This window comes from Prionailurus bengalensis, chromosome D3, assembly GCF_016509475.1.
Source record: "Prionailurus bengalensis isolate Pbe53 chromosome D3, Fcat_Pben_1.1_paternal_pri, whole genome shotgun sequence".
In the NCBI taxonomy this organism is placed as follows: domain Eukaryota; kingdom Metazoa; phylum Chordata; class Mammalia; order Carnivora; family Felidae; genus Prionailurus; species Prionailurus bengalensis.
Genome location: NC_057356.1, coordinates 71,241,654 through 71,313,742, shown reverse-complemented (window position 1 = coordinate 71,313,742; position 72,089 = coordinate 71,241,654). Strand labels below are relative to the sequence as shown.

The window sequence follows — 72,089 nt, the reverse complement described above, 5'->3', positions numbered from 1 at the left end:
TAAGATAAATTAGAGAAAGACAAATATCATGACTTCACTCATATGAGGACTTTAACATACTAAACAGATTAACATAAGGGAAAAGAAGCAAAAACAATTTAAAAAGAGTGAGGGGGACAAAACATAAGAGATTCTTAAATATAGAGAACAGAGGGTTGCTGGAGGGGTTGTGGGAGGGGCAATGGGCTAAATGGGCAAGGGGCATTAAATAATCTACTCCTAAAATAATTGTTGCACTATATGCTAACTTGATGTAAATAAATACATAAATACATAAACACATAAATGGAAAATATTTCAACACCACAAAGACCATATACAAAAGACCCACAGCTAATATCATCCACAATTGGGAAAAACTGAGAGCCCTTCTCCTACTGTCAGGAACAAGACAAGGATGTCCACACTCACCATTATTATTCACATAGTACTGGAATTCTTAGCCTCAGCAATCAGGCAATAAGAAGAAATAAAGGGCAGTAAGGAAGAAGTCAAACATTCACTATTTGCACATGACATGATACTCTATGTAGAAAACCTGAAAGGCTCCACCAAAAATATTGCTAGAATACATGAATTCAGCAATGTCACAGGATATAAAATCAATGTACAGAAATCTGTTGCATTTCTATACACAAATAACAAAGTGGAAGAAAAAGAAATCAAGGAATGCATCTCATTTACAATTGCACCAAAAACAATTAAGATACCTAGGAATAAATCTAACAAAAGAGGTGAAAGATCTGTACTTTGAAAACTATAAGAGAGTTATGAAAGAAATTTAAGTGGACACTAAGAAATGGAAAAGCATTACATGCTCATGGATTGGAAGAACAAACATTATTACAATGTCTATATTATCCAACGCAATCTATACATTTAATGCAATTGTTATCAAAATACCACAAGCATTCTTCACAGAGCTAGAACAAACAATCCTAAAATTTATATGGAACCACCAAAGACCCCCAAGTAGCCAAAGCAATCCTGAAAAAGAAAACCAAAACTGGAGGCATCACAATTCTAGATATCAAGCTGTATTACAAAGCTATAGTTATCAAGAGAGTATGGTACCAGCACAAAAACAGACACAGGGATCAATGGAACAGAAAACCCAGAAATGGACCCACAACTGTGTGGTGAACTAATCTTTGACAAAGCAGGAAAGAATATCCAGTGGGAGAAACACAGTCTCTTAAACAAATGGTGTGGGGAAAACCAGACAACAACACGTAAAAAAATGAAAGTGGACCACTTTCTTACACCATACACAAAAATAAATTCAAAACAGATGAAAAACCTAAATGTGAGACAGAAAACCATCAAAATCCTAGAGGAGACCATAGGCATCAACCACCTTGACCTCAGCTGCAGCAGCTTCCTACTGGACACATCATTGAAGGCAAGGGAAATGAAAGCAAACATGAACTATTGGGCTTTCAAGTTAAAAAGCTTCTGCACAGCAAAGCAAACAATCAACCAAACTAAAAGGCAGCCTACAGAATGGAAGATATTTGCAAATGACATAAAGGGTTAGTACCCAAAATCTATAAAGAACTTATCAAACTCAATACCCAAAAAAAACCAAATAATCCAGTGAAGAAATGGGCAGAAGACATGAATAGACACTTTTCCAAAGACATTCAGATAGCTAACAGGAACATGAAAAGATGCTCAACATCACTCATCATCAGGGAGAGATACCACCTCATGCCTGTCAGAATGGCTAAAATTTACAACACAAGAAAACAGATGTTGGTGAAGATGCAGAGAAAGGGGAACCCTCTTGCACAGCTGGTGGGAATGTAAACTGGTGCAGCACTCTGGAGAACAGAAGGGATATTCCTTAACAAACTACAATTAGAACTACCATATGATCCAGCAATTCCATTAGCAGGTATTTACCCAAAGGATACAAAAATGCTGACTCAAAGGGGCACATGCATCCCAATGTTTATAGCAGCATTATCAACAAGAGTGATATGGAGAGAGTGCAAATGTCTGTTGATAATGGATAATGAAGATGTGGGGTGTGAGTGTATACATATATATATGTACCCCACATCTTCATTTTATATATATATATATATATATATATATATATATACACACACACATATATATATAACAATATTACTCAGCCATCATAAAGAATGAAATCTTGCCATTAGCAATGACATGGATAGAGCTAGAATGTATTATGCTAAGTAAAATAAGTCAGAGAAACACAAATATTATATGATTTTACTTATATGTGGAATGCAAGAAACAAAACATGAAAACTTGGGAAGAGTGGGGGATAAAAGAGAAAGAAACAAACCATAAAAGACTTAACCACAGAGAACAAACTGCGAGTTGATGGAAGAAGATGGTTGGGAGATGGGCTAGATGAGTGGTGGGGTTAAGGAGACCACTCATAGTAACTACTGGGTGTTGTATGTAAGTGATGAATCACTGAATTCTACTCCTGAAACCAATACTGCACTCTATGTTAACCACTGAAAATATAAATAAATTTAGAGAGAGAGGGAGGGAGAGAGGAAGGAAGGAAGGAAGGAAGGAAGGAAGGAAGGAAGGAAGGAAGGAAGGAAGGAAGGAGAAAAGAAAAGAAAGATTAACTCAAGTGATATACATTGAGCTTATTAAAAACCACTAAGAGAATCAACAGCTGACAACAGGGATTATTTTTGAAACATATAAGCCTCTACACTGTCCAGTAATCTTATTTAGTTTCAGGGCTGTGTGGCTAGCAAGACCCAAAGTGAAATCTCACTGCACTTACACTAGATGCAATTATTGTCTGAATTCACGTTTTGCTGTATGAATCTCATAATTTCTTAGGTTCAGGCCACAGTGAAAGTTCACTCTGATACCCTGCACATATCTCACTAACAGCAGACTGTGGACAGAGAAAATAGGAATGGTAATAAACTAAAGAAAGGGAAAGGGGAACATTTTCTCTCCAAAAAGGTATAGAATGAAATCCAGTACTTTTTATGTCACTATATAAAGAAGACTTGTATATTGATCTTACTCTGTTGTTGCATTGATTAGGATGAAAGCCTGCCTTGCTGCAACGAAACCAAGTTCTGTAAGCACCATCAGCTCTATTAACTTACAGAAAAAAATACAAGCGTTGAGGTAAGATGCACATACCTATTTTTAACAGGACTGGGCTTAACATTAACTCTTGATCCAAACAAGTTTCAAATAGAAGTTACTCATGTAATTAAAACAGTTAATAACACGTGCTTTATGCCAAGCTCTATTCTTAAATTTTTTTTTTTACGTGTTATTAAAACTCACAACAGCTCCCAGACGAAGGTATCATTTTAATTCTCATTTTACCCATAAAACTTAGAGAATTTTAGGGACAGTACTGGGTTGAATAGTGTACCCTTCAAAATTCATGTCTCCCAGAAAGGGTGAATGTCAACCTTACTTGGTAATAAGGTCTTTATAGATGTAATCAAGTTAAGACGAGATCAGACTTAGTTAGAGTGGATCTTAAACCCAATATGGCTAGTGTTCTCATTGGAAGAGGAAAATGTGGAAACAGAGATGCCCATGGAGAATGCCTAGTGAAGACAGAGGTAGAGACTGGAGTTATGCGTCTACAAGCTAAGGAATGCAAGGAGCACCAAGGATTGTTGGCATCTACCAGAATACAGAACAGAGGCCTTTAACAGATGCTTCCCTAACACCATCAGAGGGAGCACAGTCCTGCTGATACCTTGATTTCAGACTTCTAGCCTCCCGAATTATACACAATACATTTCTATTGTTTTAAGCCACTCGATTTGTGGTGATTTGTTATGGTAGTATAGAAAACTAATATACGGACTTCCCTCCGAGCCTATTCAGCTATGATTAGAACTCAGTCCCTCTGGCTACTGAGTTCACCTACAGTACCACCACCTTTCACAATAGCCTTGGGTCATGATATCAGCACTGGATGGCAAAGAGGACAAATGGGTAGTGGGAACAATAGTCCTGTAAGTTTGCCTCATGCTATGTCCTCTATAAGTAGTTAAGATTAATGAAAGCTGGTACAGGTTATCTATTGATAGCACTACCTTGACCTCTCTTAGTTTCACATCAATTTCTCTATGAAATGGTGTATTAGCACTTCATTGGAATTTTTTTGAGGATCAAAGGAGCTAATACAGCAATATTGCTTATGAGGGGGGCTTGCATATTGTTAAGTGTTCAATAACTGTAATTTTGTCATTGTTATCACCACCATCATCACTATTAAAAAGAATAAATTCCAGCCACTCCAAAAAATAGTTCATGTTTTCTCACACCTGGATTTGCACCCTGTTTCTGCTACTTTTTTCCCCCTCTGTGTAGCATTGGGCAAGTTATTCAATGTTTTGAGCCTTTTTTATTGGACATTGGGATATTAATGTATGCCTGCATCATGGGGTTTCTGTGAAAGATTACAAATAATATACATATTCAATCCAGTGTTAGGAAAACAGTAAGCAGCGGTTCGACATATATGGTAGTTGTTACTGACCACACTCTACTCCAGTGTGTAGTAGTCTTTTCAGTTAAAAATTGCCTTCATTTCTCTAATCTAGATCATTCTAAATGCAATTCAGGAATTTCTTTCTATTGTTCTAACCTCAGTGATGTTGACAGAGTTTAGATCACAAGTTTTTGAAAAATAAACTTTCCTAATCCCCAGCACAAGTCAACATTGTAGATAAAGGTGAACACATTTCTAGAAAATATGCATTTTTCTCCAGATACCTGAACCTATATTTAAGCAAGACAAAATTGAACCTTTAAAAACTGTCTTTGTGGAAGTGAATATTAAAAGATCTTCTGGGAAGATAATGAGATGGATAAACTAATGAAAAATCTCTTTTCTGTGCCTTGTGAAATATGGGTTTAATATTATTTTTAATTTTTTTCCTAGCATTTCACCTATGCCATCGCCTTCCTTTCCTATGCTAGTGTGCCCTTATGGATTAGTTCTTTTATGTATTTTTAATTTTATATTTACATTTGGATAAATGGTTAAGTGGTGAGCTGAATGGTTAATGAGAGGAGTTGTTGCTGATAACCAGGAGGAGTAATACCTTTCATCTTTGTCAGGGATACAAGGTAATTTTGCTGTAGGAGTGACATTATAATGAACACCAAAATGGGATTTCCATTACATCTTTTCCTCCCTGGCCAACTCTCTCCCTCCTCCTCTTTTTTGTTGCTAAGCAAATGCCTAACTTAAATCGATAAGGAAATAATCTTCTCTAACCCCGCTTTGTATTGTAAATAATATCAGACACACATACACCCCTATTTTATTTTTTTCAATATATGAGGTTTATTGTCAAATTGGTTTCCATACAACACCCAGTGCTCATCCCAAAAGGTGCCCTCCTCAATACCCATCACCCACCTTCCCCTCCCTCCCACCCCCCATCAACCCTCAGTTTGTTCTGAGTTTTTAAGACTATCTTATGCTTTGGCTCTCTCCCACTCTAACCTCTTTTCTTTTTTTTTTTTCCTTCCCCTCCCCCATGGGTTTCTGTTAAGTTTCTCAGGATCCACATAAGAGTGAAACCATATGGTATCTGTCTTTCTCTGTATGGCTTATTTCACTTAGCATCACACTCTCCAGTTCCATCCACGTTGCTACAAAGGGCCATATTTCATTCTTTCTCATTGCCACATAGCACTCCATTGTGTATATAAACCACAATTTCTTTATCCATTCATCAGTTGATGGACATTTAGGCTCTTTCCATAATTTGGCTATTGTTGAAAGAGCTGCTATAAACATTGGGGTACAAGTGCCCCTATGCATCAGTACTCCTGTATCCCTTGGGTAAATTCCTAGCAGTGCTATTGCTGGGTCATAGGGTAGGTCTATTTTTAATTTTTTGAGGAAACTCCACCTTGTTTTCCAGAGCGGCTGCACCAATTTGCATTCTCACCAACAGTGCAAGAGGGTTCCCGTTTCTCCACATCCTCGCCAGCATCTATAGTCTCCTGATTTGTTCATTTTGGCCACTCTGACTGGCGTGAGGTGATATCTGAGTGGGGTTTTGATTTGTATTTCCCTGATAAGTAGCGACGTTGAGCATCTTTTCATGTGCCTGTTGGCCATCCGGATGTCTTCTTTAGAGAAGTGTCTATTCATGTTTTCTGCCCATTTCTTCACTGGGTTATTTGTTTTTTGGGTGTGGAGTTTGGTGAGCTCTTTATAGATTTTGGATACTAGCCCTTTGTCCGATATGTCATTTGCAAATATCTTTTCCCATTCTGTTGGTTGCCTTTTAGTTTTGTTGGTTGTTTCCTTTGCTGTGCAGAAGCTTTTTATCTTCATAAGGTCCCAGTAGTTCATTTTTGCTTTTAATTCCCTTGCCTTTGGGGATGTGTCAAGTAAGAAATTGCTACGGCTGAGGTCAGAGAGGTCTTTTCCTGCTTTCTCCTCTAGGGTTTTGATGGTTTCCTGTCTCACATTCAGGTCCTTTATCCATTTTGAGTTTATTTTTGTGAATGGTGTGAGAAAGTGGTCTAGTTTCAATCTTCTGCATGTTGCTGTCCAGTTCTCCCAGCACCATTTGTTAAAGAGACTGTCTTTTTTCCATTGGATATTCTTTCCTGCTTTGTCAAAGATGAGTTGGCCATACGTTTGTGGGTCTAGTTCTGGGGTTTCTATTCTATTCCATTGGTCTATGTGTCTGTTTTTGTGCCAATACCATGCTGTCTTGATGATGACAGCTTTGTAGTAGAGGCTAAAGTCTGGGATTGTGATGCCTCCTGCTTTGGTCTTCTTCTTCAAAATTACTTTGGCTATTCGGGGCCTTTTGTGGTTCCATATGAATTTTAGGATTGCTTGTTCTAGTTTCGAGAAGAATGCTGGTGCAATTTTGATTGGGATTGCATTGAATGTGTAGATAGCTTTGGGTAGTATTGACATTTTGACAATATTTATTCTTCCAATCCATGAGCACAGAATGTTTTTCCATTTCTTTATATCTTCTTCAATTTCCTTCATAAGCTTTCTATAGTTTTCAGCATACAGATCTTTTACATCTTTGGTTAGATTTATTCCTAGGTATTTTATGCTTCTTGGTGCAATTGTGAATGGGATCAGTTTATTTATTTGTCTTTCTGTTGCTTCATTATTAGTGTATAAGAACTGATTTCTGTACATTGATTTTGTATCCTGCAACTTTGCTAAATTCATGTATCAGTTCTAGCAGACTTCTGGTGGAGTCTATCGGATTTTCCATGTATAATATCATGTCATCTGCAAAAAGTGAAAGCTTAACTTCATCTTTGCCAATTTTGATGCCTTTGATTTCCTTTTGTTGTCTGATTGCTGATGCTAGAACTTCCAACACTATGTTAAATAACAGCGGTGAGAGTGGACATCCCTGTCGTGTTCCTGATCTCAGGGAAAAAGCTCTCAGTTTTTCCCCATTGAGGATGATGTTAGCTGTGGGCTTTTCATAAATGGCTTTTATGATCTTTATGTTCCTTCTATTCCGACTTTCTCGAGGGTTTTTATTAAGAAAGGGTGCTGAATTTTGTCAAAGGCCTTTTCTGCATCGATTGACAGGATCATATGGTTCTTATCTTTTCTTTTATTAATGTGATGTATCACGTTGATTGATTTGTGAATGTTGAACCAGCCCTGCATCCCAGGAATGAATCCCACTTGATCATGGTGAATAATTCTTCTTTTATGCTGAATTCGATTTGCTAGTATCTTATTGAGAATTTTTGCATCCATATTCATCAGGGATATTGGCCTGTAGTTCTCTTTTTTTACTGGGTCTCTGTCTGGTTTAGGAATCAAAGTAATACTGGCTTCATAGAATGAGTCTGGAAGTTTTCCTTCCCTTTCTATTTTTTGGAATAGCTTGAGAAGGATAGGTATTATCTCTGCTTTAAACATCTGGTAGAACTCCCCTGGGAAGCCATCTGGTCCTGGACTCTTATTTGTTGGGAGATTTTTGATGACTGATTCAATTTCTTCGCTGGTTATGGGTCTGTTCAAGCTTTCTATTTCCTCCTGATTGAGTTTTGGAAGCGTGTGGGTGTTTAGGAATTTGTCCATTTCTTCCAGGTTGTCCAGTTTGTTGGCATATAATTTTTCATAGTATTCCCTGATAATTGCTTGTATCTCTGAGGGATTGGTTGTAATAATTCCATTTTCATTCATGATTTTATCTATTTGGGTCATCTCCCTTTTCTTTTTGAGAAGCCTGGCTAGAGGTTTATCAATTTTGTTTATTTTTTCAAAAAACCAACTCTTGGTTTCGTTGATCTGCTCTACAGTTTTTTTAGATTCTATATTGTTTATTTCTGCTCTGATCTTTATTATTTCTCTTCTTCTGCTGGGTTTAGGCTGTCTTTGCTGTTCTGCTTCTATTTCCTTTAGGTGTGCTGTTAGATTTTGTATTTGGGATTTTTCTTGTTTCTTGAGATAGGCCTGGATTGCAATGTATTTTCCTCTCAGGACTGCCTTCGCTGCATCCCAAAGCATTTGGATTGTTGTATTTTCATTTTCATTTGTTTCCATATATTTTTTAATTTCTTCTCTAATTGCCTGGTTGACCCATTCATTCTTTAGTAGGGTGTTCTTTAACCTCCATGCTTTTGGAGGTTTTCCAGACTTTTTCCTGTGGTTGATTTCAAGCTTCATAGCATTGTGGTCTGAAAGTATGCATGGTATGATTTCAATTCTTGTATACTTATGAAGGGCTGTTTTGTGACCCAGTATGTGATCTATCTTGGAGAATGTTCCATGTGCACTCAAGAAGAAAATATATTCTGTTGCTTTGGGATGCAGAGTTCTAAATATATCTGTCAAGTCCATCTGATCCAATGTCTCATTCAGGGCCCTTGTTTCTTTATTGACCGTGTGTCTAGATGATCTATCCATTTCTGTAAGTGGAGTGTTAAAGTCCCCTGCAATTACCACATTCTTATCAATAAGGTTGCTTATGTTTGTAATTGTTTTATATATTTGGGGGCTCCTGTATTTGGCGCATAGACATTTATAATTGTTAGCTCTTCCTGATGGATAGACCCTGTGATTATTATATAATGCCCTTCTTCATCTCTTGTTACAGCCTTTAAAGTCTAGTTTGTCTGATATAAGTATGGCTACTCCAGCTTTCTTTTGACTTCCAGTGGCATGATAAATAGTTCTCCATCCCCTCACTCTCAATCTGAAGGTGTCCTCAGGTCTAAAATGAGTCTCTTGTAGACAGCAAATAGATGGGTCTTGTTTTTTTATCCATTCTGATACCCTATGTCTTTTGGTTGGTGCATTTAGTCCATTTACATTCAGTGTTATTATAGAAAGATACGGGTTTAGAGTCATTGTGATGTCCGTAGGTTTCATGCTTGTAGCGATGTCTCTGGTACTTTGTCTCACAGGATCCCCCTTAGGATCTCTTGTAGGGCTGGTTTAGTGGTGACGAATTCCTTCAGTTTTTGTTTGTTTGGGAAGACCTTTATCTCTCCTTCTATTCTAAATGACAGACTTGCTGGATAAAGGATTCTCAGCTGCATATTTTTTTCTGTTCATCACATTGAAGATCTCCTGCCATTCCTTTCTGGCCTGCCAAGTTTCAGTAGAGAGTTCAGTCACGAGTCTTATAGGTCTCCCTTTATATGTTAGAGCATGTTTATCTCTAGCTGCTTTCAGAATTTTCTCTTTATCCTTGTATTTTGCCAGTTTCACTATGATATGTCATGCAGAAGATCGATTCAAGTTACGTCTGAAGGGAGTTCTCTGTGCCTCTTGGATTTCAATGCCTTTTTCCTTCCCCAGACCCGGGAAGTTCTCAGCTATTATTTCTTCAAGTACACCTTCAGCACCTTTCCCTCTCTCTTCCTCCTCTGGAATACCAATTATGCGTATATTATTTCTCTTTAGTGCATCACTTAGTTCTCTAATTTTCTTCTCATACTCCTGGATTTTTTTATCTCTCTTTTTCTCAGCTTCCTCTTTTTCCATAATTTTATCTTCTAGTTCACCTATTCTCTCCTCTGCCTCTTCAAGCCGAGCTGTAGTTGTCTCCATTTTATTTTGCAGTTCATTGATAGCATTTTTTAGCTCCTCCTGGCTGTTCCTTAGTCCCTTGATCTCTGTAGCAAGAGATTCTCTGCTGTCCTTTATACTGTTTTCAAGCCCAGCAATTAATTTTATGACTATTATTCTAAATTCACTTTCTGTTATATTGTTTAAATCATTTTTGATCAGTTCGTTGGCTGTTGTTATTTCCTGGACATTTTTCTGAGGGGAATTCTTCCGTTTCGTCATTTTGGATAGTCCCTGGAGTGGTGCAGGACTGCGGGGCACTTCCCCTGTGCTGTCTTGAATAACTTGCATTGGTGGGTGGGGCCACAGTCAGACCTGATGTCTGCCCCCAGCCCACTGCTGGGGCCACAGTCAGACTGGTGTGTGCCTTCTCTTCCCCTCTCCTAGGGGTGGGATTCACTGTGGGGTGGCGTGGCCCATCTGGGCTACTTGCACACTGCCAGGCTTGTGGTGCTGTGGATCTGGCGTATTAGCTGGGGTGGATGGGCAAGGTGCACAGGGGCGGGAGGGGCAGGCTCAACTCACTTTTCCTTCGGAGATCCAGTTTGGGAGGGGCCCTGCGGCACCGGGAGGGAGTCAGACCCACCGGAGGGATGGATCCACAGAAGCACAGCGTTATACACCCCTATTTTAGACAGAGAGAAAAAGTCTCTTGATGATCCACAAGCCAGGGGATTCTTAAAAACCCTCAGCAGTGTCTGTGGGCATGCTGGCAGGTTTTAAGTTCAGGGAGCCAATTGGAAAATAATAAAAGTAGGACATTAGTGAGAAAGAAAGAAAGAAAGATGCAAATATTTTTGTTATTTGTGGACTTGATCAAATATTTCTAGGTCCCTCCTCCTCTTGGTTAATGATAAGATTGCACTTCCTACACTTCCGGGCAGTGGGGTGAGTCTAAGTGACTACTTCTGGCTGGTAAGCATGAATGGAAGTCACACATACCATTTCCAGGCTAAAGTATTTGAATGTGAGACCTTCCAGAATTCTTTTTCCCTCTGCCATGGCCATCACCATAATGCACAGCAAAGAGAATAACTGAGTGAAGAGGTACACAGTATTGGAAGTCTGTCCAACAAGATCCTAGATCCAAAACATAAGCAAAGCAAGATCAGAAATCCCAGAACACCTGCTATGAACATGCGTTATGTGAGAAACTAAATATCCATTAAGTTAATCGTTGAGATTTGGAAGCAGATTTGAGGAAAGGGAAAAACTGAACTTCAGTGCAGGTCCCACAAAACTGCAACTCACTCCTCTGTTCATCAGGATGTCTTGCATCTTGAGAAATGGCCATACCTTATACCCTGCCTTACTTAGCCACCAGGAAGCATGCCCTGAGTAGCTCTTGGCTTAGACAGATCCTGAACATGCTGAGAGCTGCAGGTTACCCGATGACCTTATTGCCCACTACTGTGGGCATCAAGTCCTTCAAGGACCATCAAGTCCTTCGCTGAAGAGGTATGTAGGTAGAGCATCTCCATGTCTAACAGATCTCCCTCATCAAAATCCCTCTTTCCTTTTACCAGGAAAATGTTTAGATCAAAAATTAAATCTCACTTCTCTGAGTCATAAGATACTAACTGGCTTCATTGTAATGTGTGGGAGCTCTGAAGTAAACAGGCCCTAAAGCATCTAAATTTGCCTCTAAGTTGGCTGGCCTACTTCCAGTTACTTTCCACTCAAGTTGAACTCGCCAGCCACAATTAGATAAATTTTCACAAAACACCTCTATCACATCACCTTCATGCTCAAAAACTTTGATATTTCCAACTGAAAATTTTCTTAGGCTTTTCCTCAGATGTGTGGATCTCTGGCAGAGGTAATTTTCTCCCCACTCTTCCACGAGGACCTTCCTCTAGCCAATATTCTCATATTGTCAAATACTCTCCAAGTATAGCTTTGGTGTTACCACTTCTATACTGTTCTAGTCCACAACCCCTTTCCATCTTCTCCTGCCAAAATCTTCCACAACCCTTAATTACCAAGTCACTTATACCTTCCTCTGAGGAGTTATCCCTGACTATACTTAGTCCACACTGAGTATACTCTGCCTTCTCTGAACTCTTAAAAGATTGTTACCTATTACCTTGCTTTGTTGATATTTGCATAGAACTCTAGGTCCAGGAGAGTCAAGGAATGAGCCCTCATGCAGTATCCTTCATGGCTTTTGTAGTGGCCCAATAATAGTGCAGCGAAAGAAGCCAAGGACCAATTTTTGGGAAGCATGATACCTGCTATGGCCAACTAGTCTCAGTTTCCATACCTATAAAAGGGGGAGAGTAAACTGGGTTTTCCTCTATTGTTTTGAGAGGGCTCAAATACTCTACAGTTGATTACAGAGCAATGAATGGGGCTGGCAAAGATGAATCTCTTTGGAGACTGAAGCTGTCTTAAGTAGTTTCCATAAGAAATGAATAAAGGAACAAGCATTATCTAGCCTAGCCATTAAATCACTGAGAAAAAGCATTGCCTTATGTTGGGTTTGGGTAAATCAAACAACTCATCTCTGTTAGTAAACAAACGGCCTCAAGGGATGGTCGAGAAATAAAAAAAGGGAAACAATAGACAAGATGTGATGGTCATCTCTCTGGGACTGTGAAAAAGGAAATTGTCTTAGACCACTCTATCAAACAATCAGCAACTATTTACTTATGTCTACTGGGCAATCATGAAAATCTTTAAGCAGTGTACTAAAGAAATATAGGGTTGGTTTCTTGCTTAAAGGACCTTATGATCCAGTTTGGCAGGCAAAAATGAGACATGAGACAACAATAACTATACAGCAGCATGGAAATTAAGTTATGTGTGGTGGAAATTCCCTTGGTTTGACCACAGGCCTCACCTCTATAGAGCAAATGGTTTCAGACATTCTCTAATCCTTCTAATCGTCATTTGCAAAAAAACGTGGATGATGATACTATCTACCTCACAGGTTATTAGGAAGATTAAGTGAGATAATATTGGTAACCTGCAGTCTCGGCACATTGTAAGAGCTCAATAAATACTTATCAATATCTCCTCTTTATAATTCTATATGGCACTGAGCATTCATACTCATGAGCTAGAGTAGCCAGGCAGGACTTCCCAAGGAAGAATGGAATTGGGTCACAAATTATAGGTGGGTTGAAGATTGAGAAGGAAATGAGGGATGAGGGAAGACCTTTACAAGTGAGAGGAAAATCATAATGAATTTGGATAGAGATAAACAACTGAGAATCCTGGGTAGGAACAGCCTTTGACAATGGTCTCTGGAAGTGTGTGTGGCTCAAGCTGCGTGTGCTTTCCTGTGACTGGTGAACAATCTAAATACTTACCTCATCTTGGCCTCCACTACATCCTGGACACAGGACATGAAGTACGAAATATGTTGGGAGCCCTTGTCTACTGAATTTTAGAATTCAGCTACAAATTTTAGGAAAAGGAAAATTTTGCCTATTTTGATGGAGACTTAAAAATAATTGTTTCATAAAGCCTGGTGGCTCTGGAAAACAGCGTACTGTAGAATATGAGTATTTAGTAACATTTGCAATATCTCAGAATTATGGAGCAAATTCCACCTTTTTCATAATGACCTTCTTCCCTGAAAGGTTTTCTGTATCATTATGACTACTGGTTAAATTAAGCATTAAAGAAAAATAATAGAATAATTTTAGGTTCTCCAGGTTTCTAGTAATAAACATTACTAATGTTTCATTTTGGTGCCACTGGTAACTAAACTTTTTTTCTCATTAGTCAATTTACTTAATCTGAGGAGGTTGTGTTATTTTATCCCTTTACTTTTATTAGTTTTTGGCCTTTCTCCAACTTGTCTGGATCAAAATGCTTATTATTTGTGTTTTACCATTAGGGATAATCTAGTTATTCTACAGATAGCAAATTGCATGTTAAAAAAAAAAGGGAAAAATTCAGTTGCTATCACACAATTTCACTGATTCTTCCAAATGAAAGCAGAAATATTTGCAATTCAACAGCATGGAGTCATTCCAGGACAAGGGCTAATGGCAGTTAAATGAAATATTTTTTGCCAATAGCACTGTGCAAATTAAAGTCCTTTACTTTGAATGTTGAATGACATTAATTGCCTATTCTCCATTGCCAATCGAAAGCACAGAAGAAACTTTGCAAACATTTCATTTTCCTTTATCAAATCCTCACTGAATCCCTACTGTGTGCCAGGTACTCTTCTAGGGTCTAAGGATGTGATCATGGAGTGAGACAGAATCCTTGCTCTCATTGAGCTCAGAGTCTAAGTAGAGAGACTGACAGCCAGAATAGATGTATGTATTGAGTGGCAATACATTCTACGAAGGTACATAAAGATGGCATAAGAGAAGTGACAGTGGAGGATGGGGAGGAGTCTTATTTAACAAAGTATGGTCAGGGAAAACCTAGCAGATAAAGAACATTTGACCAGGGACCTAACTGAAGCGAGAGAGTAAGCCTTGTGTATACCAGGGGTATACACAACTCTCCAACACTCACATATGCTTGCACATACTCACAAATGAACACCTTGGGTAAAGAGATTGAGAAGGGCTTTTCATTCATCAAACTTCTCTAAACTTGTAGTGCTAACCAGAACATAGGTCTTTGTCTTTGAAATGTTAATAAATGGTTGCCTGCTTAATTTTGACTCAAAGGAGAGACTGTAAATCTGAAAGGTTGCTGTTCTGTTATATATCATGCATGCTGTAGAAATTAGCAGGCTCAAACTGCCCAGGAGGCTGAACAAAACTGCGATTTATACACCTCCCTCACTGATCTTTCACACATGAATCAAATGATATATTCCCAGAGAAGAATTAGAAACTGACATGCTCCATGCCAGCATGTAGATAAGGTTGAGACCTGTGTATATCGATGGTTACACTCACATCTCTTGTGCCTCTCTGCCATATGGAGATTAATCTGGCTCGGGCCCTGCTGATAGCTGGAATTAATAATCATCCTTACACAATACCAGACGGTCACCACAGAAACGTTCTCCCAAAGTCATCAAGTGCAACCCAGCCATCACCTGCTCCCACTTCCCCCTTTGTTAACCTTAAAATTAAACACAGTCACAAACCACTTATAGAGAGGACAGATTTCCACAGCCTTTAGGAATCCTGGAAGCAGCTTTCACAAGGCCTCAGTACCAAATCCAGGGCCCACTCTTTTCATTCAATCCTACTGATTGCAAAAAGCCCAAAGAACTCCTATATCTGGATTTTCAGCTCCCAGAGAATTTTAATTTGCTAACTAGTAGAAGCAGGAAAAGGAGACCCATAAAAGAAGTAAATAATGGAAATCGACTACTTGGTAGAGACAGCATATGGGGAAAAAAATTAAAGATGCAGCAGAACCCAGCAGTGAATTATAGCACTCAACAGAACTGGATGCTGACTCTGAACTAGGCCTGCCATTTCTTGTCTTTGTGACGCTAAGCAAGTTCCATAACCAGTCTGTGCCTCTGTTTCCTCAGCTGCAAAATGGAATTAACAGTAACCTCGTACCATGAAGTCTGTAACTTACACTGTATGCAGTACTGACAGTGCATATGCATGTTTAGTTTGAGGAGTTTAGTCCACACTTTTTGAGGAGATAAGTTTCACCCTGATCAAGAATACATTTTCCAGCATTTAATATGAAAAGACCCAGCCACTATAAGCATTTTTAACTATTCTGATCCACACTGGATGTTTTGTTAATTAGCACACCAAATTTTTAAATGAGTTTTCACTGATGAAATTAGTGGGTTTTTCTCAACTTAGTGGGTACTAGTAATGGGTTTTCATTAATTAAAATTCAGGATATTTAAGATACAGATTGGCTAATATATTATAAATGCATTTATTTTTTACCACTCCAGGGCAAAGTATAAGATCCTAGAATTCCTTCACTCTTAGAAGGGTTGGTTTAATTCCTAAATAACTATTGGTTCTGAGGATTTAGCCAACTGAGTTAGACTAGTTAGACAATTCCTACTCTAGCATGTTGTCATACTTGCTTTGGGGGAGCCTTTTATGTAAGCACCAGTCAGATCTCCCCAAAGCACAGTGATCTTATAGAATAGGTTATAACTATCATGTTGTGTATCCATACTAATAAATGTCTGTGTGTTTCTACCATCTGTTGAAAATGACACAATAATTTGTTATATATATTTTGAATGTTTCCATCACAAGTACTTATCATTGGGAATTTTGGCACCTGCAAGTATAAACTTCAGGTAAATGAAATGTCACCTGTATGAATCACTGTTTCCAATGAAGTTCCCATTTTCAGGCGCTGCTTTTTGATTAGGTTGTCATTGAAAAACGTTGAAACTAAATGATTCACACTGCTGGGAGACTGTTTTCCACGAGTCTCACATTTATGTACGTGTTGCATGTACAAGCACTACTGAGTAGCTATGTTTTAGACTATCTTTTCAAGAATATTTGTATCGCAAACAATCTTGAAAGATAAAGATAGTGTCTCCCTCTGTAATAAAAGGCAGATTTATTTACTGTCCAGGGTAAGAAATATAATGCCTCTCTCTGGTGCAAAGTTGAGGCAGGACTCTTGTAAAATATACAAGATTTGGGTTTTCTAAACTGAGGATTCCTCTCCTATAATGCAAAAGTCACCCTACCCTCATGGTGTTGTCATGTGGGAACTGGGGCTCAAGTAACCAAAATAAAATGATGATAACGTGACTATGGCTGTTGCTCTAATGAATTATGCTTTCTGTTTCATCTAAGAATCTTGGGTCTTCTGCCAGCACCCATGAAAAGTGTGGTATGCTAACCTGTTAGCTTGTAAGCATGGTAAAGTCTCAGATTGTTCACAGTTTTGACACACATCAATTCCGAATCAATTTCATTTCAAGTAAACAATCATGATGAATACCATGGAGTCCAAACATAAGCAGGAATACCATGGAGACCTCAAGAATTCTTAGCCAAGAAACAAAGGAAAGAATTATTATTCTACTTTAGACAGGGGCATGACTGAAAGCTACAAAATCTTGTGTAAGAATTGATTGTAAAAGGGAAGTTAGAATATTTAAAAGAATCAACTCTTTTCAAGTGCCCTCAAGCTGATTGGAAGCATCTGTGTATATGAAAGTAGTTGAAATACAAATGATTCTCTTTTAGTAATTAAAAAAATCCTCTGAAAATATGCTAAACATATTTCCCCCAGTTTTAAAACACTAATGTTTTCCTTTAAATATTTTACTTTTTAAATGGTATCTGATAATGCAAGTAACAGTCATGATACAAACAATAGGAATTGTATGAAATTATGAAATCTTAAGCATATATTCATTGGAGTCCCTCTTCTAGAATGGTGATAGGAAGAGCTCTGTGGCCCTACTCTCTGGTAAAATCATCATAACTGATGAAAATGATTTTAAACAACTACTTAAAGACTTTTGAAATTGTACCAAAAATAAAATACCCAGGAATAAACTTAACCAACAAGGTGAAAGACATAATGCTGTGAAGACTACAAAACAATGATGAAAGAAACTGAAGATAACACAAATAAATGGAAAGATATCCCATGCTCATGTATGGGAGTAACAAATATTGTTAAAATGTCTATACTACCCAAAGTAATCTACAGATTTAAGGCAATTCTTACCAAATACCAACATTTTGCACAGAACTAAAACAAATAATCCTAAATCTTCTATGGAAACATAAAAGATCCCACTAGCTAAAGCAATTTGGGGAAAGAAGAACAAAGCTGAAAGTATCACAATCCCAGATTTAAAGATTTACTACAAAGTTGTAGTAATCAAAATAATAGGGTACTGGCAAAACAAAACAAAACAAAACAAAGAACCAAATAAATCAATGAAACAGAAGAGAGAACCCAGAAATAAACCCACACCTATATGGTCAATTAATCTACGATGAAGGAGGCAGGAATATAAAATGGGGAAAAAATGGGGGCACCTGGGTGGGTCAGTCGGTTAAGTGATCGACTTTGGCTCAGGTCATGACTTCACGGTTTGTAGGTTCAGGCCCCACATTGGGCTCTGTGCTGACAGCTCAGAGCCTGCAACCTGCTTTGAATTCTGTGTTCCCCTCTCTGCCCATCCCCTGCGTGTGCTCTCTCTCTCTCTCTCTCAAAAATAAACATTAAAAAAAATTTTTAAAAATGGGGAAAAATGGTCTCTTCAACTAATGGTGCTGGGAAAACTGTACAACTACATGCAAAAGAATGAAACCGGATCACTTTTTTACACCATATCCAAAAATAAACTGTAAGTGGATTAAAAAGACCTAAATGTGAGACATGAAACCATAAAACTCCTAGAAGAAACATAGGCAGTTACTTCTTTGACATTAGCCGTAGAAACATTTTTCTAGATATCACTTTAGATAAGAGAAACAAAAGCAAAGCTAAACAATTGGGACTACATCAAAACAAAAAGCTTTCGCACACCAAAAAAGCCATCGACAAAACAAAATGGCAACCTACTGAATGGGAGACTACATTTGAAAGTGATATATCTAATCAGGGGTTAATATCCAAAATATTTAAAGAACTTATACAACTCAACACTCCCAAAATTTGATTAAAATATGGGCAGAGGACCTAAATAGACCTTTTCCCAAAGAAAACATATAGATGGCCAACAGACACATGATAAGATGCTCAACCATCGCTATCAGGGAAATGCAAATCAAAACCACAATGAGCTATCACCTCACACCTGTCATATTGGCTAAATTCAAAAAGGGAAGAAATAACAAGTGTTGGAGAGGACACAGAAATAAAAAATCTTTTCTTGGTGGGAATACAGATTAGTGCAGCCACTGTGGAAAACAGTATGGAGATTCCTAAAAGAAATTAAAAATATAATTACTATATGATCCAGTAATTCTACTACTGGGTATTTACCCAAAGAAAATGAAAACAGTAACTTGAAAAGAAATATACACCCCTATGTTTACTGCAGCATTATGTGCGGTAGTCAAGATATGGAAGCAACCCAAGTGTCTATCAATAAATGAATGGATAAAAAAGAGGTGATATATATATATACAATGGAATATTGTTCAGCCATAAAAAAGAATGAAATATTTTGCCATTTACAACAGTACAGATGAACCTAGAGTGTATAATGCTAAGTGAAGTAAGTCAGAGAAAGACAACTACCATGATTTCCCTCACATATGGTACTTAAGAAAACAAATGAATAAAGAAAACAACAACAATGAAACAGACTCAAATACAGAGGAAAGGTGGGTAAAGGGGATAATGAGTACACTTAGTGAATGAGCACTGAGCAATGTGTACAATTTTTGGATCATTATATTGTACATACTAATATAACACTGTATGTTAGTTATACTTCAATAAAAACATAAAAAATCTCTTTAAATTGTTCTAATTAAGACAAATAAGTTGTCCATAAAGATCATAGACTAAAAACATTTATTCATGAAAATCTATTAAATCTTGCTAAGAACAGCTAGATCCTGTGACATATAAGCCATAGCCCACTCCCTCTCCCCATTCCACTCAGGACAGAAGCTCCACTCTGGATGGGTAGACAAGAAGGTAGGACTGTCATCCTTCAGCTCGCACTCAAGGGATACAGTGTTTTATTGTAGGAGGCAGCCATTAGAATTTCTCACCAGTGTCCCTCCAGCTACATGTTTCAGGTTAAGTTCCTGGCAAGTGTGGCAGAGAAGTCAGGGGCTCTTTTATCCACCTTTCCACCATTTATAAGACAGAATTTTTGCCACAGGTACAGAAAGAAAAAGAAATACTAAAGTCTCAATTTCCTTTATCCCAGTTCATTCATAGGGTAGAAGTTTCATCCCGTAAAGGTAAAACAAGAGGATTAGAAGCTAGTGTCCCCATTTAAGCACGTTCCTTTTAAAGCACAGATGTCTGAAGAAGTAGGCCACTGTCCTATCCCCCCCATCTGAGTGTGTTCCCTTAGTTTGCTGTGTCCTTTTCTAGGTGTGTGATCAGACTGTTAAGAATACTCCAACTCGCAAAAGCAAAGTCATGGGGTGTGGTTACTAAAAAGACTGACAGTATTATTTTGAATGTAAGCGTAGTGAGGCTTCATGGAATCTGAAGTTGGGAATCAGAAAGTTAGGGACTCACTCAGGGGTATCACTTTCCATCTCTTACACTTGTTACTGACCAGGTCTTGCCCCACCTCCCTGTTTGCTAGGCTCCCCTCTCTGCAGGCCCAAGTCATCCACTTGCACATTTCCTGCTCTTTCATAGTTCACATGGGATTGACTTGACTGCAATTGTTCTTTCAGCTCAGGAAATTTACTAACTACCCTTTCTTTGTCTCTTAGTTGAAACTTTAGAGAAACAATTGCAATGGCTTAGTCCAACTTATAGACTGACTCCTCTAGATGTCTGTAAGTTGGAGTTTTCTCCTGTGAAAAAGAAATTCATGTATGACTGCCCTAGCAGAAGTGGCAAGTATGGGCAGCTGGATTTAAAGAGGACACAGGTGTGTGTTGTCAAAAATTCAAAAACAAGGGGCGCCTGGGTGGCGCAGTCGGTTGGGCGTCCGACTTCAGCCAGGTCACGATCTCGAGGTCCAGGAGTTCGAGCCCCGCGTCAGGCTCTGGGCTGATGGCTCAGAGCCTGGAGCCTGTTTCCGATTCTGTGTCTCCCTCTCTCTCTGCCCCTCCCCTGTTCATGCTCTGTCTCTCTCTGTCCCAAAAATAAATAAACGTTGAAAAAAAAATTAAAAAACAATAAAGATTAAAACCATGACAGTGAAATAGCGTTTAGGAAGTTACTATGCACAAAAGAACATATCATAAACTGGGAGTCTTCAATCCAAAATTGATGCTCAGCCTGCATGCACCCAAACAAGTCATCCCAAGGCAGGACTAATGCAATGCATCCTGGGACTTCACTGGCCTGTGCCTCATCCAGGTGCCATGCAAAGAAAACTCCAGTGTGGCACACCCAGATCCCTTGCCCCATGCTTGCTCCAGTTGCAGCCACTCTACCAAGGCAGCCTCAGTTTAGCATGCCCAGAGACCCCATTATCCCATGCCCACTCCAGGTCTAGCTGTCTTCTAAGGCAGTCCCAGCATGGTACACCCCAGGATCTTCCTAGCCTGCATCTGCTGCAGTACCCTGCCAAGGAAGCCCTAGTATGGCACACCAAGGGACATCTGGATCAGGTCTTCTCTAGCTCCAGTTGTCTTGTCAAGGTAGCCCCCATACAGCAAGATCCAAGACCTTCGCACCCAGTCTGCAGCTTCTCCAGTCAGGTACATGCAGTCTACACAGGAAACGCTCGTACATAAGGCCACTCCTTCAAGACCAGGAGAGGCAGCTGTTCTACCTAATTCATAAAAACAAACAGAAAGCCAAACAAAATGACAAGACAGAGGAATATGTTCTAAATGAAAGAACAAGATAAAACCCCAGAAAAAAAAATCTTATGAAAAAGGGATAAGTAATTTACCTGATAAAGAGTTCATCGTAATGATAATAAAGATGTCCACTGAACTCAGGAGAAGGATGGTGGAACCATGAGTGAGAATCCCCACAAAAAATTAAAATATATAACAAAGAACCAACCAAGTGCTGAGGAATACAAAAACTGAAATGAAAAATACACCAGAGGGAATCAATAGCAGATGATATAGAAAAAAATGGACCAGCAACTTGTTAGAAGAGTAGAAATCACCCAATCAGAACAACAAAAAGAAACAAAATAAGTTTTAAAAATGAGGATGGGGTGTCTGGGTGATGCTTTCATTTGAGTGTCTGGCTCTTGATTTAGCATCAGGTCATGATCCCAGGGTCATGAGATTCAGCTCTGTGTCAGGCTCCCTGCTGAGCATGGAGCCCTCTTGAGAGTCTCTCTCTCTCTCTCTCTCCCTCTGCCTCTCTCCACAACTTATGTGCTCTCTCTCTCTCCCTAAAATAAAATTGTTTTAAAAGATTTAAAAGTGAGGATAATTTAAGGGACCTCTGGGACAAAATGAAATTTCTTATATTCACATTTGTAAGGGTCCCAGAAGAAGAAAAGAGAGAAAGGGCAAAATAGTTACTAAAGAAACCATTGCTGAAAAATTCCCTAACCTGGGGAAGGAAACAGATACCAGGTCAGGAAGCATAGAGTCCCAAAGAAAATGAACACAGAGATCTAAACCAAGACATAATCATAAAATGACTAAAGATAAACAAAGAATATTAATCAAATAGTCACATGGGAAATTCTTTAGAATTGTCTGATATTTCAGCAGAAATTTTCAGGCTAGAATAGCAGCAGGATTTAGGTAAAGTGCTGAAAGAGAAAAACTTTCAACGAAGAAAATCTACCCAGTAAGGCTATCATTCAAAATTCAAGAAGAAAGATTTTCCCAGACAAGCGAACTAAATGAGTCATCACCTCCAAGCCAGCCTTATAAAAAAATGTTAAAGGGTATTCTGTAAGAGAAACAGAAAAGGTCATAGCTAGAAATTTTTTAAAAAGTCTATGAAATCTATATAAGGAAAATTTCTTACCATATAGGCAAATATATAATAAAGGCAGTGGGTCAGCCACTTCAAGATGCTAGTATGAAGGGTAAAGACAAAAACAGTAAAGGTAACTATAGCTAAAATAAGTAGTAAGGGATACATAAAATAAAAAAGATGTCAAATATGACATCAGAAACATAAAATGTGGTAATGGAGAAGTAAAATTGTAATGCTTTTAGAATGCATTCAGACTTAAACAACTATCTAGATTAAAATAGATTGACATATACATATATATGTATATATCAATAACATAAATGATATATATATGTGTATATATATATATATACATATATATATACACACACATATACACACACACACACATATGTATGTCAATGTATATAAACCTCATGGTAACCCCAAGAAAAAAAACTTACGATACACAAAAAATAATGTGAAAGGAACCCAAACATAACACTACAGAAAACCATCAAATCATAAAGGAAGAGACCAAGAGAAGAAAGGAACAGAGAAAAACTATCAAACAACCAGAAAATAATTAAAATGGCGATAAGTACATGTCTATCAATAATTACTTTAAATGAAAATGAACAAAATGCCCCAATCAAAAGGAACAGGGTGGCTGAATGGATTTAAAAAACAAAACCCATACGTATGATGCCTATAAGACATTCACTTCAGATCTAAAGACACAGAGTGAATGTGAAGGAATGGAAAATGTATTATTATATATAATATAAATAATATTATATTCCATGCATATAAAATGAAAAGAAAGCTGGAGTAGCAGTACTCATGTAAGAAAAAATATATTTTAAAACCATAATTGTAACAAAAGACAAAGAAGGGAATTACATAATGATAATGGGATCAATCCAAGAAGACGATACAATACTCATAAATATTTATGCACCCATCACAAGAACACCTAAATATAAAAAACAAATATTAACAAACATAAAGGGAGAAATTGACAGTAAAACAATTATAGTAAGGGACTTTGCTACTCCATTTACATCAATGAATAGATCATCTAGACAGAAAATCAATAAGGAAATACTGGCCTTAAATAACATGTTAGATCAGATGTACTTAATAGACAGATACAGAATACTCATCCAAAAACTGCAGAATACACATTCTCTTCAGGTGCACATACATGAACATTCTCCAAAATAGATCATGTTAGGCTACAAAACAATTCTCAGTAAATTCAAGAAGAATGAAATAATATGACACATTTTCTCCAACCACAAAACTATGAAACTAGAAATCAATTACAGTAAGACAACACACAAATATACAGCAAATGAAGAACATGCTACAAAACCACCAGTAGGTCAAATAGAAATCAAAGAAGAAACAAATGAAAATGGAACACTTTACAAAATCTGTGCAGCAAAAGCAGTTCTAAGAGAGAAGTTCACAGTGATACAGGCCTAACTCAAAATACTAGAAAAATCCCAAATAAATGATCTAATGTGACTTCTAAAGGAACTAAAACAAAGCCCAAAATTAGTAGAAAAGGGAAATGATAAAAATCAGAATGGAAATAAATGAAACAGAATAAAAACGATGAATGAAACTAAGGGGAGGAGCCAAGATGGAGGAACAGGATGGAAGTTTTTTGTGTGTCTCCTGTCCATGAAATACAGCCAGACCAACACTAAACCATCCTGCACACCTAGAAAACTGATTGGAGGATTAACACAACAATCTGCACAACCTGAACCACAGAATTTAGCAGGTACGTGGCACAGAGATGTGAACTTGGGGAGCGAGAAGCCACAGCGGGCAGGGAGTTGCTTTTGTGGGCGGAGAGAGGACAGAGACGGTGGGGGTGGGGGGAGGGGGGAGAATGCGGGAAAAGCAGCCCTCCCCAAAAGCAGCTAGAGGGAAAGTGGAAAATTGGAAACAGCCACAGGGACTAAACTAAAAAGGAAGAATGGAGAAAGGAGAAAGGAGAGGGTTTAAATTCCATTAAGACCGTAAAGAAGGGGAGAGCAAAGTCTGCAACTCCGCAGCTTGATACCTGGCGGTGCTCTGGTGGGAAGGGCGAATCCCCAGGAGCAGAGTGGGGTCCAGGAGGTTCTTGAGCCACATGGGGAAAAACGGTTCCACTGCTGGAAGGACATTTGGTAGAGACTATTGAAGCCACCTGGTCTGAGCAGACCCGAGAATAGCCACATTCTCTGGCACTGGAACAAGGTCGTTAAGGGTGGAGTCTGGTGTCAAATGTGTGTTGTGATTTTCCATAATCCCTAAAAAGTTGCTGCTACACTATCTTGCAAACTTCTTCTGGGGTGGGCTGGCACCTGGCCACAGTCTCAGGGCACTGGCAGCAGCAGGGTCCAGCAAGCGTTCCTCGGCGCAGCCAACATTTGGCCATTGCTCAGTGAGACCCTCCCGCAGAGGGGCAGAACAGGTAAAAGCCGCAGTCCTTTGGAAGTAAGGGGCTGGGGAAAACAAGACTCTGAGACAAGACTCAGGAGAGAGGTATTACCTGGGGCTTGGCCACGGACAGTGAAAAAGCGGGGAGCGGACAAAAGCTGAAGATAGGACGGGTGCGCGATTGCTGACTGGGGAGAACAGAGTTCTGATACTAGAGACTGAGTACCTGGGTGACACCATTTTCACCACTCCTGTGCATGCGCATAGGCACCTACAAGCGCAGCACCACTCCACCCCAGTAGGCTAGCAGCGCCAGGTAGTGGAGAATGGAGCCATTACACTGAGCCCCACCCAACTGGCCCAACTTCGCTCTTCAAGAACACAAGTCTCACTGCCGGCTTAGTTTATGGACTTAAAGCACTACATAGACTGACTTCTAGGGGAAAATGAAGTAATTTCAGTCCTATTTCAATCTGTTAGCAGGTCCATCTATTCAATTTTCTTTCTTTCTTTTTTTTTTCTTTTTCACTTTTCTTTTTCTTGAATACAGAAAGAGAAAAAATTCATTTTTATTTTCAATTTTTATTTAAAATATTTTTCTTTAATTTTTTACTATATTTTACTTTTGTGTAATTTTTTTCAAATTCTATTTTACTTCCATCATTTTATTTTAGTCTACTTCAAAGTATTTCCTTTTTCAAATTTTCAAACGATTTTTTTCTTTTTCTTTTTTCTCTTTTTCATTTCTTTTCTTTTTCTTGAATGCAGAAACAGAAAAATTTCATTTCTACTTTCAATTTCTATTAAAAATATTTTTCTTGAGACTGCTGAGCCCCCGTCCATCCATCCGCCACCACCCGCTCTGGACACAGAACATCCAGTCATGGATAAAAATGAGCTGGTGCAGAAGGCCAAGCTGGCCGAGCAGGCTGAGCGATATGATGACATGGCAGCCTGCATGAAGTCTGTAACTGAGCAAGGAGCTGAATTATCCAATGAGAGGAATCTTCTCTCAGTTGCTTATAAAAATGTTGTAGGAGCCCGCAAGTCATCTTGGAGGGTCGTCTCAAGTATTGAGCAAAAGACGGAAGGGGCTGAGAAAAAACAGCAGATTGCTCGAGAATACAGAGACAAAATTGAGACCAAGCTCAGAGAGATCTGTAATGATGTACTGTCTCTTTTGGAAAAGTTTTTGATCCCCAATGCTTCACAAGCAGAGAGCAAAGTCTTCTATTTGAAAATGAAAGGAGACTACTATCGTTGCTTGGCTGAGGTTGCTGCTGGTGATGACAAGAAAGGGATTGTGGATCAGTCACAACAAGCATACCAAGAAGCTTTTGACATCAGCAAAAAGGAAATGCAACCAACACACCCTATCAGTTTGGGTCTGGCCCTTAACTTCTCTGTGTTCTATTATGAGATTCTGAACTCCCCGGAGAAAGCCTGCTCTCTTGCAAAGACAGCTTTTGATGAAGCCATTACTGAACTCAATACATTAAGTGAAGAGTCCTACAAAGACAGCACACTAATAATGCAATTACTGAGAGACAACTTGACATTGTGGACATTGGATACCCAAGGAGATGAAGCTGAAGCAGAAGGAGGGGAAAATTAACCAGCCTTCCAACTTTTGTCTGCCTTATTTTAAAATTTACACAGTAGACCATTTGTCATCCATGCTGTCCCACAAATAGTATTTTGTTTACGATTTATGACAGGTTTATGTTATTTCTATTTGAATTTCTATATTTCCCATGTGGTTTTTATGTTTAACATTAGGGGAGTAGAGCAAGTTAACATTTAGGGAGTTATCTGTTTTCATCTTGAGGTGGCCAATATGGGGATGTGGAATTTTGATACTAATATATACATTTGGCATAGAACTTTTGGTACATTGTGGCTTCACAAGGGCCAGTGTTAAAACTGTTTCCATGTCTAAGCAAAGAAAACTGCCTACATATTGGTTTGTCCTGGTGGGGAATAAAAGGGATAATTGGTTCTAGAAAAAAATATTTTTTTCTTTAATTTTTTTCTACTATACTCTTTACTTTTGTGTAAATATTTTCAAATTCTATTTTACTCCCATCATCTCATTTTAGTCTACTTCAGTGTATTCATTTTTTTCAAATTCTCAAATGATTTCCTTTTTTTCCCATTTTTTTTCTCTAATCTGTCAAACCATTTTCAACACCCAGACCAAAACACGCCTAGGATCTAGCACCATTTATTCAATTTGTGTGTGTTTAATATTTTAATTTTAATATTTTTTAATTTTAATTTTTCTACCTCATTAATTCCTTTTCTCCCTTAAGAAATGACAAAATGAAGGAATTCGCCCCAAAAGAAAGAGCATGAAGAAACGACATCCAGGGATTTAACCAACACAGATACAAGCAAGATGTCTGAACCAGAATTTAGAACCACGATAATAAGAATACTAGTTGGAGTCAAAAATAGATTAGAATCCCTTTATGCAGAGATAAAAGAACTAAAAACTACTCAGAATGAAATAAAAAATGCTATAACTGAGCTGCAATCATGGGTGGATGCCGCGGCGGCAAGGATGGATGAGGCAGAACAGAGAATCAGTGATATAGAGGACAAACTTATAGAGAATAATGAAGCAGAAAAAAAGAGGGAGATTAAGGCAAAAGAGAACGATTTAAGAATTAGAGAAATCAGTGACTCATTAAAAAGGAACTACATTAGAATCATAGGGGTCCCAGAGGAGGAAGAGAGAGAAATAGGGGTAGAAAGTTTATGTGAGCAAATCATAGCAGAAAACTGTCCTAACCTGGGGAAAAACACAAACATCGAAATCCAGGAAGCACAGAGGACCCCCATTAGATTCACCAAAAACCGACCATCAACAAGGCATATCATAGTCAGATTCACAAAATACTCAGGCAAGGAGAGAATCATGAAAGCAGCAAGGGGAAAAAAAGTCCCTAACCTACAAGGGAGGACAGATTAGGTTTGCCGCAGACCTATCCACATAAAATTGGCAGGCCAGACAGGAGTGGCAGGATATATTCAATGTGCTGAATCAGAAAAATATGCAGTCAAGAATTCTTTATCCAGCAAGGTTGTCATTCAAAATACAAGGAGAGATAAAAAGTTTCACAGACAAACAAAAATTAAAGGAGTTTGTGACCACTAAACCAACCCTACAAGAAATTTTAAGGGGGACTCTCTGAGGGGAGAAAAGATAAAAATACAAATACATACATACATACATACATACATACATACATACCAAAAGCAACAAAGATTAGAAAGGACCAGAGAACACTACCAGAAACCCCAACTCTACAAGCATCATAATGGCAATAAATTCATATCTTTCAGTACTCACTCTAAATGTCAATGGACTCAATGCTCCAATCAAAAGACATAGGGTAACAGAATGGATAAGAAAACAACATCCATCTATAGGCTGTTTACAAGACACCCACTTTATACCCAAAGACACCTTCAGATTGAAAACAAGGGGATGGAGAACCATCTACCATGCTAATGGTCAACAAAAGATAGCCAGAGTAGCCATACTTATATTAGACAATCTAGACTTTAAAATAAAGACTGTCTCAAGAGATGCAGAAGAGCATTATATCATAATCAAGGGGTCTATCCACCAAGAAGACCTAACAGTTGTAAACATTTATGTGCCAATTGTGAAAACACCAAAATATGTAAATCAATTAATCATAAAGAAACTCATTGATAGTAATACCATAATAGTAGGAGATTTCAGCACCCCACTCACAGCAACAGACACATCATCTAATCAAAAATCAACAAGGAAACAATGGCTTTGAATGACACACTGGACCAGATGGACTTAACAGATATATTCAGACATTTCATCCTAAAGCAGAAGAATATATATTCTTCTCCAGTACACACAAAACATTCTCCAGAATAGACCATATAGTGGGACACAAATCAGCCCTAAGTACAAAAAGATCGAGATCATACTGTGCATATTTCAGACCACGATGCTATGAAACTTGAAATCAACCAGAAGAAAAAATTTGGAAAGGTAAATACTTGGAGACTGAAGAACATCCTACTAAATAATGAATGGGCTAACCAAGAAGTTAAAGAGGAAATTAAAAAGTATATGGAAGTCAATGAAAATGATAACATCACAACCCAAAACCTCTGGAATGCAGCAACGGGTCATAAGAGAAAAGTCTATAGCAATTCAGGCCTTCCCAAAGAAGGAAGAAAGATCTCAGATACACAACCTAACTTTATGCCTTAAAGAGCTGGAAAAAGAACAGCAAATAAAACCCAAAACCAGCATAAGACAGGAAATAATAAAGATTAGAGTAGAAATTAATGCTATCAAAACCAAAAAAAAAAAAAAAAACCAGTAGAAAAATTAAACCAGAAGCTGGTTCTTTGAAAGAATTAACACAATTGATAAACCACTAGTCAGTTTGATCAAGAAGAAAAAGGAAAGGACCCAAATAAATAAAATCAAGAATGAAAGATGAGAGATCACAACCAACACAGCAGAAATAAAAACAATAATAAGAGAATTTTATAAGCAATTATATGCCAATACAAAGGGCAATCTGGAAGAAATGGAAAAATTCCTAGAAACATACATACTACCAAAACTGAAACTGGAAGAAAGAGAAAATTTGAGAGATCCATAACCAGTAAGGAAATCAAATTAGTAATCAAAAATATCCCAAAAAACACGAGTCCAGGGCCAGATGGCTTTCCAAGGGAATTCTACCAAACATTTAAGGAAGAGTTAACACCTGTTCTCTTTAAGGTGTTATCAAAAAATAGAAATGGAAGGAAAACTCCCTCTTTCTATGAAGCCAGAAATACCTAGATTCCAAAACCAGACAAAGACCCCACTAAAAAGGAGAATTATAGACCAATTTCCCTGATGAACATGGATGCAAACATCCTCAACAAGATATTAGCCAACCAGATCCAACAATACATTAAAAAAATTATTCACCACGACCAAGTGGGATTTATACCTGGGATGCAGGGCTGGTTCAATATCTGCAAAACAATTAACATGATTCATCACATCAATAATAGAAAGGACAAGAACCATATGATCCTCTCAATATATTCAGAGAAAGAATTTGACAAAATACAGCATCCTTTCTTGATAAAAACCCTCAAGAAAGTAGGGATAGAAGGATCATACCTCAAGATCATAAAAGCCATCTATATGGAAAACCCAAAAGATTCCACCAAAAAACTGCTAGAAATGATTCATGAATTTAGCAAAGTTTCACAATATAAAATCAAGGCACAGCCATCAGTTGTATTCCTATATACCAACAATGAAGCCACAGAAAGAGAAATCAAGGAATCGATCCCATTTACAGTTGAACCAAAACCCATAAAGTACCTAGGAATAAATCTAACCAAAGAGGTGAAAAATCTATACACTGAAAACTATAGAAAGTTTATGAAAAAAATTGAAGAAGACACACAAAAAAATGGAAAAAGATTCCATGCTCCTGGGTAGGAAGAACAAATATGGTTAAAATGTCGATACTACCCAAAGCAATCTACACATTCAATTCAATCCCTATCAAAATAACACCAGCATTCTTCACAGAGCTAGAACAAATAATCCTAAAATTTGTATGGGACCAGAAAAGACCCTGAATAGCCAAAGTAATCATGAAAAAGAAAACCAAAGCAGGAGGCATCACAATCCAAGGCTTCAAGCTATACTACAAAGCTATAATCATCAAGACAGTATAGTACTGGCACAAGAACAGACACTCAGATCCATGGAACAGAATAGAGAACCCGGAAATGGACCCACAAACATATGGCCAACTAATCTTTGACAAAGCAGGAAAGAATATCCAATGGAATAAAGAGAGTCTCTTCAGCCAGTGGTGCTAGGAAAACTGGACAGCGACATGCAGAAGAATGAACCTGGATCACTTTCTTACACCATACACAAAAATAAACTCAAAATGGATGAAAGACCTCAATGTAAGACAGGAAGGCACCACAATCCTCAAGGAGAAAGCAGGAAAAAACCTCTTCGATCTTGGCCACAGCAACTTCTTACTCAACACGTCTCTAGAGGCAAAGGGAAACAAAAGTAAAAATGAACTACTGGGACCTCATCAAAATAAAAACCTTCTGCACAGTGAAGGAAACAATCAGCAAAACTAAAAGGCATCCAACGTAATGGGAGAAGATATTTGCAAATGACATATCAGATAAAGGGTTAGTATCCAACATCTATAAAGAACTTATCAAACTCAACACCCACAAAACAAATAATCCAGTGAAGAAATGGGCAAAAGACATGAATAGACATTTCTCCAAAGAAGACATCCAGATGGCCAACAGACACATGAAAAAATGCTCAAAATCACTCATCATCAGGGAGATACAAATCAAAACCACAATGAGATACCACCTCACACCTATCAGAATGACTAATATTAACTCAGGCAACAACAGATGTTGGAGAGGATGCAGAGAACGAGGATCTCTTTTGCATTGTTGGTGGGAATGCAAGCTGGGACAGCCACTCTGGAAAACAGTATGGAGTTCCCTCAAAAAACTAAAAATAAAAGTACCCTGTGACCCAGCAATTGCACTACTAGGCATTTATCCAAGGGATACAGGTGTGCTGTTTTGAAGGGACACATGCACTCACATGTTTATAGCAGCACTATCAATAATTGCCAAAGTATGGAAAGAGCCCAAATGTCCATTGATGGATGAATGGATAAAGAAGCTATGGTGTGTGATAGGTAGGCAAGATGGCGGCTTAGGAGGACGCTGGGCTCACCGCACGTCCTGCTGATCACTTAGATTCCACCTACACCTGCCTAAATAACCCAGAAAACCGCCAGAGGATTAGCAGAACGGAGTCACCGGAGCCAAACGCAGATGAGAGGCCCACGGAAGAGGGTAGGAAGGGCGGCGAGGCGGTGCGCGCTCCACGGACTGGCGGGAGGGAGCCGGGGCGGAGGGGCGGCTCGCGGCCAAGCAGAGCCCCCGAGTCTGGCTTGCAAAAGCGGAGGGGCCTGACGGACTGTGTTCCCACAACAAGCGCGACTTAGCCTCTGGGAGGTCATAAGTTAACAGCTCTGCTCGGAAAGCGGGAAGGCTGGAGGACAAAGGGAGGGAGAGCTGCTGAGCCCCCTGACGACAGAGCTCCGTTTGGTGGGGAACAAAGGCCCTCGCCATCTCCCCCACCCATCCCCCAGCCAAAATCCCAAAGAGAACCAGTTCCTGCCAGGGAACTTGCTCCCTCCGTGCAAACACCCAACTCTGCACTTCTGCAGAGCCAAACCTCCGGCAGCAGATCTGACTCCCTCCCGCTGCCACAGGGCCCCTCCTGAAGTGGATCACCTAAGGAGAAGCGATCTAAGCCTGCCCCTCCTGCCCCCGTGCACCTTGCCTATCCACCCCAGCTAATACGCTAGATCCCCAGCATCACAAGCCTGGCAGGGTGCAAGTAGCCCAGACGAGCCACACCACCCCACAGTGAATCCCGCCCCTAGGTCTGACTGCAGCCCCGCCCACCAACTCCAGTTATACACCACAGCACAGGGGAGGTGCCCTGCAGGTCCTCACCACGCCAGGGACTATCCAAAACGACCAAGCGGAAGAATTCCCCTCAGAAGAATCTCCAGGAAATAACAACAGCTAATGAGCTGATCAAAAAGGACTTAAATAATATAACAGAAAGTGAATTTAGAATAATAGTCATAAAATTAATCGCTGGACTTGAAAACAGTATACAGGACAGCAGAGAATCTCTTGCTACAGAGATCAAGGGACTAAGGAACAGTCACGAGGAGCTGAAAAACACTTTAAATGAAATGCATAACAAAATGGAAACCACCACAGCTCGGCTTGAAGAGGCAGAGGAGAGAATAGGTGAACTAGAAGATAAAGTTATGGAAAAAGAGGGAAGCTGAAAAAAAGAGAGATAAAAAAATCCAGGAGTATGAGGGGAAAATTAGAGAACTAAGTGATACACTAAAAAGAAATAATATACGCATAATTGGTATCCCAGAGGAGGAAGAGAGAGGGAAAGGTGCTGAAGGGGTACTTGAAGAAATCATAGCTGAGAAATTTCCTGAACTGGGGAAGGAAAAAGGCATTGAAATCCAAGAGGCACAGAGAACTCCCTTCGGACGTAACTTGAATCGATCTTCTGCACGACATATCATAGTGAAACTGGCAAAATACAAGGATAAAGAGAAAATTCTGAAAGCAGCAAGGGGTAAACGTGACCTCACATATAAAGGGAGACCTATAAGACTCGTGACTGATCTCTCTTTTGAAACTTGGCAGGCCAGAAAGAATTGGCACGAGATTTTCAGGGTGCTAGACAGAAAAAATATGCAGCCAAGAATCCTTTATCCAGCAAGTCTGTCATTTAGAATAGAAGGAGAGATAAAGGTCTTCCCAAACAAACAAAAACTGAAGGAATTTGTCACCACTAAACCAGCCCTACAAGAGATCCTAAGGGCGACCCTGTGAGACAAAGTCCCAGAGACATCACTACAAGCATAAAACATACAGACATCACAATGACTCTAAACCCGTATCTTTCTATAATAACACTGAATGTAAATGGATTAAATGCGCCAACCAAAAGACATAGGGTATCAGAATGGATAAAAAAACAAGACCCATCTATTTGCTGTCTACAAGAGACTCATTTTAGACCTGAGGACACCTTCAGATTGAGAGTGAGGGGATGGAGAACTATTTATCATGCGACTGGAAGCCAAAAGAAAGCTGGAGTAGCCATACTTATATCCGACAAACTAGACTTTAAATTAAAGGCTGTAACAAGAGATGAAGAAGGACATTATATAATAGTTACAGGGTCTATCCATCAGGAAGAGCTAACAATTATAAATGTCTATGCACCGAATACCGGAGCCCCCAAATATATAAAACAATTACTCATAAACGTAAGCAACCTTATTGATAAGAATGTGGTAATTGCAGGGGACTTTAACACCCCACTTACAGAAATGGATAGATCATCTAGACACACGGTCAATAAAGAAACAAGGGCCCTGAATGAGACATTGGATCAGATGGACTTGACAGATATATTTAGAACTCTGCATCCCAAAGCAACAGAATATACTTTCTTCTCGAGTGCACATGGAACATTCTCCAAGATAGATCATATACTGGGTCACAAAACAGCCCTTCATAAGTTTACAAGAATTGAAATTATACCATGCTTACTTTCAGACCACAATGCTATGAAGCTTGAAATCAACCACAGGAAAAAGTCTGGAAAACCTCCAAAAGCATGGAGGTTAAAGAACACCCTACTAACGAATGAGTGGGTCAACCAGGCAATTAGAGAAGAAATTAAAAAATATATGGAAACAAATGAAAATGAAAATACAACAATCCAAACGCTTTGGGACGCAGCAAAGGCAGTCCTGAGAGGAAAATACATTGCAATCCAGGCCTATCTCAAGAAACAAGAAAAATCCCAAATACAAAATCTAACAGCACACCTAAAGGAACTAGAAGCAGAACAGCAAAGGCAGCCTAAACCCAGCAGAAGAAGAGAAATAATAAAGATCAGAGCAGAAATAAACAATATAGAATCTAAAAAAACTGTAGAGCAGATCAATGAAACCAAGAGTTGGTTTTTTGAAAAAATAAACAAAATTGACAAACCTCTAGCCAGGCTTCTCAAAAAGAAAAGGGAGATGACCCAAATAGATAAAATCATGAATGAAAATGGAATTATTACAACCAATCCCTCAGAGATACAAACAATTATCAGGGAATACTATGAAAAATTATATGCCAACAAATTGGACAACCTGGAAGAAATGGACAAATTCCTGAACACCCACACTCTTCCAAAACTCAATCAGGAGGAAATAGAAAGCTTGAACAGACCCATAACCAGCGAAGAAATTGAATCGGTTATCAAAAATCTCCCAACAAATAAGAGTCCAGGACCAGATGGCTTCCCAGGGGAGTTCTACCAGACGTTTAAAGCAGAGATAATTCCTATCCTTCTCAAGCTATTCCAAGAAATAGAAAGGGAAGGAAAACTTCCAGACTCATTCTATGAAGCCAGTATTACTTTGATTCCTAAACCAGACAGAGACCCAGTAAAAAAAGAGAACTACAGGCCAATACCCTGATGAATATGGATGCAAAAATTCTCAATAAGATACTAGCAAATCGAATTCAACGGCATATAAAAAGAATTATTCACCATGATCAAGTGGGATTCATTCCTGGGATGCAGGGCTGGTTCAACATTCGCAAATCAATCAACGTGATACATCACATTAACAACAAAAAAGATAAGAACCATATGATCCTGTCAATCGATGCAGAAAAGGCCTTCGACAAAATCCAGCACCCTTTCTTAATAAAAACCCTTGAGAAAGTCGGGATAGAAGGAACATACTTAAAGATCATAGAAGTCTTTTTTTGAAAAGCCCACAGCTAACATCATCCTCAACGGGGAAAAACTGAGAGCTTTTTCCCTGAGATCAGGAACACGACAGGGATGCCCACTCTCACCGCTGCTGTTTAACATAGTGCTGGAAGTTCTAGCATCAGCAATCAGACAACAAAAGGAAATCAAAGGCATCAAAATTGGCAAAGATGAAGTCAAGCTTTCGCTTTTTGCAGATGACATGATATTATACATGGAAAATCCGACAGACTCCACCAAAAGTCTGCTAGAACTGATACAGGAATTCAGCAAAGTTGCAGGATACAAAATCAATGTACAGAAATCAGTTGCATTCTTATACACTAACAATGAAGCAACAGAAAGACAAATAAAGAAACTGATCCCATTCACAATTGCACCAAGAAGCATAAAATACCTAGGAATAAATCTAACCAAAGATGTAAAGGATCTGTATGCTGAAAACTATAGAAAGCTTATGAAGGAAATTGAAGAAGATTTAAAGAAATGGAAAGACATTCCCTGCTCATGGATTGGAAAAATAAATATTGTCAAAATGTCAATACTACCCAAAGCTATCTACACATTCAATGCAATCCCAATCAAAATTGCACCAGCATTCTTCTCGAAACTAGAACAAGCAATCCTAAAATTCATATGGAACCACTAAAGGCCCCGAATAGCCAAAGTAATTTTGAAGAAGATGACCAAAGTGGGAGGCATCACAATCCCAGACTTTAGCCTCTACTACAAAGCTGTCATCATCAAGACAGCATGGTATTGGCACAAAAACAGACACATAGACCAATGGAATAGAATAGAAACCCCAGAACTAGACCCACAAACGTATGGCCAACTCATCTTTGACAAAGCGGGAAAGAATATCCAATGGAAAAAAGACAGTCTCTTTAACAAATGGTGCTGGGAGAACTGGACAGCAACATGCAGAAGGTTGAAACTAGACCACTTTCTCACACCATTCACAAAAATAAACTCAAAATGGATAAAGGACCTAAATGTGAGACAGGAAACCATCAAAACCTTAGAGGAGAAAGCAGGAAAAGACCTCTCTGACCTCAGCCGTAGCAATTTCTTACTCGACACATCCCCAAAGGCAAGGGAATTAAAAGCAAAAGTGAATTACTGGGACCTTATGAAGATAAAAAGCTTCTGCACAGCAAAGGAAACAACCAACAAAACTAAAAGGCAACCAACAGAATGGGAAAAGATATTTGCAAATGACATATCGGACAAAGGGCTAGTATCCAAAATCTATAAAGAGCTCACCAAACGCCACACCCGAAAAACAAATAACCCAGTGAAGAAATGGGCAGAAAACATGAATAGACACTTCTCTAAAGAAGACATCCGGATGGCCAACAGGCACATGAAAAGATGTTCAGCGTCGCTCCTTATCAGGGAAATACAAATCAAAACCACACTCAGGTATCACCTCACGCCAGCCAGAGTGGCCAAAATGAACAAATCAGGAGACTATAGATGCTGGAGAGGATGTGGAGAAACGGGAACCCTCTTGCACTGTTGGTGGGAATGCAAATTGGTGCGGCCGCTCTGGAAAGCAGTGTGGAGGTTCCTCAGAAAATTAAAAATAGACCTACCCTATGACCCAGCAATAGCACTGCTAGGAATTTACCCAAGGGATACAGGAGTACTGATGCATAGGGCCACTTGTACCCCAATGTTCATAGCAGCACTCTCAACGATAGCCAAATTATGGAAAGAGCCTAAATGTCCATCAACTGATGAATGGATAAAGAAATTGTGGTTTATATACACAATGGAATATTACGTGGCAATGAGAAAGAATGAAATATGGCCCTTTGTAGCAACGTGGATGGAACTGGAGAGTGTGATGCTAAGTGAAATAAGCCATACAGAGAAAGACAGATACCATATGGTTTCACTCTTATGTGGATCCTGAGAAACTTAACAGGAACCCATGGGGGAGGGGAAGGAAAAAAAAAAAAGAGGTTAGAATGGGAGAGAGCCAAAGCATAAGAGACTGTTAAAAACTGAGAACAAACTGAGGGTTGATGGGGGGTGGGAGGGAGGAGAGGGTGGGGGATGGGTATTGAGGAGGGCACCTTTTGGGATGAGCACTGGGTGTTGTATGGAAACCAATTTGTCAATAAATTTCATTAAAAAAAAAAAGAAGCTATGGTGTGTGTGTGTGCATACACACACACACACACACACACACACACACACACACACACACACTGGAGTATTACTCGGCAATCAAAAAGAATGAAATCTTGCCATTTGCAACTATGTGGTTGGAACTGGAGGGTATTATGCTAAGTGAAATCAGTCAGAGAAAGACAAAAATCATATGACTTCACTCATATGAGGACTTTAAGAGACAAAACAGATGAACATAAGGGAAAGGAAACAAAAATAATATAAAAACCGGGAGGGGGACAAAATAGAAGAGACTCATAAATATGGAGAACAAACTGAGTGTTACTGGAGGGGTTGTGGGAAGGGGTATGTGCTAAATGGGTAAGGGGCACTAAGTAATCTACTCCTGAAATCACTGTTGCACTATATGCTAATTTGGATATATATATAAAAAAATAAAAAAATTTTAAAAAGCTGACTTTATAAGCAATTATATGCCAATAACTGGAAAGATAAAACTGATAAACCTGGAAAAATAAAACGGGTTCCCTGGAAAGATAAAACTGATAAACCTCTCACAAGAATCATCAAGAGAAAAAGGGAGAGGACCTAAATCAGAGATGAAACAAAATAAATAAAATCAGAAATGCAAAAGTTTCAACTGACACCACAAAAATACAAAGGATCATGAGACTACTGAAAACACTAATTTTCAAAACCTAGAAGATATGGATAAATTCCTAGAAACACACCACCTTCCAAGACTGAATCATAAAGAACTAGAAAATCTGAATAGATGATTAAAAGTAATAAAATGGAAAATTAAAAAACTTCCCCACAACAGAAGTCCAGGTCAGACAGTCTCACAGCTGCATTCAACCAAGGATCTAAACAAGTGTTAGTTCCCAACCTTCTTAAATTTACTCAAAAAAGCTGAAGAGGAATAAATGCTGTTTTCAAATTCATTTTATGAGATCAGTATACCCTGATACCAAAACTAGACAAAGACACCACAAAAAGAAGAAAATTACAGGCCAATATCCCTAATGACTATAGATGCAAAAATCCTCAACAAACATTAGCAAACTGAATGCAAAAATACATTATAAAGGTCATATACCATGAACAAGTGGGATTTATTCCAGGGATGCAATGATGGTTAAATACCACCAAATCAATCAGTTTAACACACATTAACCAAAATGAAGGATAAAAATCATATGATTATCTCAATAGATTCAGAAAAAGTAGTTGACAAGTTTAACATCCATCTATGATTTAAAAAAAATTCTCAACCAAGTGGATATAGGAGGAAAGTATCTCATTATAATACAGACCATTGATGAAAAAGCCACAGCTAAAATCACAATTATGAAAAGCTGAAAGCTGTTCCTCTAAGATCAGAAACAAGACAAGAATGTCCACTCTTCCCACTTTTATTCAGCATACTAGTAGAAGTCCTAGACACAGCACTTAGGAGAGAAAAATAAATAAATAAAAGGCATCCAAATTAAAAAGGAAGACACAAAACTATCACTCTAAGTGTTTGCATGATCCTATATTCAAAAAAACTAAAATCACCACCAAAAAAAATCCCCGAACAACTGTTAAAATAAATGACTTCAGTAAAGTCACACAATACAAAATTAACATAGAGAAATCAGTTGTATTTCTATAAAGTAATAATGAGGATTCAAAAAAGAGAAATTAAAGTATTCCAATTTACAACTGCATCAAAAAGAATAAAATACTTAATAATAAATGTAATCAAGGGAGTGAAAGATCTGTACTCCAAAACTTTTAAGACACTGATGAAAGAAACTGCAGATAACATAAATAAATGGAAAGATATCCCTTGTCCTTGGATAATAAGAATACTGTTGAAATGCCCAAAGCAATTTACAGATTTAATAAAATCCCCATGAAGATATCAATGACATTTTTCATAGAACTAAGATAAAGAATACTAAAAATGTTATGGAATCCCAAAGACCCTGGATAGCTAAAGCAATCTTAAGAAGACAAAAGCTGGAGGTATCATGCTGCCTGATTTCAAACTATACCACAAAGCTACAATAAAGCATCATGGTACTGACAGACAAAAAAAGACACATGGATCAAAGGACAAGAATAGACAGCCCAGAAATAAATCCACCCATATGGCCAATTAGTCTATGACAAAGGGGGCCAGAATATACAATGGAAAACAAAACAGTCTCTTAAATAAATAATAAATAATAATATATAATATATAATAATATTTTATATATATATATATAATATTATAATAATATAATAATAAATAATAAATAAATAGTGCTGGAAAAACTAAGCAGCTACACTCAAAAGAATGAAACCAGTCACATTAAAACCACAGTGAACCATATAACCTCACACCGATCAGATTGTTGACTATCAAAAAGACAAATAATAAAATGTGTCGTTGATGATATGAAGCAAAGAGAACACTCGGAACACTATTTGTAGGAATGTAAATTGATACGGCCACTATGGATAACAGGATGGAAGTTCCTCAAAATATTTATTACAAATAGACCTACCATTTGATGCAGCATTCTGCTTCTGGATATTTATCCAAAGAAAGTGAAAATAGCAATTCAAAGAGATATATGCTTCCCTATGTTCACTGCAGCATTATTTACAATAGCCGTAATATGGAAGCAATCTATATAACCACTGATGGATGAACGGATAAAAAAGGCATGTGTGCACACATACGTGTGCATGTGCGCGCACACACACACACACACACACACACACACAGGAATATTACTCAGCCATAAAAGAGTATGAAATCTTGGCATTTGTGATAGCATGTATGGATGGACCTGGAAAGTATTCTGCAAAGTGAAAAAAGACAGACACACAAAGACAAATGCTGTATGATTTCACTTATATGCATAATCAAAAAACAAAACAGCCAAAGATACAAAACTAAACAGAAACAGGCTCACAGATACAGGAAAAAAATAGTTGGTTACCAGAGGGAAAAAGTCTCAAAGGGTAGGCAAACTAGGTGGAGGGGTTTAAGTAGCACAAACTTCTAGTGATGAAATAAATACATCTTGAGGATATAATATACATCATGAAGAATATGGTCAATAATACCGTAGTAACTTTGTATGGTGACAGATGGTAACTAGTTTTATCATGGGGATCATTTCCTAATGTACAAAAATATCACATCACTGTGACGTATGCCAAAAACAAATAGGATATTGGATATCTATTATATTTGAGTTAAAAAAACTGATATGAAACTCAGAAGCATGACATTAAGAATAGCTTATAAAGTGAAAATGAGGAGGTTGTTTAACTTTTACAATTATTCTTTATTACAAAGGGGGTTCCAGATGGCAGGGAACTGGTTAAAAGTGATTCTCTTATACCATTTTAGAAAGATGACTTAAGTTTCTTATTTATGATTATCAGTAGCACTTACAAGAAATAATCTAAGTTTTACTTCTGTTTGTGAAATGTTTAGTTTTGCTTATGCAGTTTAAATGGTTTTGTCTGCTTGAGGGATTTTCAAGACTTGTGTTTATTTTAAGGCTCAGTGTCTGCTATACTGCCCTTTATTAAGTCATTGCCTTTCTTATCTACAATACTCATCTAAAATCTCCATGGAGGTGGCCTTGGTGGCTCAGTCAGTTAAACATCCAACTCCTGATTTTGGCTCAGGACATGATCTCTCTGAGTTCAAGCCCTGCATCAGACTCTGCACTGACAACACAGGGCCTGCTTGGGATAATCTCTCCCCCTCACAACTCTCTCAAAATAAATAAACTTTAAAACAAAATAAAATGAAATCTCTGTGGCTCCTTCTAGTTCAAAAAAGAATAGTCTACTTTTCAAGGGATACATGAATAGCTAGTAACGAAGACCTTTAAGTCTTGAGTTTCCTGCACACCCACTGAGATTTTTAATACATGACACAAAACAAACTTATTTTATAGGACATTTCCAGAAGTAGGTGATCTGTGCACTAGCACCAACTCCACACCCCCACCACACACGTTACCAGCATGACCTGATAGCTTCTTTGTAACTTAGGAAGAAAGAGAACTTCATATTCTCTTGGTTTATTGTGAACGAACCTGGCTCTAGTCTAAGCACCTGACTTGAGGATTTCCCCAATTACATTTTGAAAGAAATCCCTACTTTTTTTTCCTACATGGAAATGCTTATGCATATTTCAAATTTCTTAAAGGACTAAGCAATTCTAAAAAAAAAACAAAAGAAGTCCATCTCTAAATATTCAACCTAATTCTTCTCTTCACACTGCAACAAATGTCAATCCTATAAATAGCACATAGGCAATAATGTGAGCAATTTGAACCCATAATTGGATGAATACATTTGAGGTCCAATGATGAAATTTGTTATTAAGTTGCAACTGTAGGTCTTCATTGCAAAATTTCCAACAGATGTCCTCACTAGGAGCTGACATGGGGGAGGCAGATACAGAGTTGAGGATGAATCAAAACAAAGTTAAAATGGATTTTACCAATAAAATAAGCTGAGTTGCTGTACTCACAAGCATTTCAAGGCACAATGGCAAATCTATTCTTGCCCTCCCCAGATTCCCTGCCATTTCTGACCTAAATTCTGGCACACTTGACTAAATGGGGTGCAGAAACACATTTACTACAAACCTAAGGGATGCCCAATAAATCTCTTAAAAAATATTATATGATCTAATTTACAGCTTGATTATATTTCATTCAAAATCTTATTAGAGCCTCACACTCTTCTTCTTACCACAATTAGATTGTTAGTTCTTTATTTTAAAAAATCGGGCTGTATTTTCCTTCTGAATCTTATTGGAGTCCTTGCTATATTACTAGCTAAATGAATAGTAGACACCCAATAAATGCTTATTCTTTTGAATCAAGTTGAACATATGGTCCTTCAGGTTCTAAAACAGCCACTTCAGTATTCCCTGGAGGTTAACTTCCATTTTCCTTAGTAAATGGAGCAGGAAAAAAAGAAAATTACATATATGAAAAGTCAGCAGGCTCACAGAACAATAGATAATAAAATACCAGAGGGTTGACGTTCCTTAGATATCATCTACTGCACTCACTTTGCAGAGGAAGAAACTGAGGAGTACAGCAGTGAGGCTCCATTGTCAAGCCACACAACTAATTATGACTTGAGCCCCTTTCTCCGCTCTCAGCATTCCATTTACTGCATCATTACTTAAAAAGACAAAAGAAAAGGAAAAGAAAAAACCTGGATCTTGCTCTGGAGTCATTCCCCTGCAGTTTTCTCAACTCCTTGAGGACTAGCGATTTGCAGTGTCTTCAAAGTACTTTCTTTCCACAGGCCTTCAGAAAGACTTGAATGTCTCAATTCACTTGTCTCGCTTTCCATGATACCAAGCCATTCTCTGAATTCTGCCATCACAACTGCGCTTCCTATTTCGTATGTGAGGCAGTGTAGTTCTTATTGTTTCTGCCTACCTAAACAAGCCTAAAAGTTAGGACACATTCCCAGTACTAATACTCACTAGGATGGATTCTCAGGATTAGTGAAAGGGTGAGTAATCCTGGAGAGTTCCTGCTTTAAAAGTTTCTCCTGCACTAGGGTGAGGATCAATCTAGGATCAGGTAAATGTCACGGAAACCTCAAGCCTCTATCAACCAAATATTAAGAGGCAAGGGCAGAAGACTTTCCACCAAAAAGGAAATGCATCTGGGGCACCTGGGTGGCTCAGTTGGTTAAGCGTCTGACTTTGCCTTGGGTCATGATCTCACAGTTTGTGAGATTCATCCACAGTTTGTGGATTCATCAGGCTCTGTGCTGACAGCTCAGAGCTTGGAGCCTGCTTCAGATTCTGTATCTCCCTCTCTCTCTCTGCCCCTCCCCTGCTTGTGCTATCTCTCTTTCTTTCTCTCTCAAAAAAAAAACTTCTTTAAAAAAAAATAAGGAAATACATTTGAACAGGAATAGGAAGAGGATAGAAATGGCAAACTTATTACATGCAAACTTGGCAACTTTCGTTTACCCAGATTGTTAAGTATTTCTGAAATGCTCATTTTCCATCACAGATTCTTTGCAAGGAAAACATTTCTAATGATAGCAGTTTGAGAGGTTCTGAGGAGGTAAGAGTTTTTAATGGTAATTGGTCCTTTCTCATCACTCTAATGTGTAATGGGATTCTTACACCATGTAACAACACTTTCCGTCCAGGCTTGACACGGTGGTGTGGTGAGCATTAATTAAACCCTACCCCTGTGCTTCAATTAGTGGATCATGATGTTGGCTCATCATAGGAACTATGTCTTTACAGAGCATTAACGACTGTGGAAGTCCAAAGCATGCATGTTGATTGCACATTGTCTGGGGATCCCAGTTAGCCATCCTACCATGAAGAGACCCCACTCCTAAGTAAAGAAAAGTGGGATGTAGATTTTGAGAGCAGACAAATTGTTGATGGCAGAATAACAGACACCAAATGTAATGGAAGCTACAAAACCAGATTTGCAGAGATTTCACCTACAAGAAAAAGAAGGAAAAGGGAGAAGAGATTTCTCTTTGGTGGTATAACTTAATTTGGTCTCATAATACTGGCATTGATATCATTGTTAGTACTTTCTTCCTTCAAACTCCAGCAAAAGCAAGAGTATTTATTTAATATGTTCTAAAAAGGACATTTCACAGCCAGCTCTTAAAGTAGAATATGTTATAAATGAGGGGAATGATTGTCCTAAATGACAATAATCATTTTATCACAAGATCATCAGGGTGGAGTACTCTGAATCCATGTTGAATTTCCAATATAGCAAAGCTCTTCAATAATCTGTATTTAGGTCCACTGACCTGACTCAATAAATCTAAATCTTGTCTCAGTCACTGTTGGTATTTGATTCTGGAAAAAGCAGTGCCATAAGAACTTCAACACAGAAATGACTTACTTCTCAGCCTTAGGGTAAAAATAAACACAGCTGTCCCAGATCAATGGCATATCTAAATACATACATGGGAAAGTTTTATCAGAATGCCATTTACAACAGTATCTGAAAGATCTCTTTTGAGGAAGTATTTCTGCTCACTTCCATAGCTCTAGATCAGTTCTGTTCCCCAGGTGCTCCAGAACTTTGCGTTGAGCCTAGCCTCTGACTCAGCAGTCACCTTGGAAAGGGTACCCAAACTATGAAATAGATCCATCACTCCTGATTTTTACCTCATTCTTTCCCTGAAATGACTACTCTGGGACTCAGTCTTCCCTAGTCATTAACTTTGATTATGCAGTTAATGTTGTTCTATTGCTAGTCTCCTCTTCCTCGTATCCAGTTCTAGGTATCCCCAAACAACATTGCTGCTCTCCTCCTAATAGGTTTCTCTGAGAATTACATTTCTTAATCTTTCCAGATGCACTCTATCTGCTGTTTGCAAACCGAATAACTCAGAGGAATGTGATGATTAACAAATACTTGTTGAAGGAATGAACAAAATAACTGAATGAATGAATGAATGAATACCAAGAGCACTGGGTTGTGATTAGGAGACCTGGTTCAAGTCCTGACTTAACCACACTGTGACTATAGGATCTTGAACTACAGTTAATTTTTTGAACCTCAGTGACTTAGTCCATTCAGGCTGCTGTATCAAAATATGATTGACCAGGTGCTTAAAACAATAGACACTTATTCTCTATAGCCCTAGATCAAGGCACTGACAAATTCTGTTCCGAGTTTGCAGAGGGCTGCCTTCTCACTGTGTCAACACATGGTGAAGAAGGGAAACTCTGGTGCTTCTTCTTAAGAAATCCAATTCTCTTCTGTGGGCTCTACCCTTATGGCCTCACCTAAACGTAATCACCTCCCAATACCATATCACTGAGGCTTAGGGCTTCAAAATATAAATCTTGAGGAGGAGACACAAATACCCAGTCCATAACACTCATATTCCTTTTTTCTTTTAACAATAAAATGAGTATAAATACCTCCTCTACTTGTCTCACACTTGAGGTGAATCTGACCATATGTTTTTAAAACTATAAAGTGCAACCAAAATATTCTATTGTTATTATTAGAGAACCTTACATATGAGCTTTCATTCAGTTAATATTGAGTGCTTCCTGAGCAAACTTCTACAAAGCCAAAAACAAGCAGTGGCCTCAGCCTTCAAAAGGGTTTAGTCCACAGAAGAGACCAAGGGAAAATAAAAAATCACACTAAGTCATTTCTTGTCTAAAGGTGTCCCTGTCCTAGAGAAGTAAAGATATTTCCAGACAGAACAATTTGAAAAACAGAACCTGGAACCATTTGTCATTCTATTTGACACTGTTCCCTCTGTTTATAATATTCCCTTGTTCTCCATCCTCCACCCCCTTAATGCCTACACCTGCAAAAGTTTGACTTATCTTTTCACACCTAGCCCAGACATGATCTCTGAGGGTTTTGTGTCACAGTAACAGATTACATGGGGGTTGGAGACAATGGTCAGCAAGGAGGTATAAATGTGATTACTCAATGGCAGATAGCCTGATACCACAGGATGTAATATAACCAAATATAACCAAGACATTACCACCATGCAAATGGCAGAGAAGTGGAACATTCATTCATTAAAAAAAAAGTTCAGACACTTTCCAGGTGCTGTATTAGACACAGGGAAACTTACATCTTATTGGAAAATGTCAGACTATGCATGTTAAACTAAAAAATATATTTGAAAAATATAGTGTCAGAATTATACCGAGTGGGAAATGAAAGTTATATTTTATATCTGGGACATGTGAATGTATTGTATAGGAAATTTCTGTCAATTTGGAATGCACTACTGAGGAGTTATTCAAAGGAACAAGATCCCAAACTAGTTCACAGCCATAAACAACCCATACCATAGCTGAATTACGATAGAGAGTCAATATGTACAGCTTCTAATGCACGGGACACACTGCAGGGTTGCAGGGCTGGGGGTATAAAGACAAAGGCATACTCCATACCATCACAGAGCTTACACTGTAATGCAGCAAAGCCCAGATTTTAAATTTCAAAGACTAAAAAAAAATCTTTAAATATTAACTGACATCAGTATCATTCTATTCTATAGAATACTTTCAGGGGTGCCTGGGTGGCTCAGTCGGTTAATCATCTGACTTCAGCTCAGGTCATGATCTCATGGTCCGTGAGTTTGAGCCCCGCGTCGGGCTCTGTGCTGCCAGCTCAGAGCCTGGAGCCTGCTTCGGATTCTGTGTCTCCCTCTCTCTCTGCCCCTCCCCTGCTCATGCTGTGTCTCTTTCTGTCTCAAAGATAAATAAAAACATTTTAAAAAATTAAAAAAAAGAATACTTTCACATCAGAATTAGAGAAAAAGTATTATCAAAAAAAAAATTAATGAGTAAGCATGTTTATAAGAAAAAATGTCTGCATGTTCTTATTTTTCTCATATTCCTGCTAACCTCAATAATTTTGTCACCAACTGACCTTAGCTTCCAGGTTTTGGGTTGGAGAACACTGTTCTAAGAAATATAAGGTTTCTTAGATCCCTACTTCCAAGGTACAGAATCAAGTCAGTCTGGAGGGACAAGGCAGAATTACTTAATCCTATCAATAATATAGTGATGCTGGGAAAAAAAAAAGTTTTGAGCAGGTCAAAATATATTTTAGATCACTCCCTTCTATCTCCCTTTCTGCATCTCTGTCCTACCTCTCTCTCATCAAACCTTTGGTATTCTCCAACTGCCATACTCCCCATCTCCAAAGTAATCCTTGTTCTCAAATGACTTATTGAACTCTCCCTAAACCAAAACTCCCAACTTCCGTGCAAGGGAACTCAACTGCTTCAAGAAAAAGAATAAGGCTGAAACAACCCTCCCAGATGTTTTGCATTTGCAAAAGAACTTTTATTGCTTTTTTCTAATTATAAAAGTAATTCACGCTTATTGTGGGAAACATGCAAAATATAAAACAGTCTGAAGAAAAAAACAAAAATTCTCAAAGCCTGTAGGATATTTGCATTTCTAAGAGAGAATGTTTGTTGACAGATCTATTCAGTCAGTGCAGATACACTGAGGGTCTGCAGTGTTAGCAGGGGATTATGATGAGAACTTTGAAAAAAAAATCAAAGCAAGGCATAACCAGATCTTATCCTGAAGTAACTTAAAGTGTAGTATCCAAATTATTCTATTATTAATGAATTAAAAATCAACAAATGTTCTACACATTTCAAGTGGAGAGTTTAACCCCAAGCCTTGTTGAATTCTATTTTAAAGTCAAACAGACATGAAGGTTCAGCTTTGAAGCTGAGCTCACTGCAGGACGTTTCAAACATGAGTGCTAAATTCTCTTCCGCAGGATCTGCCCACCTTGGAAGGCATAAACCAGACAGAAGGAATTATGTTCTCCTAGGACAAATAGCTTCTTTTCCTCTTACATTCACTTTCTTTCTAGAACTTTCACAAAAAAAGTGGAGTCATGAACTCTAAATCCCCTTCCTATTTCTGTTTTTTAAAATATCATTTCAAATGTGTAACTATCCCCAAGGGATAGCTTCATTTATATACAGTAAATTACATTCAGTCTTATATTTAATTCTATGGGTTTTGACAAATTCATAGAGATGTATAAGCACCAATACAATCAGCTATAAAATCATTCATCAGTACCTCCCCCAAATTCCCTTGTGCTACCTTTTTCAGTCTTGCAATCTTGGGCAACCACTGATCTGTTCTTCATTCATATAGTTGTGCCTTTTGCAAAATGTTATATGAACGAATCTGACTTCTTTTTTTTAATGTTTATTTTTGAGACAGAGAGAGACAGAGCATGAATGGGGGAGGGTCAGAGAGAGAGGGAGACACAGAATCGGAAGCAGGATCCAGGCTCTGAGCTGTCAGCACAGAGCCCAATGCGGGGCTCGAACCCACAGACCGAGAGATCATGACCTGAGCCGAAGTCACACGCTTAACCAACTGAGCCACCCAGGCGCCCCAAATCTGACTTCTTTTACTTACCATAATGCGTCTGGGATCCATCCATGTTATTAGGTGTATATGTAGTTAAGCCTGGCACCCGCAGATCCCCTCAGTCAACTCAGCAGAAGCCAAGATATTAGTAAGATTGTCCAGAACATACTATAGGGGATTCCCTCATGTAATGACTGAATATAACATACACGGGAGACTGCCAAGGTTCTTGAGAATTTTATACCAAGAGAAATACTACCATCTTGAATCAAAGGCAGGGAGAACAAAATGAAACTAACTGCATCATCCCTTACTGGAATTCCTAAATACAGGAAACAGACTGATAACACCACTCAGCTGCAGATATACACTACTACCCTTCATATGAGAGGAAGCATGATTCTAAGGGTGGGACCTTGAGCCCAGAGGCCAAAGCCGTAAGCCACAGAGTGTTATTCCTAGACCTTCAAACCTAACGAAGTTTCTGCCCAGATGGATTTCAAAACTGCTCAGGGCTTATAACTCCCTTTTGCCTTTCATTGTCTACCTTTATAGAGAGAAATTCTAAAACTGCTATCCTATATATCTGCCCCATCACTGTAATTTGGAAGCAAATAACCTGTTTTCTAGTTTTTCAAGTTCACAGATAAGAATTTTGAGTATATGGATTATACTCAGAGTCTCACCCTTTCCTGATTTAGATGATTTGGGTGATGACATTCAGGATTTTGAAATGGTAAGATTTAGAAGAAAGTAAGGATTTTGAGTGGACACTATAATGAGTAGAGACTTTCTGTGACCTTGGAATGGGGTGAATATATTTGGCATGGATGTCAATGTATATGAAATGGATGTGAATCTTTAGGGACCAGAGGGAAGACTGTGGTAAGCAGAGTAATGGCCTTCCGAAGATGTCCAAGTCCTAGTTCTCAGAATCGGTGAATATGTTACTTTGCAAAGCAAAAAGGACTCTGCAGGTATGATTAAGTTAAAGATCTTGAGATAGAGAGATAATCCAATTTAATCACAAGGGTATTTATAAGAGAAACAGGAAAGTTAAAGTCAAAGGAAAAGATGTGAACTTGGAAGTGGTAGACAGAGGATGCAGCAATGAGGCAAGGAATACAGCTAGCTTCTAAAAGCTAGACAGTAATACAAGGAACAGAATCCTCTCTAGATCCTCCAGAAAGAATGCAGCTGTGCTAATCATATGTAGAAAGGCTTTTCCAAATTTTCCCACTTCTAAATTATAAAGTCAGTTCCTTATGTTTTCTTTTGGTAACATGTATGTTTTTTACATTTATGTAATGGCATACTTCGGAACTTAATGTATACTGTGAGAAACAGATGTATCTTTTTCAAATGGGTATCTTATTGCCCCAAAACCTTGTATTAAAATGTCTACATTCTCTCAATTGATTTGCAATGTTACATTATATATAAACATTTCAAATGCATTTTTTCTACTTCTAGAATTTTTATTTTGTACACTTTTTATCTGCTCATGAACCAAAACTATGCCATTTTAATTATACAGGTTTTATAATTTGTTTTAATATTTTATATAACTAGCACTCTCTTTATCTGTTCAGACTGCTATACCAAAATACCATAAATTGGGTGGTTTACCAACAACAGCAATTTATTTCTCACAGTTCCAGAGGCTGGGTAGTCTAAGATCAAGGCACTAATTCAAGGTCTAGTGTGAACCCACTTCCTAGTCCATAGATGGCTGTCTTCTCACTGTTCTCACAACGTAGAAAGGATAAGGGAAGTCTCCGGGGTCTCTTCTCATAAGGGCACTAATTTCACTCCTGTGTGCTTCAACCCCATAACCTAATCACACCCAAAGACTTCACTTCTTAATGCCATCACATTGGGAATTAGGGTTTCAACATATCAATTTGGGGGGATATATTCAATCTATAGCATCCCCATATTGTTTTTCTTTACCAGGGCTTCTAAGGCTATTCTTGAATATTTTCTCTTCTAATTTTATAAATAACATATTTGTATCCATAAAAATTTATGACATTTTTAATAGGATTGCATTAACATTTTCCATTACCTTATAGATGTTTGACATTACAATGATATTTATTCTTCTACCCTGAGAACATTTTCATTCATATTTCATTCCTTACTGTATACCAATTCATACTGATTCAAACTATGTATGAATATTCAGATAATACCACTACTCACAAGAACACTAACCCTGAAATGAAGAAAAAAATTTATCTTTCTCCTTTGGCATGTTCTGGAAGGGTCACCAAGTTATAGACAAATTATTCTGCTTTCATTCTTCTATTCTTGCCTTCAGTGGAGAAATGCCTTCATTTTTTTATATTACTGAGTTAGTGCCAGGATGCTTCTAATATCAAAATGTAGATGCTTATCCATCAGGAGTTTCAGATTAGTAAAATGTCCTTATTAAATGAAGACCTCATCAAGGCTCTGTTAAAATTCACATGTTTGCAAGTGTTCCAAAATGTACTCTTTCTCAACAGTGGGAGGATCTGTTTTCCCGTAGGCCACTTTACATTTTGGCTTCTCTCCAAAGACAGCAAAGTAAGGTCTGTCATCCCTTAATTTGCAACTGTTGCATGTAATAGTTATCCTTGAGATTCTGTGACTGGTGACCTGGCATCCAGTGTCAGAGTCATGTAAATAGAATAGGTTATTTACCCCATCACTGCCCCCTAGTTTTTCACAGGTGCATGAAAATCTTACTACAAACTCTCCCAACACAAACCCCAACATTTGTGTTTCAGTTCCTGCCCAATAGGGGATGTCCATACCTAACAACTTCCCATCACCAAGGTAACAAAGGGTTGTGCCCATGCTTTCCCATGGCGCCTTTCAAGTCCTGGTGGTTCCCTGTATGGCTCTCTGTGGTATGCTTGCTGCCTCCTGGGAACTCTGGGTCATAAACTCTTCTTTCGAAGGCAGCTGTCTTTGTTTCTGCCATCTTACCATACCTGTCTGTAACAAACCTCTAGTACATTTTAAAGGAGCATAACCTCTGCATTCCTTCTGCTCTGGGAGCTCTCCTTTCCATCCATCTCAAATACTGCTTTGCTTAGAGCTTTAATGGCAGTGAAACTATCTGTTCGCATGAGGTCATTAGCACAGTTTTTTTTTTTCTCTATTGCTACTTACAGATTTTCTCCAACACTGCTACTACCCCCTGGATTTCAGGTGCTGATACATGCATCCAAGAGGCAAAAAGTGTCCCACAGTATCCCTATGCTCCATAATGGCAGGGTATGTTAGTATTATCATGGAGTCCCCGTCTTCTCTGGGTACAGAGCTACCTCTAAGAGAGACGAGCTAATAATTTCTGTTCTGCCTCATGCTTTAACCCACTCTTCTCTTCCCACATTCAAGCCTGGTTGCTTAGACTGACCCACTATGCCCAACAACTTTGTTTGTTCAAGTGAGTTTTCCTCCATGAAGGTTCATCCCACCCACCCATAATCTACCCTACCTGCCCACTAGGATATAAGGATATCCACATTTGTTATATCAATAACAATATTTTTGTTAATGTCTAAGCCCAATTATCAGCAAGGTTTAAGTTATACTTCAAAGACACTTCTATTACTTTACAAATAAATAAACTAGACTAGATTGGATTCGGGACTAGATTTGAGTTATTCGACATGTCACCATACCCTAGCCTCAACGCCTGTTATCTAGAACCTGTATCTCATAACCACTCATTATGTGCAGTTTAATATATTCACATTATAATTTCTTTGAGTCATTTAACAGATCTATACCATACATGAATGAGATAAAATTATCCTAATAAAAATGGGAAAAGTGTCTGCCATTTCTACAAATAATTAGTCTAGAAAAGGACTTAAGGGCTAAAGCTGAGTTTTCCTTTTTTTTTTTTTTTTTTCCTGTTAAAATCCATGACTTTACACTCAACTAGAAGTTGTGAGATGTGAATGGTTGGCTATAGAGAGGGTGTCAAAGAAAAGGATATTTTTGCGTGTGTGTTTTAAGATCATGACTTATGATACCAAAATGAAAAGCTCCTGGCAAGGAATAGAGTTCATCTCATGGGTCCTGAGAAGAATATGTTTTCAAGAAGTGTCAACATGATAGAGATTTCAACTGAAATCTGAGGGAAAAAGGAGGAAATGCCTAGTTTGCACCATAAAAGCTGCCCTTGGAGGTTATTAGGTATGAGGTAGGAAAGAAAAGAAAGAAACAAATGATGGAAGAGATGCCAAGTAACTCACAAAAGGAAATAACAGAGAAGAGAATCAAAAGGTAAATCTGGCAACTTCAAAGTGTCTATAGCAATGAAAGATGAATGGGTAATAAACAAGATAAACCTGAGATTTTTAACCCAATGAAATCCTTTTAAGTTCATGAATGTCACTGGGACTTGGCAGAACTACTGGCAAATAATAGTTGAAGGAAAACATATCCTGCCTGAAGGAAAAAAAAAAAAAACTCATAGAGAGGGAGCATTTCAAGAATGCCTAAACCTAAATGGAAACCCAGAAAGCTGGGTCAGAATCATACTGTCAAGCATTTGAATGAAGATGACAAGAAAGCCAAAGAGACACGATGTTGTAATAGTGGCAGCTAGAGACAGAAGTCAACGATGGCATGGTAAAAAGGCAGCCACCATTGGAGTTCAGGAGTTATGATTCCTGCCAGCTGGCAACTTAGGCTTTCAAAAGGTTTTCAAAAGGTCACACGGAGGTTTTCCAATCTGGATGAACAGAGAAACATGAATAGAGGGATATAATCATGATATAAAAGTTTGCAAAATGTCACAAATCTTGATCCACTGACTATATGTAACTAATGTGTCAAGGACTAGTCATAATGGGGTGTGGGGGATGTTCTGAGGCTGAGATCATGAAGGCAGTAGAACGTACGTAGGAGAATGAAAAAAAGTTTAAGAGAAGATAAAAGTGCCAGCCTTGTTCCTCGGTTTTACCTGGAATTAGCCCTGGATCCCATAAAAAAGCAGTCAAACCTGATTTTGGCCTACCTTCTACTTGGGAATAAAATTACCAATAGTTCCTTGTGTACCAAGACAAAAAAGGAGGAAAAAGGTGGTGCTTTAAAATTCTAGCTGTTTCCACATACTCTATATATGTGCATGCATGACAGGTGGGTGGGGAGAGGGAATTAGGACTGTGAAGGACAACTACTGTTTTCAGAGAGAAGACACCACTAGGAGCCTGGTCCAGGTAGACCACTGGGCCAACTTTGTTTTCTGGTTTAGGTTGACCACTGAGGAAAGTTTGAAAGCTAGAGACCAAGAAAGTAGAATTTAAACTGTTCTACAGAATCATAGGAAAGTTCTCTCTTCATTTCAAAAGTGGAATGTCTTGAGAATGCGCTGAAGTTAGGAAGTCATTTTTTTCCCCTACTTATCCAAGGAGAACCAGACCACAAACTCCAAAGCCCACTAAAAGTCTCACTGTATGTCTCCCAATTATGTGATTACAACATTAGGTTCTAGAAAATCTTCCGCAATAGATTGCTGTATTTGTAGATGAGTGGAGGGAATAGTTGAACAGAGGACCAAATGTAAAGGGCAAAAAAGGATCCTCCTAAAACACAAGATTAACACTAGAAAGACAAAATAAGAGGCTTACATTTTAAGGAGAAATGACACTGGAAATTGAAGCTATCCATGAGAAAGGACTGCAAAATTTAGGGGCAAAATACAGAACATCAAGTCAGATTTAAATTTCATATAAATAATGTATATATTTAATATAAGTATATCCTATGCAATATTTAAGACATACTCATACTAAAAATAGTCATTTATTTGAAATTCAAATTGAGCATTCTGTATTTTATCTGGCAACCCTAACATGAAGAAACTTCTATTTTTTTTTTCTTCTTTGACTTGGAATACAGTGTTACATATCACCTGTCTTCAATTTCCTACCACCATGTTTAACTTTGTCAAGGTATGCTCACACTTGGTGAAGTGTAATGCACATAACAGTTGCTTGTTGGTGCTGCTGAGGACAGGTTAAGGATGAAATGATGGGCAGGAAAGACCCTTGGGATGAGGCAGAGGAGGAAAGGAGGGCTTGCTTCACCCACTTCTGCTGAAGCCACTAACTCTTCAAGGCTAGTAGTGATTGTGCCCTAGGTAGAGACCCACAAAAGAGCAGAAAGAACTCCAAGGCAGAGCTCAAAGCACAACTGTGGATCAGGTGACATCAGATAAGCAAAATGGAGCCTCAAAAGGGAGTAAATTCTAGGCCCTGCTAGTAATATGGCAGAAAGTACCAGACTACACACAACTTAGTCAAACTCATGTTTTAATAATTTAGCTCCTTGGGACACCTGGGTGGCTCAGTTGGTTAAGCGTCTGACTTTGGCTCAGGTCATGGCGGTCCATGAATTTGAGCCTCACGTCAGGCACTGTGCTAACAGCTCAGAGCCTGGAGTCTGCTTTGGATTCTAGGTCTCCTTTTCTCTGTGCCCCTCCCCCACTTGTCCTCTGTCTCTCCCTTTCTCAAAAGTAAATAAACATTAATTTTTTAAAATAATTTAGCTTTTCCAATTACTCCATGAAAATAAAAAGTTTTTATCTGCTGCACACGTTGAGAAAAATCTTCTTTCCCTCTAATGGAAACTTTTTATAACTGAATAACATAGACTTGTATTATCTAATACAGTAGCTCCTAGCTATGTGATTACAGAGCACCTGAAAAGTAGCTAATCAGCACTAGGAAATGCTGTAAGTATAAAATACACATTGGATTTCTAAGACTTAGTGTGGCAAAAAGAATGTGAAATAACAGTAATAATTTTAGACTGAATGTTGAAATGATAACATTTTGATATAATGATTTAAGTATGTATTAAAATAATTTTGCCTGTTAATTTTTTTTTACATGGCTACTAAAAAATTTAAAATTATATGTGTGGCCCACAAAACATCTTTCTATCAGACAATGCTATTATAGACCCTACCCTCAGCTGTCAGAGCTAAAAGTGACCTAAATAGTGGTCCAATTTAGTTCTATACTTTAGCTGGTGAGAAAAGTGAAACCCAGAGAGTGAAGTGCCTGGCCTAATCAGCCAGTTAATTAATGAAACAGGACTAGAACTCAAGTCCTGACAGTCTAGTGTGTTCTAATTTCCACACTATTTTTCTAGTGCTTAGTATCTCAACTTATTAAAATTATGATAAAACTTCCCCAACACTCTACAGTGTGGAAGGATCTTGAAAGATCAAGAAAATTTTCCTGTGTCACTGAGAGGCTTTCATCCAATCAGAATTCCACTTTGTCCTGACCAGATGGAAGAAATACCAATGACGGATAATTTTTATTTTTTTTAAATGTGTTTTAAAGTGCATTTATAATAATTATCATTTTACCGTAAATAAAACTATTAACACAATATCTAAAAATGTCACAAGCAGCACGTGAACTATGTGTTAGAATAACTTTTATACATGTGGCCACATAGTAAAGGTAAACAGTGCTGATCCCCCACAAAAACATACAAAATCTGATGAAGTCTGACGCATTTCTCTTTAACTTATACCTGACCCCCTGTAATAATGGACCATTTCAAACTGCAAAGCACTCTTACTCTATTACCTCTCCCACATCCGTAGTCACTAGAAAAATAAAAAAATTACCTGATATCAATTACTCATACATATTGGATGGTCAATTAAAGCTCATTCATATAATATTAATAGCAGCAAACATGCCCTGGTATCTTTTCTGTATGTGGAGTTTCGTAGAATGACCCAGATAGAAATCAAACAGTCTTGCTCTTAAGACAGATTCTGAGTAGTGGAAAAATTGAAGATAATTGTAGAAGTCAAAACAAACAAACAAACAAACACAAAGCCACTTTAAGTTATTTATTGTCTATACACTTGCTTGGATGCTAATACAGTCTGAACGCGTTCCCTCATAAATCCTATGTTGAAGCCTAACCCCCAAAGTGAAGGTATTAGGCGGTGGAGGCTTTTGGAAATGATTTGTCAAGAGGCCTCTGGAGTAGTGCCTTGTAGACAAGGCCTGAGGGAGCTCCTTTGTCCCCTTCCACCCTGTGAGGGTACAGTGAGAAGACAGCCATCTGCAAGTGGAAAGAGAGCCTTCACTAGAACCGAACCAAGATGGCTATTATCCTGATCTTGGAATCTCAGCCTCCAGAACTGTGAGAAATAAGTTTATGCTGTTTATAAGCTCCCATCCCCCCAATGCAGTCTGTTGTATTTTATTATATCAGCCCAAATGTACTAAGCCAGACCCTTTCCCCCACCAACTCCACCTGTCCTATTTCTTCAAAAGGCCCACAATTCATAATGCATTCACATGTATTTTTGAGGACTGGAAGCACAATGAGTACTGTTTCAGGTGCTGAGAATACCAAGCAAAACAAGTCAGGGACAGTCAGTCCCCTCCCTGGGAGCTAACTTTCTATAGTGGCACCTGATTTCCTTACTTGCTGAAACAACAGTCCTCTAATCTTTCTTTCTTTCTTTTAGCTTCATGCATATGATGATCATTGCTCAATTGGTTGACCCAACTCTGTCTTTCATTTATTCCTTCCAAATGAATAGATTCTGACAAGCCTGGGTCATAGGTCCTTCACCATCCTGTGACCTTGTATGGGTCCTTGGTACTCTTGAATTAAGACTTCTTCCACATCTCACATTGAAAGATTACTAAAATATAGGCTAGGCCTAGCCCCTTCCTCCCGTTGGGTCAGAGGAGCCTCTGTCCATTGTTACAAACTAGGCCTTCCAGCATAGGACCCCTGGCTGCGCCTTCCCTAATGCCTCCTCAACATCCCTTTCCTCCCTCCTCTGCCTGAAAACCAGCACTTCTTTTATCTTCTCCACTTTTATCTTAGCAAAGTCCTGTCTGTCCTGAGACCACCTTCATTTCATGTTCTCTGCTACAGCTGGCATTATATCAGCTGGTACTTAATGATTTCTTCACACCATAGTGCTTTCTTCCTTAGTTGACATCTAAGCACAGATCCATATGCCTTCTGTGCCAGGGAATAAGATTTCTGAGAAATACAAATATAATCAGAATGCATCATCTTTGATAACAGAGGTATTATCCAATTACAAACTCAGGGCTTTTAGGGATTTCATTTCAAATCAATATCTGCTCCTTAATTAAAATGATCTCATAAGCATTTTCCCATTTAAAAGAGTAACATGAAATATTAATTACTTATATTAAAAGTAAACAACTGAAAGCTAATAAATTTACAAATTCAATTACCACAAAAACCATCAAGGGTCTTTTTGTTTAATTGCCACGGATTACCCTTTAGACATCATAATGGAATTAATAGAACATTATGGTAATCAATGGAAATTGATTAATTGATCAATCAGCAGAACATAGCTAGATTCTTTAACCTCCAGACACTATTATTTATGCCATGCCATGCCAGAGCAAGCACCTAGCAAACAGATATGAGAGGCACACAACCAGGATAGAGGGAGGACATTTGGACATTATCCAAAGTTCAGTGTGGGGTGATGTGGCTTTTGCATATATATGGAGCATGTCACCCTTGAAGGGTAAGCATTATGCTGCTCATTAATATATTATCAAGGTCTCTTCATAAATGAAAGAAACACAGTCATCCTTCATGGATGAGCTATTGCATTTATTCCTGAGGATTTATTAAAAATTAACACTCTATCACTTGACATTTTTGGTATCTGCCAGCACCTGAAAACATGGAGTGATAGACACTGGCACAAAACTTTTTTAAAAAATGCTCTGAACATGTAAACATGACCCTCCCCCTCTCTCACCATTAAGCATCCCCTTTCACTCCCTCCTTCTGAGTTTCCTTCTGCTCTCTGCTCACCATCAGAACATTTTTTTATAACACATGTGGGACTCACAAGCTCTTAGAAAGCAGGATGTATTTTTGAGACAGGAAAGTATTAATGTCAACATCACAAATAGTCTACACTCTAAGTTTATAAAAGCAATGAGACTGCTCTGTCCTGATATGTAATCACATCCTTCCATAGCCTACGATGTGCAGTTGGAGCTGATGCTGCAGAATGAAGCCAGAAAACCAGGACAAGGAGGTGGCAGTGGGTCCATAAGTCTCTGTCTAACCCGTTGTCCATTTGGCACAGGACCATGGCTATAGCACTGGCCCTGAACCTGCCTAGTTTAGGATGACATGTGTTTGAGGGAGTAGCAATACTTCGCCCAGACAGTCTCCTCTTTCTTAATTGACAATAAGTGTTACATTCATTAATCATCTAAACATCTTAGAAACGATTTTCAATTTTATACTATAATTCTTATAAAGCAAAACCCACAATTCCTATAATATTGTATTAATAGTATTAGCTACTATTATTAAACTAACACCAAGTGGAAATTACTTAATATATACTTTGCATCTATGATTCACACTCCCCTTTACTCAGCTTTATTCCACCAAGGCTGACTCTCTCCCTCAGTCTTTAGGGACTCCAGGCATCCGGGTGTATTTACCCAGAACACCCTAATGCTTTCAGAGTCAACATTTTCCTCTTTTTCAGATCTTAGATTAAAAATCACATCTTCAGGGAAATCTTCCCCGACAAACATACCAAATTAGTTATTACTACTTATACTCTTGATTGCTCCTTCCATTCTTCCTTCACAGCACTTATTATTGAAAATAAATAATTATGTGCATATTTTTAAATATTGTCTCTTTTCTGGAATACGCTTTATGAGGGCAGGAAAATGTCTTATTTACCATTGTGTCATCACTGCCTAGATTTGTTCCTTAGATCGTAAGTGCCCAATGAATAATTTTAAGAATACATTTCACAAGAACCCTTTGAGGTAGGTAAAGTAGAAGCTGAAATAATAGATTGTAGTAGCAATCTTCACCTAACAAACTGCATCAGTGATACTTTCAGCTTCGAGTCATAGGAAAATCTCAATTCCAAACAGTATAAATAATACAGAAACTACTTTTCCCATGTATAAAGCAGTACAAAGATATGGGAAGCTCCAGGGTTGATGGACTCTGCAGCACAGGGATATCATCAAGGACTCTTTAGGATATCACTCACACTGTCATGCTCTGTAAGTCAGCTCTGCCATTGGGCTGGCTCCAATCAAGGTCACACAATGAATGCCCCAGTTTTGGGTATCAGATCTAGACAGGACAGTTTAGGACACAATTGTCCGGATAGAAAGGCAAAGATGAGCAAAAAGTATCAGAGGCCTCTTTATCAGTAGATAGGAAATCACTGATAACCAAACCTTAAACAAATTATTCAGCTCTTATACCAAACGGTGTGCCAGAGAGGAAAACAGCTTGTATTAAGTTCAGGTTGCTATAACAAAAACATAGACAGGGTAGCGTAATAGAAATTTATTTCCTGCAGTTCTAGAAACTGGATAGTTCAACATACAGTGATGGCCCATTCAGTTCCTGGGCTTTTGGATTTGCAAGGTGAGGACCCTCATTGGTTTACAGAGAGATGCCCTCTTAGTGTATGGCAGAGGGAAAGACCTCTTGTCACATCCTCTTATAAGGGCACCAATACCACCATGGAGGACAGAGGGTGCTCCAAATCCATGACCTTATCGAAACCCAATTATCTCCCAAATGTCCCCACTTCCAAATACCATAACCTTGGGGACAACGGCTTCAACATATGAATTTTGACAAGATACAAACATTCAATCCATAGCACTGCCCAAAGCAGGACACCAGACATCATTAGAATATCCAAATAAGACTAAGTCCTTTTTGTTACCTCCTATGTTAATAACATAAGACTTCAGGAAACTCAAAAGTATCACTTCCCAAGAAAGAGTGAGATACCCCTGGATGTAGGAAGGGAATGCAAGCTGTTTACAGGCTGTGCCAGCCTTAGGAGACTACAGCCCAGGACAATGACACCTCCTGAGTACACAGTGCCAGAAGTGGGCTGCTGATTAGAATGGACTTGCAGAAGTCACAACTGCATGGCTGCTGGACAAGGAGGTAGAGCAAGAGAAGAGGTAGGCTGTACATAAAGTGCTGAGCTTGTCAGAGGTCTGTTAAAGGCCCTTTGCAATGCTTGCTCATTAGCAAGACTCTCAGGCGTACCTTCCCTGTCCTCATTGTGTTGGGGTAAGTGAATGCTGGTCAGCTGAGGAAAGCAGCTGTTGGATATATTGATTCTGTGAAGAGCCGAAATGATTGGATCTTTCACAGTTGCTTATATTGCCATTAAAACTAGGCATAACCAATAAGGTCGGTGGAAGTACAATATTTCATGGAGTCATAAATGACAGTTATGCTCTGTTTAAAATAACTGATGAAAATGCTATAGGTCAAAAGGACAGCACCTCGGCCAAGCTAGAGGAAGTAAATTTCTTCTCTGAATGGCAAGAAATGAACAATTTGAGTGTCTAGCACTACCTGTACATATGGCAATGTTGGGCAACAGACAATTTTTATTTTCAGAGAACAAGCAAGGTACTTGGAAACCAGGCACCCACTGAGTGCTTACACTACAGCATGGGCTATAGGAGACATGAAAAAAGTGAACAGCATGTCTTCAGCCCCATGAAAAACAATTTGAAAAGAGCCACTTTACAGCAGTACAAGTCAGTGTTAAATCGCAGGGTACTGATCATTAGTACTGTGTAATTCCATATAAACTGGTATCACCAGGAAAGGCTTCATGGAAGAAGTGGAATTTAAACAGAGACCATAGTTAGAGGCACCATGTGCTTTGGACACTTCTCCTCACTATTTTTCTTTCTCCTTATCTAATGGGAGCCTTAGCAAGCTCAGAGATATTCAACTTCTGAAACAGGACATAAATTTGTCTTTCTTCTTTCCTCATAAGAATATCTTAAAATTCCCAAAACTATTCTGTTGATGGGAGGAGGGGGGATCCAGGAAATGTTGCTTCAAGTAAATGGAAACTCCAGCCCATAAACACATGTAAACCTGTATATTCTAAGCCTTAGAAAGAAAGAGATGCTCAAGAGGGAAGAACACAGTGCTCTAGACATCTTTCAGCTAGCAAAGACTCAGCAGACTTTGTTGCAAATTATTTGCTGTGTTTAATAAGCATGCCACATGCAAATGTGCTAAACACATAAATACAGCAAAGTCATAATCACTAGGTTCAATGTCAGGCACCATTTAAATCCAGTGATTAAATCAATTTGATGATCGTAAGCCTTTTTTATTAGAAACACTGTCTGAAGGAGAAAGCAAAATTTAGGGGAAAACTGTACTTTTACTCTCCATCACCAGAAATGAAATCTATTATGTTAATTCCAGTAGTGGTTTAATACATTTCTTTGCAAGGGATCTAGTGCAATCTAACCTCTTCTCCTTTAGAGTGAAATATTTGTTTTTTTGTTTTGTTTTGTTTTTGGTAGAGATGGAGTAATGCGTTTGTCCATGGATGGATGGAGATTCCGATACAAAATCTGGGTGATCAAAGGCTTATTCTTCATGGTGGAAGAGTTCTTGCTGGTACCTCAGCTGTGTTAATGATGTGAGTTCAGGGGCGCCTGAGTGGCGCAGTCGGTTAGGCGTCCGACTTCAGCCAGGTCACGATCTCGCGGTCCGGGAGTTCGAGCCCCACGTCAGGCTCTGGGCTGATGGCTCAGAGCCTGGAGCCTGTTTCTGATTCTGTGTCTCCCTCTCTCTCTGCCCCTCCCCCGCTCATGCTCTGTCTCTCTCTGTCCCCCCCAATAAATAAATAAATAAATAAATAAATAAATAAATAAATAAATAAATTGAAAAAAAAATTAAAAAAAAAAAATGATGTGAGTTCAGAGGCCTGAGTGCTGCCCAGGAAATTTTTGACAGCATTCTGTCAGATTTGGGGCCAATATGAGGCCACTTCAACTCTTCCTCTTATATAACCAACCCCTCAGCTTTAGCAAAACCAAGCTTCCTGCGAACTTGGAAGTGAGGTTATGAGGAACCTCCCAGAACAACAGTTCTGATGTGACATCAGCCATGCCCTCCAGATGCATTAAGTAGAATACAGGTGCTCAGAAGAATTGAGAACAGGACTACATATTAAATTATGTTATTATTCATGGGTTTTCAATTAATTTAGAGGGATAAGACATATACACATTACAGAGCATATCACACAAAGACCAATATGGTTCTTTTCAACATCAGAATGCAAGTTATCAGCATTCAAATAAGAAAAATAAAATGAGGTGAAATTAAAAAGCTTCTCCTAAAAATGAAAAGGCAACCTACCAACTGGGAGAAGATATGTGTAAATCATATGTCTGATAAGGGGCCAACATGCAGAACATATAAAGAACTCATACAACTCAACAGAAAACAATTAAAAATTGGACAGAAGATCTCAAAACACATTTTTGCCAAGTAGACATAGAGATGGCCAACAGGTAAATGAAAAGGTGTTTAACACCATTAACCACCAGGGAAAAGCAAAATCAAAACTACACTGAAATATAACCCTTACACCTATCAGAATCATTATCAAAAAGACAAGAAATAACAAGTGCTGGGGAAGATGCAGAGAAAAGGGAGCCCTTGTGCATTTTTGTGGGAATGTAAATTAGCACAGATACTATAGAAGACAGCATGGAGATTCCTCAAAAACTTAAAAATAAAACTACCACATGATCCAGCAATTCCAATTCTACTTATGGGTATCTATTTGAAGGAAACAAAACACCAATGCAAAAAGATAAACACACCCCCATGTTCACTGTAGCATTATTTATAACAGCCAAGACATGGAAGCAACACCCATCCATGTCCATCAATTGATGAATGGATAAAGAAAATGTGTTCATACACACACGCACACACACGCACACACACACAAATGGAGTATTATTCAGCCATTAAAAAAGAAGGAAATCTTGCTATTTGTGATGACATAGATGAACTTTGAGGGCAATATGCCACATGAAATAAGTCAGATAAAGACAAATACTGTATGATCTAATTATATGTAGAATCAAAAATGAGTAAATAAATGAAACACCCAAACTTAGGGAGAATAGATTGGTGGTTACCAGAGGTGAGGTTTGGGGTTGGGCAAAATGGGTGAAGGGGGTCAGAAGTTACAAACTTTTAGTTATAAGGTAACTCATGGGGAGGTAATGTACAACATGGTGACTATAGTTAAAAATACTGCATTATAAATTTGTAGTTACTAAGAGAGATCTTCAAGTTACTCATTACAAAGAAAAAAACTATGTGTGATGATGCATACTAATTAAACAATGTGGTCATTTCACTATACAAACATTTATTTGAAACTAATATAATGCTATATATAAATTATATCTCAACTAAAAAAAACAGTGAACAGTATCTGGGCTTTTATCGCCTATACCACAACATTCCTGTATCCCCAGAAAGAACCAATCAGTAAGTGTAATTTTTCTTAAAAAGTGAGGTGAGAGGCCATAGAAAACTTTTTGGAGGACAGAAAATCTGACCTGAATCTTAAGCTATGAGGAAGAGGAGTTTGAGAAGAGACTGTAGTACAAAATAGAAAAATAAAAGTTAAAAAAAATAAATAAATAAAAGTCAAGAGACATGGTGTTAGGTTTGTTCTCCTGTTGTATAGGTACAGATTATCTGAGCCATTTCTACATGCTCTGTAGCATGTCTTTGGCCCTCATTTCTGTCAGCAGGTCTGTGTTCACGCAATCATTTATTGAATGATGTGATTACAACTATTTATCAAGAACTTGTTGACTTCCAGGCTCTATGCTAGTCACTACAGGGCTGGCAAAATAGGCAAAGTCTATTCCTATCAGAAGTTTAGAATACAGATTTTATTTGTCAATAAAAATGCATTTTCATGCAGGATGTTTGGTTCTTACCTCAAAGTACTATCACTGTAATTGTCTTTTCTTTATAAAGTAATTTTTATTGTGTTATATTTTCTTATTAGGAGAGCAAGAGAGCCATGGCTTAATGTCACACGATAGACTGTTCTGAACCCTGCTAACTACTACAAACATAGAGAGATGTTGGATAAAATGTATTTTTGAATTTTCAGAGAACAGAATTCACTCCTTTGGGTGTACAGTTCTATGAGTTTTACCACAGGGATATATTCATGTAACTACTATTATGGTAAAGATACAAGACTGTTCCATGAACCCCAAAATCTCACTCTGCTGATTCTTTTTTAAAAACTTTCCCACCCCAACCCCTGGCGTCCACTGACATGCTTCCTGTCCCTGAACTATGTCCTTTCACAAATATCATATAAATGGAATAATATACAAACTATTGAGACTACCTTGTTTCACGCACCATAATACCTAAAGATTATCCATGTTGTGTGTGTCAATACTCCATTCCTTTTTATCACATAGGAATATTCCATTTTCTACATGAGCCATAGTTTATTATCCATTCACACTCACTGAAGGACATGTAGGTTGTTTCCAGTTTGGGGTGATTATAAATAATGCTGGCTCAAAACTTTTGTATATGTTTTCTGCTTAAACAAATTTTCATTTCTCTAAGATAAATGTTCAAGAACAGGGTTGAAGGATCATAGTTATAAGAATTTCTTAACTTTGTAAGAAATTGCCAAGTAATTTTCAAGAACAGCCATATAACTTTATATTCCCATCAGCAGCAATGTGTCAAAGTTTCAGTTACTCCACATTCTTGCAAACACTTGATATTGTCTTTTACTTTTAAACCATTCTCATAGGTTTTATTATGGTTTTGCATTGTGGTTTTAATGTGCTATTACTGAGAACTAATGATGCAGAGCCTGTTTTCTTGTGCTTACTTGCTATCTGGATATCTTCTTTGGTGAAATATCTGTTCATATCTTTTGCCCAATTTTTTTTTAGTTGTCTGACTTCTTACCGAATTTTGAGAGTTCTTTATGTATTATGGATACAAATCCTTTCTCAGATGTCACTGAAAATATTTCTACCACTCTGTAGCTTGTCCTTTCATTCTGTTAACAGTGTCTTTTTCAGAACAATTACTTTTTCATTTTGATAAATCCAATTTATTTCTTTTTTTCCTTTATGGACCACACTTTTGGTGTTATTTCTAAGAACTCTTCACTTAGCTCAAGTCAGAAGGATTAACCCCACATTTTTCATAGAGTTTTATACAGTTTAATTTTACATTTTAGTATTTGATTCAAGTTAACTTTTGTAAAAATGTGAGGTCAATGTTCACTTTCTTGAAATACATGTCCAATACCAATAGTTGCATCATTATTTTCTGAATTTTGTATCTTTATCTAAAATCAATTGAATATGTATGCATAGGTTTGTTTGTGTAATTTCAATCATGTTCCATGGATTTGTTTCATCACTTTCACCACTGCTACACTGTCTTAATTCCTGAAACTTTATAATAAATCTTAAAATCTGGAAATGCATGTCCTCCAACTTTATTAGTTTTAAAAATCCTTTTGACTTTTCTAGTCTATTTGACTTCCATATAATTTGAGAATAAGCTTTTCAGGGGCACCTGGGTGGCTCAGTGGGTTAAGTGTCTGACTTTAGTTCAGACCATGTTCTCGTGATTTGTGAGTTTGAGCCCCCTTCAGGCTCTGTGCTGACAACTCAGCCTGGAGCCTGCTTCAGATTCTGTCTCCCTCTCTTTCTACCCCTCCTCCACTCACACTCTGTGTGTGTCTATCTCTCTCTCTCAAAAATAAACATTAAAAAAATAAAATTTAGAATAAGCCTTTCATGTATTACAAAAATTCTACTGGAATTTTGATTTTAATTATAATTATAGATCAAGTTGAGAAAAAATGACACCTTTATTATATTGAGACTACAAATTCATAAAAACAGAATATCTCTCATCTTATTCAAGTCATCTTTGTTTTTCATATCAGCATTTAGCTGTTGTCAATATATCAAGTCCTGCACACATTTTGTCAGATTAATACTAAATATTTCATTTTTCGAATGCACTGTAAATGGTACAGTTGTTTTAATTTCAGTTTCCAGTTACTGGTTGCTAAAGTATAGAAATAAAGTTGGTTCTCTTATATTTATCTTGTATCCTAAAAAATTTCTAAAATCACTTATTCCATAGTATTTTGTGGATTCCATAGTGTTTTTTACATAGGCAATTATGTTGTCTGTAAAGATACGTTTACTTCTTTCATTTCTATCTGTATGCACTGTATTTCTTTTTCTTCCTTTACTGCATTGACTAGGACTTCAAATATGATGTTAAGAACAGTGGTGAGAGCAGACAGCTTGGTCTTATTCCCAACCTTAAGAGGAAAGCATTCTGTCTTTTAACATTAAGTATGATATCAACTGTAAATTTTTATAAATGTTCTTTTTTGGATATTTTTAAGGAAAATTACCATAAACAGAAATAAAAGTAAGGCACAGGCAAGAATAAGATATTTTAAATGTACATAACAAAAAAGTAATACCTGGAATATATTAAGAATTCCTGTAATTTTAATAGAAAATGCCAACATTTGAAAAAAAAATGCACACATGAAAGAAATTCACTAACATTTGAAAATATGCCCAATCTCATTAGTTTCAAGGGAAGTTTTATATTAAAATTTGATAATGTTGAAAGCACCTTCCCTATAATTAAATTTTTGAAAAAGAGAGTATATTAGGGAAGTTATCTCAAAATCCAGGCACTGTTTTGATGTTTTAGAGTTTTGGAAAACAACATGGTTGAGCTTTGTAACTTTAGTTGTATATGAATTATTTAAATGCACGGTATTCATGAAATATTATCTCTGATACCAGTCATGCTTTATGACTTTTCATAATTTTAAGCATGTTTCATAACTCAGAAAAATTTCACAGTATACATGGGGAGCGAAATAACTGAATAGTAAGAGAATCTTTTTCTCTTTACATTGGTTGAAAAGAAAAATCCCCATACAAGGCATCTGCCAGCTGCAACTGTGGAGAGAGCCAAGCTTTCCATCCTATTTTGTCTCCATCTGATTGTTTATCAGGTATGTTCTCTGTTTAGCTCTCTGGGTCATAAATATTCTGTAACCTTGGCTTTTCTTATCAACAAAGAGAAACAATTTATAACACAGAGCCTTTACCAAAAGAAAACAAAAGTGTTTTTAGGTCTAAATGACTTACTTCAGAGTTCAATTTAAATTCAAACCAATGCTCTGCTTAAACAGAGACATATTTTTTTTTCTTACTTCACTTCATGCTTGAACAAAAAGGGGGCTTATACTATTTTGTTTTCACCTTAGTTACTGAAGTCATGTGAACTTCCACAATAAGGTGTAATTTTACTCTGAAGGTTAACAACAACAGTGAGATCTTATATTATGAAGTATTTGGCAAGTATGTGTGGAAAGGAGTACTGTTACACACTCTGTGTGACACTACTAATCCATGTAGAAACAATTCCTTTACTTTCTATTTACCAACCCACCTTTGGGATCCCAGACAACTTGAGGCAGAAAGAACAGAGTAAGAGCAAAAGCACTGGATGAGCAGATCTGAATTCCCACCCTCTAACTCTGCTTCTTAGGAACTGCAAGATTATATGCAAGAACAGAAACATGACTGAGCCTCAGGTCCTCACCTCCCAAGGCAGGATCCCAAGGGTGTGCTGACTTCTCCAGGCTCACAAGAACCAACCGTGTTGGCTCAGAACTTCGGTGAGGTTGTTAAAACGCTGATAGCCTGAAGCAGAGCCACGGTGGAAATATTTGTATCAGAGAAATGAGCAAGATACAAGTCATGATTCTTTTTGGCTTTATAGAGAACAAATTTAAATACCAATTGAGGATATCACAAGGAAAAGTACAGAAAGGTGTTCCACACATTCTTAAAATGTCATTAGCCTATCCAGTAAAGTCAAATTCAGAATTAGAAGATAAACAAAAATGGTACAAATAATTATGTTATTTACCACTGAATTATTTATATCACTGTCTTTGTATTAAATATAATACAAACTACTTTTATGGAGAGCTTACTAAGTGCTAGACACCTTTATCCATGTTTTGTAATGCTTTTTTTAAAAGGTAATTCTCCCAGGGCACCTGGGTGGCTCAGTCAGTCAAGTATCCAACTTTGGCTCAGGTCATGATCTCGCGGTCTGTTTGTGAGTTTGAGCCCCACATCAGGCTCTGTGCTGATGGCTCAGAGCCTGGAGCCTGCTTCAGATTCTCCTTTCTCTCTCTTCCCCTCCCCTGCTGGCACTCTGTCTCTCTCTCAACAATAAATAAAACATTTTTTAAAAAGGTAATTCTCCCAAGTATTTTATGGAACAGACATTATACTACCCATGTTATGGCTAGGAATTGAGACTCAAAGAAGAACTTGGTCACAATCCTATGTAACAGAACCAGGAATGAAGCTGGGGCCATCCAATTCCAAAGCCCTTGCTCTCTTCACCAGGTCACTGTTTGTTACTACAACTGAGGTTTATTCTAAACATTCACCAAAGATTCCAGCAAATGTTTCTTGTTGCAGCAATGATGAACACTATAATGCCAAAGCAAAGTTCAAATCTTTCACTTCCATTTTCTCTTCTACTTCTGAGCTGTCATTGGCAACAACAGGTTGTTGTGATATAAAATAAATGAGGTGGGGGGAAAACCCAGCTACCTCCCTCCCTTTGCCTATTTCTGAAGAGTAGAGTAACTCTAGGTATGAAAAGTAACTTCTTTGTGGCTTCAGAGATTAATAATTACCTCTTGACCTCTCACTGCATAGCCACAAAGAAAGTTCTGATAATTTCGCTCATATCTACAAATATAATCATCCTTTGTTCAACATACATGCACATCACCCTTTCTCAGGATTACAGCCTTAGAAAAATCTGTAGCATTTTCCCAAACAAGGAACAAACATTAACATCCAACATACACCACTACATTGGTTGCTGCACTTGCCCAGAATGTAGCCTTTTGAGGAGTTTTAGGAAGCCAGAGCTGACTGTTGGCATGAGATCCTGTGTGGTTCTCCTTAGCCCAGAGACAATTCACAGAAAATCACTCATCATGACACAGGAACACACTCTAGCCAATGCTACCTTGCTCTCACAAGAATGGGATTCAAACCTAAAAACTGAGAAGAGCCCCTGGTGGGTTGGGCAGAGAAATAGGGAAGGCTCCTTTACAGCAGTTAACTGTCCAGATTTGATAGGCTTGATGCCCAGTTGGCGTGATGCCAGTGGCAGCAGGAATTCTTAGATCAACCAGGATGGCTAACCTGTGTGGGTAAGGCACAGTAGCCCATTCTGTTTAGGGCAAAGAAACTCCCTCTTATGTGTGCTTTTCAGCATCAACCAAAGCCTTATGGAGAAGCTATAGTCACTAGTGCTTTTGCCTCTTTAAAATAAAGAGTATTTTTACGTATTAAAGACTTTGAACAATTGACTTGCACTTAAAACAGCAAAATTAAGTTCACATAAAAAGGTGGGGTGGATGGGGTAAGGTATAGCTCTTATAACACTAAAAAAATAAAATATAATTAATAACCAATTGACTTTAATACACTTGACTTTTCTAACCACTTCCCAAAATATCAAATTTAAAACAGCATACTTCAAAATAATACATAATTTGCAGACCTACTACCCAATCATCACAAGAGGATGTATTTCAGTGCTTTCCTCTAGGGGAGGTATAGGAGCAGTTCCCAAAGTGCACTTGGACAAAAAATGTGGTTCCTTCCCTTTTATATTAGACCATATAGTGCCATATAGAGAAAGTCTTCCTCTTTGAAAAGAAGCATTTTTTCCTTATTAACATAATTTGTTATGATGTGCCATAGTTTTGTTTGTTGTGGAATATACCCCTTTGGTCATAAGTGACATCAATGCACGTCCAGGAGAAAATCATCTATCTGTTCCTAATTCTTAGTCCATATCCTAACACCACTCTCAGGCTGAGGAGTGCTCAAAAGACAAAGTGTTTAGCCCAAAATTTGCTTTCACTAAATAGTAAACGAATGATAAAATGAAGGAATTGCAGAGCTACTGGGAAACAGTTTAAATTCAGAAGAAGAGAAATTTTCTTTTACATATGAATCTATCTTCTCTGGGCATATAACTAGACTCTGTTTTTCTCAGTAACAAGGGGAAATATGTGCATTTTGCTTATTCTTAGCAAAATTACATTTTCACCTATTGATATTCATCAGAACAATGTAACATTTTTAATTGATAATAAATATGTGAATGAAGGTAGCCCTCACAAATCCTTAAGGAAAACTACAAAAGACACCTAAGTTATAGCCCCTAATATCACAGGGACACATGAAACAAGGCAAAACTTAGGAGCCTCTCACATTTAATTTCTTATTCATTATTAATTCAACAAACATCTACTGAGCCCTACTGTTTGCCAGGTAATAGTCTAGGTGCTTGTGATACATCAGTGAATAAAATAGTCAATGATATCTGTTAGCCTGGAGTTGGCATTTTATCAAGGAGGAGACAGATAATAAATTATAAACATAATAAATCATATAACATATTGGGCAGTGATCTGTACCATGGAAAAAAAGGATAAGTAGAGCAAAATAGGAGAACTGGGGTAGTTGAAAGAGCAGATGAGATTTAAAGAAGAGTTACTGGGTAGGCTACACTGAAAGGTGAACTAAAGTAGTGACTTAAAGGAATATATGAGAGACCCAGGGAGTGGGAAAAGTCAGTGCAGTGGCCACAGGTGGAAGTGCTCTTGGCATGTTCAACAAATAGTAAGAAGCCAAAGTGGCTGCAGCAGGGTAAAATGGGGAGATGTAGGGTCAGGGTGTTAATGGTGGTTGGGACCTGAGATAGGCAGACCATATAGTGCATACAGGCCACTGTAAAGACATTAGCTTTTTTTTTCAGACTGAAATAAGAAGTCCCCGCAATGGTATGCACAGAGGTTGCTGTAATTCAGATTTGTTTTAGAAACAGCATACTTCCATGTTGAGAACAGACTATGAGCAAGTGCAGGAACAAGTAGATCACTTGTTCTGGTTAGGAAGCTATACCATTAGTCTAGTTTAGAAATGGAGGCATGGAAACCTGAGTGGTCTCAGTGAGAGCGGTAAGAGGTGGTCAGATGGTTGATATTTTCAAGATAGGGTCAACAGGATTTTCTGATATAATGGATGTAGGAAGTGACAGGGAAGAAAAAGGGATGACTCCAGTTTCTGGAAAGCCCAAGGTGTATCAATTGAGATAGGTGAATGCCCACATGGGCATGGGGATGGGGAGAGTGAGGATTATTAAAACAGGGATCTGTGGTGGTAATGACAAGGCACCTGTCAGATCTACAGATACAGGCAAGTGTAATTGCCCAATGAACTGAGGCCAACCTCTCAAGATCAGCTCTCACGCAATGACTGACAACAGCACAACGACTAAAGCTAACTCAGTTCCTGGGAAACAAGAAGTTTTGTCTCAAAGATTCCCAATTAGCTCTGACAAAACATTCCTAGAACTCCATTGCAATAGAAGACTTGCCCTACCCAACCTTCCTTCCACAGGGACCTACACTGCAATCTGAAGGATTTCCCAACATCTTCCAGCTTCCTCTCTTGTTCTTCATTAGCATTTTCCCCCGCAATAAGCCTCCTGTATTTCTAATCCCAACTTGCTATGCTATATGCTTCTCAGAGAACCAGAAGTAACTCAGGATA

At 38.1% G+C, this 72,089-nt stretch overlaps 1 protein-coding gene across 1 annotated transcript; it reads left to right on the top strand.

The window, feature by feature from the left end:
- The first annotated feature begins 25,772 nt into the window (after positions 1 to 25,772).
- Positions 25,773 to 26,575, top strand: LOC122470778 (14-3-3 protein zeta/delta-like). The gene has a single exon (XM_043558861.1). It carries the CDS (start codon positions 25,821 to 25,823, stop codon positions 26,550 to 26,552), a length of 732 nt encoding a protein of 243 aa, XP_043414796.1. The 5' UTR covers positions 25,773 to 25,820; the 3' UTR covers positions 26,553 to 26,575.
- The last annotated feature ends 45,514 nt before the right edge of the window (positions 26,576 to 72,089 follow it).

Coding starts and splice junctions, on each gene's coding strand:
- LOC122470778 (XM_043558861.1), top strand. CDS start 25,821: ATGGATAAAAATGAGCTGGTGCAGAAGGCCAAGCTGGCCGAGCAGGCT.